Below are 58,291 nucleotides of genomic sequence, written 5' to 3'. Positions count from 1 at the left end.
TCCCGACTTATCTATCTCCACTTTAGGCCTTAGAAATACTAGCACTTTCAATCCCCCGTGCACATACCATGTCACAGAGACATGCATAGACCTTATATACAGGGATATGCAAAACTTTTTAAGTTTACAACAAAGAGGCTCCTTTCCAACAGCTAGTAACTTATCTCACCCTGATAAACTAGCCATTGATTCCCTCAAGAATAATGGGAACATTATTATCAAACAAGCGGACAAGGGTGGGGCTATTATGGTGTTAGATCGCACACAATATCTTACGGAGATTTCCCATTTACTTAGCGATACAGCTACCTATAAAAAAATCAATAGAGATCCCCTAAGGCCTCTTTCACACTTCAGTTGTTTGGCGTCAGTCTAAATCCGCCATTTTCCTCAAATAACGGATCCGTTTTTTTTGTGACGGATCCGTTATTTTCCCCATAGACTTGCATTAGCGACGGATTGTGACGGATGGTCGTCCGTTCCATCCGTCATGCGACGGATCCGTCAAAATTTGGCGGACGTCATCTAGACATTGACGGTCATTGCAACGTTTTTTGTCTGCGTTGAAATGACGGATCCGTCGCGTCCGTCATTCCATAGAATGGCCACCTATGGGCGACGGATCCGTCGCGACCGTTATTTCGACGGATCCGTCGCCCCAATCCGTTTTTTTAATTGCGCATGCTCCAAAAAGTACATACAACCCCCAGGTAACGGATCCGTCAAAAAAACGGATCTGTTACATCCGTTTTCTCAACAATTGTGACGGATCCGTCGATCCGTCATTATGGCAGAGCAGACTGACGCCAAACAACTGAAGTGTGAAAGAAGCCTTACGGGTATTAAACTTAAGATTGAACAGACTCTTAAAAAATACCTAGCACTTAAGATGATTGATCAGAAAACAGTCACCTTTCTAGCCAACTTGCATCTGATTACACCGGTTTTCTACATCTTACCAAAACTTCACAAGTCACTTTTCAGTCCCCCTGTTCGCCCAATCGTGGCTTCCACAGATTCTGTCTTATTACCCCTATCTATCTCTTTAGAGAAAATTCTGACACCCATGATTAAGAAAACCCGCTCATTCGTCCTTGACACTGGACATTTTCTCCAGATAATTCGTCAAATCTCAGGCATCTCTAGGGACAGTTTACTTGTCACTTTTGACGTTAACAATCTTTACACGTCAATCCAACATGACTTAGACCTTTCTGCAGTGCATAGCCTTATCACTAAATCGGAACTCTCTCAGAATTCCACGGAACTCTGCATGGAACTATTAACTATAGTTCTCCATGACAATTACTTCCTTTTCGGGGACCAATTTTATTTACAAATACGGGGAAAAGTGATGAGCTCAAATGTAGCCCCCGCTTACGCAAATTACTATATGGATACTTTTGAGCATCAATTAATTTACAATAATGATTTATTTCTGCAGTATTCTAATTGTTGGTTCAATTATATCGACGAAGTGTTCTGCATTTGGGATGGCTCGGCCGAGACGTTGTTCCTCTTTCACCAGTATCTTAATTCTGTTCGCCCACAACTACAATTTACGCTAAATTATGACCCACATGCCATTCCTTTTCTAGATACATTGGTACAAAAGGATGACCTTGGTAAATTAGGTACAGATTTGTACACTAAACCGACTGATTGTAATATCCTTCTACACTACTCGAGCTGTCACCCGACTTCTACCAAAAACAGACTATTTCGTTCGCAATTTGAGCGCATCTCGTGTATTGTCTCTAATAAAGAGGTTCTTCCAACCCGTTTGGATGAAATGACAGAGAAATTTCTTAATAGAAACTACCCCCTGCCTTTTTATCACAAGAAAGAGAAAGGTCACTCAATAGAACCCATTCCACACAGCCATCTTCTACTGTTAAATGAATCCCATTCACATACCATCCTGTAATGCCTAAAATATACAGCATAATAAAAGGACATTGGCCGCTCCTTAACAAGGCCTATCCACAAATTGAAGCCTTTAAGAATCCAACCATAATCTGTACCCATAGACCCCGCAGCCTGAAAGATCACTTAGTGAGAGCCAACATTGGGGGTTCTCAACAAGCAAAGCAGACCTTCATTGGTTCCAATCGGAATGCCACTTTCCCTTGTTTGTCATGTGCTGCCTGCTCCAATATAATTAAATCGAGTGACATTACTCATCCGCACACAGGAAAACGCTATCCCATCAAAGGTTTTTTCACATGTGACAGCAATTTTGTCGTCTATGCAATCAAATGCCCCTGTAGCCTGCTATACATTGGTGAAACAACCCAACATATAAAAGACAGAACAGCAAGTCACAAATCAACTATAAGGTGCAAAAAAACGTGGCTTCCACTGCCACAACATTTTGTAGCGATGGGCAATACAGTATCACAACTCAGGTTTCAGGTCATTGAGCAGGTGGCCTGACTTAGAAGGGGCGGTAATCACATAAGATTGCTGAAAGAAAGGGAATCGTACTGGATCTACACTATGCAAACTTTAGCTCCGAGGGGCCTCAATAGGGAATTAGAATTCATGATGCATTCACCTCTTATAATTCTGGGATACCTGGCAATGTTGATTAACTTGTGTTGTATGATCATGGACTTTAAAGTGTGCATTTAATGTGCTTCTTTCCCCAGTTCCTTACCTTATACCCTGAAGGGAGCTTGCTCTTTTCATACTTGCTCTTTTTCCAACTCTTCTAATGTTTTCTTTATTTCCACAGACTCATTAAAATATTGTTTCTATAGAGGGTAAGTACGCTTGTCCGCATTTTCACATCCCATTGTCCTTTTTTTTTTTTTTTTTTTATGTTTATCTTTATTTTTATGTTTATTTATATTTATTTTTCATTCTTTATTTTTATTTTTTATATTTTATTTTTTTTTCTTATTTTTTTATCTTTATTTGCTTATTTAATTTTTCCTTTCTTCATCATTCAATATTCATTTTCTCTTTTTATTATACCTTATTTTTACCTTTTATCTCTATTCTCAATTTCCATTTTTTCTTGAGTTAGATTCTTATTTCCTTTTTACGTTATTCATAATTTTCAATTTATTCATTGATTTTTGATTATATATTTTTTTTCTTTATGTTCATTTCTTCTTATTATTTTTTCTTTATTTCTATTTTTATTTTTCATATTTTTTTCTTTTCCATATTTTCCTAATTTTTTTTTTTAAATTCACCAAACTTCAAACCATTCTCCCCCACCCACCTCTTTTTCTTTTTTCTTGTCTTTTTTTCTTTTTCTCTCTTTCTCCTTCTTTCTTCTCTCCTCCCCAAGTAAACCCCCTTCCCCCCTCCCCCTAAAAAAACCTCACCACTTATCTTTCCCTGTTATGCCCATTGTGGACATTCTTCACTACTTTAGAATCCAGGTACTGCACTCTGCTATGCATTCCACACTATACAAGCGCTCTATTCCAAGCCTCTCTCTCATACTTCATCCCATTACGCATGCGCTGGTATTCCAAGCCTCCTTTTCACACTGCAGCGCAAGCGCTCTGTTTTACCCGCTCCAAGCCTCTTTTTCACAAGCACTTGGTCCCACTGCGCATGCGCCGCCACCCCTAGCCTCCTTCTCATACCACAGTGGCCACTTCCGGGTCTCATACACCGAAACTGCACCACTATGTTCCTATTTATACACCCACCACCACCAATGTCTCCACACCACCACAATTGCACTGCAATACACGCTCTAGGACACCATGTCTTATTCCATAGTAAGTGTATAGATGTTTCTCTTCTTTTGTGAGGCTTTTTTCTTCTATAATTGAGTAACCTCATGCCCATATTAACCATTTACCAGCAAAGTGGGAGGCTTTACATTACTGATGTATGTTCACTTATTTTTCAGCGTTGTTTGAGACAAACCCTCCAAAGGGTCGAACAGTCACGTACGCTACTTGATTCTGTACCTTGTTCATCAAAAAAGAATGTTTTTTTTTGTTTTTTTTCTATTGAACCACAATTCAAAAGCAATGTCGGATTTTCCTTAGTTGATAGATATTCAACACATTCAAATTGAAAATTACTTTTGTTAGTTTCAAATTATTTCAGTGCATAGTGTAGGTTTTTCTTACTTTAACAGAAGGGTGACAGCAATTTTGACCATGTGTGTATGTTCAGTTACAAAGTGCTGCTGAGTGTATGAAATGAGTGGGAACACTTGATAGAGAGAAACAGATCCTGAAGGAAGTGTAGGAAGGAAGAACAGTGAGGGTATGTTTCCATGTGCCGGATTACATCAGGATTTGCTGCGGATTGGACGCTGCGTACAGCCACAGCGTCCAATCCGCAGCGTCCAGATGTTACGGCATAGTGGAGGGGATTTTATGAAATCCCGTCTCCACTATGTGCGCAGGGCCGCATCCGGCGGCCCTGCGTTCCCAGACATGCGGCGCGTCTTTATAGACCGCAGCATGTCAATTTATCTTGCACTGCTATGTTCCTATTTATACACCCAGCACCACCAATGTCTTCACACCACCACAATTGCGCTGCAATACACGCTCTAGGACACCATTTCTTATCCCATTGGTAAGTGTATAGATGTTTCTCTTCTTTTGTGAGGCTTTTTACTTCTATAATTGAGTAACCTCATGCCCATATTAACCATTTACCAGCAAATTGGGAGGCTTTACATTACTGATGTATGTTCACTTATTTTTCAGCGTTGTTTGAGACAAACTCTTCAAAGGGTCGAAAGGTCACGTACGCTACTTGATTCTGTACCTTGTTCATCAAAAATCATTTTATATGATGTAAATTTTCTACATATTAAATGATTCACTACCAACACAAATTGAGAGTGCTGCTGTTTGACTTTTCTGCTATTTATCTTGCGGAGGTGGTCCGTCTCCACAAGATAAATACCACAGTCAATGAATACGATGCGGTGATTCCGCATGTGCTCAATGAACACCATGCGAATAACTTTGCTTAGCGGGGTATCCGCTACGTCCAAAACTCTGGGTTTCCTGAATGTGGAAACATAGCCTTAGGCTATGTTCACACTTTGCATTTTTTGCTGCTTTTTTTAACCCCTTACTGACCTCGGACGGGATAGTACGTCCGATGTCAGCTCCCCTGCTTTGATGCAGAGCTCCGCGGTGAGCCCGCATCAAAGCCGGGACATGTCAGCTGTTTTGAACAGCTGACATGTGCCCGCAATAGGTGCGGGCAGAATCGCGATCTGCCCGCACCTATTAACTAGTTAAATGCTGCTGTCAAACGCAGACAGCGGCATTTAACTACCGCATCCGGCCGGGCGGCCGGATATGAGCGCATCGCCGACCCCCGTCACATAATCGGAGGTCAGCGATGCTTCAGAATAGTAACCATAGATGTCCTTGAGACCTCTATGGTTACTGATCGCCGGTAGCTGTGAGCGCTACCCTGTGGTCGGCGCTCACAGCACACCTGATTTTCTACTACATAGCAGCGAACAGCAGATCGCTGCTATGTAGCAGAGCCGATCGTGCTGTGCCTGCTTCTAGCCTCCCATGGAGGCTATTGAAGCATGGCACAAGTAAAAAAAAAAAAGTGAAAAAAAATAAAAAAAACATAAAAGTTTAAATCGCCCCCCTTTCGCCCCAATCAAAATAAATCAATTAAAAAAAAATCAAACCTACACATATTTGGTATCGCCGCGTTCAGAATCGCCCGATCTATCAATAAAAAAAAGCATTAACCTGATCGCTAAACGGCGTAACGACAAAAAGATTCAAAACGCCAGAATTACGTTTTTTTGGTCGCCGCGACATTGCATTAAAATGCAATAACGGGCGATCAAAAGAACGTATCTGCACTGAATTGGAATCATTAAAAACGCCAGCTCGGCACGCAAAAAATAAGCCCTCATCCGACCCCAGATCATGAAAAATGGAGACGCTACGAGTATCGGAAAATGGCGCAATGTTTTTTTTTTTTTTTTCAGCAAAGTTTGGAATTTTTTTTCACCACTTAGATAAAAAATAACCTAGTCATGTTAGGTGTCTATGAACTCGTACTGACCTGGAGAATCATAATGGCAGGTCAGTTTTAGCATTTAGTGAACCTAGCAAAAAAGCCAAACAAAAAACAAGTGTGGGACTGCACTTTTTTTGCAATTTCACTGCACTTGGAATTTTTTTCCCGTTTTCTAGAACACGACATGGTAAAACCAATGATGTCGTTCAAAAGTACAACTCGTTCCACAAAAAATAAGCCCTCACATGGCCAAATTGACAGAATAATAAAAAAGTTATGGCTCTGGGAAGGAGGGGAGCGAAAAACGAACACGGAAAAATGGAAAATCCCAAGGTCATGAAGGGGTTAAATGAAAATTAACCCCTTCATGACCCCAGCTTTTTTGGTTTTGCGTTTTCGTTTTCTGCTCCCCAAGAGTGCTGGCATTTTTGACTCCACAAATGGCACTTCAAACTCTGACTGGAGTATCATTTCTGGAAAGGCACACGCCACTGAGAAGGCGTGCGCCTCTTAACGAATTTGGTGCATTGTGCTCCAGTGGGCCTTTCATTAAAAGCTGCTTTTTTCAGTACCAGCAAAAGCTATGAGATTTCAGAAATCTGACGCAGAAGATTGGTTTTTTTCTGAGTGAATTGGAAAACGGCTGCTTTTTAAAAAATTGCTGTATGTCAATTTTTTGTGCATTTTTTTCACCCATAGAGAAAATAATAAGTGCAAAAAGCAGCAAAAAATGTTGCCATCAGTTGTTTCAGATCCTGGGGTCATCTGAAGGCAATTGTCTATGCTGCGAAGATATGAGATGTGCAGCATCTGAAACAACAGATACTGGAAGCCTGTGCTAGTATTTCTTCTGCAGTGTTGCTATCAGTGTGTCAAGAGTGGGACAAGTGGTCATAAACTTGTAAATAACTCATGAAAGAATAAATATACGTTAAAAACAAGCACACCATTGTTTTTCTTGTGACCCTCATCCCACATGACCCTCTTCCCATTGGAAAAAAATAAAGTTGGATCCAAAATGGCCGACTTCAAAATGGCCGCCACGGTGACCACACATCTTAAAGTTTTCCCCCTCCCATAAGCTAATGTGCCACAAACAGGAAGTTGATATCACCAACAATTCTCATTTTATTTAGGTGTATCCATATAAACAGTCCACCCTGTAGAATATAGAATAGACTTCAAACACAACATTGAAGCATGGAATCACAAAAAGTAGAAGTAAAAAATATATATTTTTATTATTAAGTAAAAAATACACAAGAACAGTGCCAGGTTAATTTTATGACAATCAATTATTATATTTAACACAACCAGAGCAAATTTGAATAAGGAGCAAAGGTGCACCCACTAAAATGTGCAGTACCACGGAAGCTGCATGGGTATTTAAATGGAGGGTACAGGATTAACAACAACCAATAAATAGATAGCTAAAGTGCTTAGTGCATAAAATACCATAATGGTTGTAAACAACTCACTTGTCCACTGCATTAAAGTATTGATAATCACAGTCCATCAGAATATAGAATAGAGTAGATCCACCAGACCTGTTTGTTGTAAAAAAAATAAATAAATAAAAAATTGTATAAGGGGTCATGCAGAAATTCATGCACATAGGTCTGAGCACAGACTGCTAATTCATGGACTGGCCACAGCTCTCCCGAGGAGAGTGTGAAAGCCTCATAGAAATATATGAATCTGTCATGCTCAGGTTGGAAGAGCCTCTGTTATGTTCTACATAGAATCTTATTAGCAATTGTCATCTTCTATAATATAGGAACTATATAGAAAGGAGGAGGAAGAAGAGGGATAGTCTCTGCCTCTAGCTCCTCTTTACTCTCTTCTCCCCGTTCCTTCTACAACCCCTGGCAAAAATTATGGAATCACCGGCCTTGGAGGATGTTCATTCAGTTGTTTAATTTTGAAGAAAAAATCAGATGACAGACATGGCACAAAACTAAAGTCATTTCAAATGGCAACTTTCTGGCTTTAAGAAACATTAAAAGAAATCAAAAACAAAAAATGTGGTAGTCAGTAATGGTTACTTTTTTTAACCAAGTATAGGGGAAAAATTATGGAATCACTCAATTCTGAGGAAAAAATTATGGAATCACCCTGTAAAGTTTCATACCCAAAAATAACACCTGCATCAAATTAGATCTGCTCGTTGGTCTGTATCTAAAAAGGACTGATCTGCAACACCTGTTGCACCAAGTGGACTGACATGAATCATGGCTCCAACACGAGAGATGTCAATTGAAACAAAGGAAAGGATTATCAAACTCTTAAAAGAGGGTAAACCATCACGCAATATTGCAAAAGATGTTGGTTGTTCACAGTCAGCTGTGTCTAAAATCTGGACCAAATACAACATGGGAAGGTTGTTAAAGGCAAACATACTGGTAGACCAAGGAAGACATCAAAGCATCAAAACCGGAAACTTAAAGCAATATGTCTCCAAAACAGGAAATGCACAACAAAACAAATGAGGAACGAATGGGTGGAAACTGGAGTCTGTGACCGAACTGTAAAAAAACACCTAAAAGGAAATGGGATTTACATACAGAAAAGCTAAACGAAAGCCATCATTAACACCTAAACAGAAAAAAACAAGGTTACAATGGGCTAAGGGAAAGCAATGTGGACTGTGGATGACTGGCTGAAAGTCATATTCAGTGATGAATAACGAATCTGCATTGGGCAAGGTGAGGATGCTGGAACTTTGGTTTGGTGCCGTTCTAATGGCATTTATAAAGATGACTGCCTGAAGAGAACATGCAAATTTCCACAGTCATTGATGATATGCATGTCAGGTAAAGCATGGGGAGATGTGCATTACATCTTCAATAAATGCATAAGTTTATGTTGATATTTTGGACACTTTTCTTATCCCGTCAATTGAAAGGATGTTTGGGGATGATGAAATCATTTTTCAAGATGTTAATGCATCCTGCCATAGAGCAAAAACTGTGAAAACATTCCTTGAAAAAAGACACACAGGCTATGTGCACACGATGCAGATTTAGTGTGGATCCGCAGCGGATTTTTCCGCGCAGAAACGCTGCAGATCCGCACTGTGATTTACAGTACAATGTAAATCAATGGGAAAAAAAAAGCTGTGCAGATGGTGCGTTAAAATCTGTGCAGAAACGCTGCGGATTTAAAAGAAGTGCATGTCACTTTTGTGCGTATCTGCAGCGTTTCTGCACCCTTCCTTTATAGAAATCCGCAGTGGTAAAAACCGCAGAAAATCAGCACAAAATCCGCATCAATTCCGCATAAAAACCGCACAAAATCCGCATAAAATCCACGGCCAATCTGCACCTGCGGATTCTGCCAGGAGATGCGGCTTTTGTGCAGAAAACTCTGCACCCCATTCCGCAATGTGTGCACATAACCTTAAGGTCAGTGTCATGGCCTGCAAATAGTCTGGATCTCAATCCAATTGAAAATCTTTGGTGGAAGTTGAAGAAAATGGTCCATGACAAGGCTCCAACCTGCAAAGCTGATCTGGCAACAGCAATCAGAGAAAGTCGGAGCCAGATTGATGAAGAGTACTGTTTGACAATCATTAAGTCCATGCCTCAGAGACTGCAAGCTGTTATAAAAGACAGAGGTGGTGCAACAAAAGTACTAGTGATGTTTGGAGTGTTTGTTTGTCATGATTCCATAATTTTTTCCTCAGAATTGAGTGATTCCATAATTTTTCCTGGTGATGCCATAATTTTTGCCAGGGGTTATACATAAAATCCTATCAGTAGCAGCTGCCACCTCAGTATTCAAACGATCTGTCTTCACTGAATACAGAGTTTACCAGTGAATTGAGAATTTTCAGACAGAAAAATCAGTCCCGTAGCAGAAAGAAGCCGATCTCTGTTAAGATATATTACAAAGTTGCTTATTTTCATGTGAATTATTAATTTATGGTAGAGGTGGGGAACCTCAGACTTCCGGGCAGAGGCGTAGTTAGGGTTTTGGCTCAGGGGGGCGAAGCTTCTGAGTGGGTCCCTAACCAGGTGAAACACCATAGTAGTGGATGTAGGAGAACCTCAGCAGATAACTGCGCTGTTACTGAAAAAAAGCTCCATACAAAGACAAACATCGATATTACCGCCATATGGTGACAGTGGTAGATACCAGCCATGCAGAACATATAACACTACAGCACAGTTATAGATGGTTACTTACAGCTGACAATTTTTCTGTTGGAGTCATTCACTTTTTTCATCTTTCCATCTGGCCCAGACCAACATGACGAATTCTCCAGCCAGGACTCGTCTGCAGAGATGACAAAAAACATCTGACTTCTCACATGTCCTGCACCATCTCCATTTATCCACAACCTTCTCATCCTGCTGGTACCCCAATGCTGAGCTGCTGCAGCCATATGTGTCCCTATTACTGCACCTACTGTGTGGTACTGTGTGCCCTCTAATTTTCCTCCTACTGAAGCCCTAGATTTCCCTTTCATTGAACTTGTATGTCAACAAAAGTGCAAACAAACACTAGGATACCCCCATAGTGAATTCCTCCACAGTACCCTCCACACACACAGTATGATGACTCTACTGTGCCCCACACCGCAACTGTCCCAGAAAAGTAGTATGGTGACCCCAACATAATATAATCCCCCAACTGTGACCCCCACACATCCCTCCATCTATTACACAGGTCAACAAAAAAAAAATTTTTTTCTGGTGTCCAAAATATTTTAATGAATTTGGGGTATTTTTGGGGTGCTGATTCTGAATATGCTATCAGTTTTGCCAGATTGGCTCAAGTTTTTGAGATTTTTGGTATCTTATTTATAGCACTTGTTGGTAAATGCGACGCATCATCTCATTAATTTCTTTGGATTAGTACTTGAACTGAGCAGTTCTCAATATAGTTTTGTGTTAATTAGTGTTCTAAAAGTTTGTTCATAGCTTGATTTTTGCACTAACTTTATGTTGTTGTCTGTTTTCCAGTGAAAAGCATGAACTCATCAAGAAGAAGTTGTCTTAACGATCCAGACTCATTCTGTTACATTTGTGGTGAATACACACTGCCAAAACATAGAAGAAACATAACAGACTTCGTAAAAAAAGTGTATTTTGCCTATTCTGGGGTTATGCTTGGGGACCAAGACAAGTTTTGGGCACCACACATAGTGTGCAAAGCATGTATCGAATTATTACGAAAATGGAGCAAAGGACAAAGAAAAAGCTTCAAATTTGGTGTTCCAATGGTGTGGAGAGAGCCAAAAAATCATCATGATGACTGTTATTTCTGTGCAGTGCAAGTGCAAGGATTCAATAAGCATAAGAAACGAAAATGGGAGTAACATGGAATCTGCAAGAAGGCCTGTCCCTCATTGTGAAGATGTGCCTGTACCTGTGTTTACCATAAATAACAGTCATCATGATGATTTTTTGGCTCTCTCCACACCATTGGAACACCAAATTTGAAGCTTTTTCTTTGTCCTTTGCTCCATTTTCGTAATAATTCGATACATGCTTTGCACACTATGTGTGGTGCCCAAAACTTGTCTTGGTCCCCAAGCATAACCCCAAAATAGGCAAAATACACTTTTTTTACGAAGTCTGTTATGTTTCTTCTATGTTTTGGCAGTGTGTATTCACCACAAATGTAACAGAATGAGTCTGGATCGTTAAGACAACTTCTTCTTGATGAGTTCATGCTTTTCACTGGAAAACAGACAACAACATAAAGTTAGTGCAAAAATCAAGCTATGAACAAACTTTTAGAACACTAATTAACACAAAACTATATTGAGAACTGCTCAGTTCAAGTACTAATCCAAAGAAATTAATGAGATGATGCGTCGCATTTACCAACAAGTGCTATAAATAAGATACCAAAAATCTCAAAAACTTGAGCCAATCTGGCAAAACTGATGACATATTCAGAATCCACACCCCAAAAATACCCTAAATTCGATGAAATATCTTTGGCACCAAAAATGCTGTTGACCAGTGTTATAATGGCCCCACACCTCTCCACACTGCGTATTGCCCCCACTCAATATGATGGACCCTGCACAAACTTTCACACTGTATAATAGTTTGCATACAGTTTAAAGACTCCCACATAAGCCTTCAAATATTTTAATAGCCCCACATAGTCCTCCATACAGCATAATGCTGTACAAGGCATCCTCCCATGGTCCATACAGAATAATGAGTCCCCCCGGTCCTCACAGCATAATGCATCCCCACATGTTCCATACAGCATAATCAGGGCCGGACTGGGACTAAAATTCAGCCCTGGCATTTGAAGTTACACAGGCCCACTTGTCACATGGTGACTGTATAATATCTTTGTACACTTGTAGGCAGGGCCGGTTTTAGGCAAAGTGGGGCCCTAGGCAAAGTTTAAAATGGGTCCCCAAATGCTAACATATTGCACATCACACAGAAGCCTTTCTGTTGTATTTACGTGCGCTGAGTTCAGGCCGCTAAACGAGTTTGATCGACAATACTGAAGTTGTTCAACGCTTGTTTCCCGGCCTCTTTCCACCAGCTGAGGAATAATGATGAGACAGAACGATCACTAATAGATCACCATACAGTATCATGTTTTCAGCAGCACATCTACAGTTTACACTGGCAATGTGCTGCTGACAACAAGGCTTTTTGTTCCAGCAAAAACAATCCGAATATGCAGCATTTTACTTGTTTAGTAAAATACACCCCATAGTCCTCCATATATTATAATGTGCTCCATAGTCCTCCATATAGTATAATACACTCCCTATAGTCCTCCATATATTAAAATACACTGCTCAGTCCTCCACATAGTATAATACACTCCTCATAGTCCTCCATATAGCATAATACAATCCTCATAGTCCTCCATATAGCATAATACAATCCTCATAGTGCTCCATATAGTATAATGCACCGCCACAGTCATCCATGTAGTACAATTCACTTCCCATAGTATAATGCACCCCATAGTTCTTCATATAGTATAACGTATTCCCCATAGTCCTCGATACAGTATAATGCAGCCCACATATAGTATAATGCAGCCACCCCAGAGTATAATGCAGCCACCCCAGAGTATAATGCAGCCACCCCACAGAGTATAATGCAGCCACCCCAGAGTATGTAACCCCCATAGAATATAATACAGCCCACCTCCCCATAATATATAATGTAGCCCCCCATAGAATATAATGCAGCCCCCCATAGTATATAACGCAGCCTCCCCCATAGAATATAATATACCCCCACAATAGTATATAACACAGCCACATAGTACATAACATGGCCTCCCCCATAGAATATAATATACTCCCCATAGTATATAGCAAAGCCCGCATATTATATAGCACAAACCGCATAGTATACAGCACAGCCTGCATACTATAGCACAGCTCGCGTAGTAGATAACACAGCCCACACAGCAGTATTCAGCACAGACCACACAGTAGTATACAGCACAGACCACACAGTAGTATACAGCACAGCCCATGTAGAAGTATACAGCACAGTCCACACAGTAGTATACAGCACAGCCCACAGAGTAATATATACAGCACAGCCCACAAAGTAATATATACAGCACAGCCCACAAAGTAATATATACAGCACAGCCCACAGAGAACTATATACAGCACAGCCCACAGAGAACTATATACAGCACAGCTCACAGAGAACTATATAAAGCACAGCCCAGAGTACTATATACAGCACAGCCCAGAGTACTATATAAAGCACAGCCCAGAGAGTACTATATACAGCACAGCCCAGAGAGTACTATATACAGCACAGCCCAGAGAGTACTATATACAGCACAGCCCACAGAGTACTATATACAGCACAGCCCACAGAGTACTATATACAGCACAGCCCACAGAGTACTATACACAGCACAGCCCACAGAGTACTATATACAGCACAGCCCACAGAGTACTATATACAGCACAGCCCACAGAGTACTATATACAGCACAGCCCACAGAGTACTATATACAGCACAGCCCACAGAGAACTATATACAGCCCACAGCAGTATACAGCACAGAGCACAGCCCACAGAGAACTATATACAGCCCACAGCAGTATACAGCACAGAGCACAGCCCAGAGAGAACTATATACAGCCCACAGTAGTATACAGCACAGAGCACAGCCCACAGAGAACTATATACAGCCCACAGTAGTATACAGCACAGAGCACAGCCCACAGAGAACTATATACAGCCCACAGTAGTATACAGCACAGAGCACAGCCCACAGAGAACTATATACAGCCCACAGCAGTATACAGCACAGAGCACAGCCCACAGAGAACTATATACAGCCCACAGTAGTATACAGCACAGAGCACAGCCCACAGAGAACTATATACAGCCCACAGTAGTATACAGCACAGAGCACAGCCCACAGAGAACTATATACAGCCCACAGTAGTATACAGCACAGAGCACAGCCCACAGAGAACTATATACAGCCCACAGCAGTATACAGCACAGAGCACAGCCCACAGAGAACTATATACAGCCCACAGTAGTATACAGCACAGAGCACAGCCCACAGAGAACTATATACAGCCCACAGCAGTATACAGCACAGAGCACAGCCCACAGAGAACTATATACAGCCCACAGTAGTATACAGCACAGAGCACAGCCCACAGAGAACTATATACAGCCCACAGTAGTATACAGCACAGAGCACAGCCCACAGAGAACTATATACAGCCCACAGTAGTATACAGCACAGAGCACAGCCCACAGAGAACTATATACAGCCCACAGCAGTATACAGCACAGAGCACAGCCCACAGAGAACTATATACAGCCCACAGCAGTATACAGCACAGAGCACAGCCCACAGAGAACTATATACAGCCCACAGCAGTATACAGCACAGAGCACAGCCCACAGAGAACTATATACAGCCCACAGCAGTATACAGCACAGAGCACAGCCCACAGAGAACTATATACAGCCCACAGCAGTATACAGCACAGAGCACAGCCCACAGAGAACTATATATAGCACAGAGCACACAGTAGTATACAGCACAGCCCACAGAGAGCTATATAGAGCACAGCCCACAGAGAACTATATACAGCCCACAGTAGTATACAGCACAGAGCACAGCCCACAGAGAACTATATACAGCCCACAGTAGTATACAGCACAGAGCACAGCCCACAGAGTACTATATATAGCACACAGCCCACGGTAGTATACAGCACAGAGTACATCCCACAGCAGTATACAGCACAGAGCACAGCCCACAGAGAACTATATACAGCCCACAGCAGTATACAGCACAGAGCACAGCCCACAGAGAACTATATACAGCCCACAGCAGTATACAGCACAGAGCACAGCCCACAGAGAACTATATACAGCCCACAGCAGTATACAGCACAGAGCACAGCCCACAGAGAACTATATACAGCCCACAGCAGTATACAGCACAGAGCACAGCCCACAGAGAACTATATACAGCACAGAGCAGTATACAGCACAGAGCACAGCCCACAGAGAGCTATATACAGCCCACAGCAGTATACAGCACAGAGCACAGCCCACAGAGAGCTATATACAGCCCACAGCAGTATACAGCACAGAGCACAGCCCACAGAGAACTATATACAGCACAGAGCAGTATACAGCACAGAGCACAGCCCACAGAGAGCTATATACAGCCCACAGCAGTATACAGCACAGAGCACAGCCCACAGAGAACTATATACAGCCCACATCTCTTCTGTTCCTCCCCTCACCTCCTCCGAGAATGGCCCCACAGTCCAGAAAAAAAAAAAACTCTCCTCACCTCTCCTCGTGCCCCGCGTTGCTTCCTGGTTCCTGCTCCTGTCTCAGCAGCTGCAGTCTGCCCGGGACACAGCAGGTGCGCGATGATATGACATCATCGCGCACCCGCAGTGTCAGAGGCAGAGCGGGGAATGATGGGAGAGGAGCGTCTGTAGACGCTCTCTCCTCCATCATTGCATTCAACTGTACCGGCGTCTATACGCCGGTATAGTTGAATGCGACGGCGGGGGCGGCGGATTGAGCGGCCCACCACTGGCACCGGCCCTTCTGGCATTTGCCAGAAGTGCCCTATGGCCAGTCCGGCCCTGAGCATAATGCATCCCCCCCTGATCCTCACAGCATAATGCATCTCCCTATGGTCCATACAGTACAATGCATCCCACTCGTGCTCACAGCATAATGCTTTCCCACATGGTCTATACCAGGGGTGTCAAACTGCATTCCTCAAGGGCTGCAAACAGGTCATGTTTTCAGGATTTCCTTGTATTGCACAGGTGATCATTTAATCACCTGCACAGACTGATTCCAGCACCTTGTGCAATGAGAAGGAAATCTTGAAAACACGCATGGTTTGAGGCCCTCGAGGAATGCAGTTTGACACCCCTGGTCTATACAGCATAATGCATCCCCTCATGGTACATACAGTATAAAACATCCCACCCTTGGTCCATACAGTATAATACATCCCCCTCCATGGTACATACAGTATAAAGCTTCCCCCGTCATGTATATGTATAAAGCAGCCCCACATTGTCTATCTACTATATAATTGTCTAAGGGTCACTTCCGTCTGTCTGTCACGGATACTTATTGGTCGCGGCCTCTGTCATGGAATCCAAGTCGCTGATTGGTCTCGCCAGCTGCCTGTCATGGCTGCTGCAACCAATCAGCGATGGCCACAGTCTGATTAGTCCCTCCCTACTCCCCGGCAGTCAGTGCCCGGCGCCCGCTCCATACTCCCCTCCAGTCACAGCTCATAAAGGGTTAATGCCAGCGGTAACGGACCGCGTTATGCCGCAGGTAAGTCACTCCGTTACCGCCGCTATTAACCCTGTGTGACCAAGTTTTTACGTTTCATGCTGCCTATGCAGCATCAATAGTAAAAAGATCTAATGTTAAAAATAATAAAAAATCATTATATACTCACCTTCCGCCACCTTTCCCGCTCCTCGCGACGCTCCGGTGACCGCTCCATGCAAGCGGCAGGTTCCGGTGCCAAGGATGGTATGCGAGAAGGACCTTCCATGACGTCACGGTCATGTGACCGCGACGTCATCACAGGCCCTGCGAGAAGGACATTCCATGACGTCACGGTCATGTGACCGCGATGTCATCACAGGTCTTGCGCTCATACCAACCCTGGGACCGGAAGCTGCCACGTGCACCGCACACAGGGCCAGGACTTAAACGGGCCTTCGGAGGGTGAGTATATGTTTATTTTTTATTTTAAGTCTGTATACTACGTGGCTCTGTGCTGTATACTCCGTCGCTGTGCAATATACTACGTGCTTGGCAATATACTACGTGACTGGGCAATATACTACGTGGCTGGGCAGTATACTACGTGGCTGGGCAGTATACTACGTGGCTGGGCAATATACTACGTACGTGGCTGGGCAATATACTACACAGCTGGGCAATATACTACGCGGCTGGGCAATATACTACGTGGCTGGGCAATATACTACATCGCTGGCCAATATACTACGTGACTGGGCAATATACTACGTGGCTGGGCAATATACTACGTACGTGGCTGGGCAATATACTACGTGGACATGCATATTCTAGAATACCCAATGCGTTACAATCGGGCCACCATCTAGTATAGTATAATACATCCCCCCATGGCCCTCAATGCAGTTTTATCTGCACACAGTATTCTAAAAAACAATAAAATACAATACTCATCTCTCCTTCCCGTTCCTCCGCTACTCTGGTCGCCGCAGCGCCAGCTTGTCTTCAGAAGCATGGCATATCTCAGCGTACAGGATGCCACTTAGTGACATAATCGCGCTGATACATCAGACACTGAGGAAGAATGATGGGGGAGGAAGCGTCAGCTGACTATACCTCCTCCAACTTGCTTTCATCTGTATTGGCTCTCAGCAAATACCGATACAGTTGAACTTGCTTGAGGGGCCCTGTGTCAGCGCTGGAACCGCCCTCCCCCTGGCTCACGGACCCCATAGCGGCAGCTGTTATGATCTGGTGACCTTGGAGCCGCATGAAACTTTCCCTGGAGTCGGTGGAACCTGTGCTGACCGCAATCCTGAACTAACACCGCAACTAGAAGTAGCCGTGGGGTGTGCCTAACACTCCCTAGACACCTCGACACAGCCGGAGGATTAAATACCCCTATAGATGGAAATGGGAATGCTATCTTGCCTCAGAGCAGACCCCCAAAGGATAGGCAGCCCCCCACGAATAATGACTGTGAGTAGGAGAAGAATAGACACACGCAGGTAGAAAACAGGATTTAGCAAAAGAGGCCACTCTAGCTAAATAGGAAAGGATAGGACAGATAACTAGGCGGTCAGTATTAAAACCCTTCCAAAAATATCCACAGCAGATAATACAAAAAGTTCCACAATCTAACTAAAGACATGGAATGTATATCTGCCACTCCAGAGAATCCAGCAAGACTGAGAAAATACTGACACAATCTAAGCTGGACAAGAAAACACAAAGAATAGCAATGAATTGTGAAGCACACAACATGTGTGCCACAGGGAAAAAGAACCAGACACTTATCTTTGCTGATTTGGCAGAAAGGCAGGAGGAACCAGGCAGAGGTCCTACACCTCCCAACAACAATTGACAACTGGCAAGGACTAATGAATCCTGCAAGCCTAAATACCCCAGTCAGATCTGCAATCAGCAGATACACCTGACCAAGACTGCAACTCAGGGGCAACTGCATTACCACCTACAACCACCGGAGGGAGCCCAAAAGCAGAATTCACAACAGGCAGAGCAGGGAGATCGTGTCTCCCTGCTCTGCCGCATAGTTCAACTTAGTATAAAAGTACAGTTAAAGTAGCACAGCTCGGAGCGGGGAGCCCGGGGCAAACGCACCTTCTGCCCCCGGTAGCTACGCTATTGCTTCCGGGTCATTTATAGTCACTATGACCCTTTCTCCGGACCTTGGGGCAGATTCTTAGTGGCTGTAGTGCTCAAGACGGCAGATAAATTTTGCAGGCCATCGGCCCTTTTAATTTCTTCTTACTCTAAGAGCATGTGTATGCAAAGTTCACTACTGATTGCTGTGACGTGTGCAATGAAAGACTGTCTTCATGCTGGCCAGTGTCAGGATGTACTTTGTGGGCGGAGGTAATGCGTGATGTGCTCAAATCCCACAGTAGAAGACAGTAGTAATAGCTCCTCCTGTAATATCTATGCTGCAGCCCCAAAGTGTCTCCTCTGATGTCCATACCGCAGTCCTATGTCTATTGTGATGTCTATACTGCAGCCCCATGTCTCTCTAGTGATGTATATGCCACAGCCTCATGTCTACTATGATGTCAATACTGTTGTCCAAAAGTATCTCCTGTGATGTCTATACCGCAGCCTCAGGTCTCCTGTGATATACTGCCGCTCCAAAGTGACTCCTGCGATATATGTGCTGCAGCCCCAAAGTTTCTCCTGTGATGTCTGTGCCCCAGCATCTTCTTTGATGTCTATACTGCTCTGCCCCAGCATCTCCTGTGATGTCTATGCCCCGGGCCCATGCCTACTGTATTTTCTATGCCCCAGCATCTCCTGTGGTGTTTATACAGCAGCCACAGCATCTCCTAAGAAGGCTATGTCTCAGCATCATTTCTACTGTGATGTCTATGCCACAGCCCCATGTCTCCTGTGATGTCTATGCCCCAGCCCCATGTCTCTTATGTTATCTATGCCCCAGATCCATGTCTCCTGTGATGTATATACGACAGCCGCAATTCTAATGTTATGTATATACAGCAGTCTTGGTGTCTACTATATGATGTATACAGCAGTCTCGGTGTCTCCTAGGTAATGTATATGAAGCAGTCCCGATGTTTCCTATGTGATGTATATACAGTAGTCTCTTATGTGTTGTATACAACAGTCTTGGTGGCTTCTATGTGATCTATATGACAGTCTCTGTCTCCTATGTGATGTATATACAGCTGTCTTGGTGTCTCCTATGGTGTCTCTTATGTTATGAATACTGCAGATCTCCCACTGTTTGAGTTCTATAAATGTTACGTCAGCATTGATGGATTTCTTACTGTTAGTAGATCTTCAATGTAATGTACATCTGTGTTCAGTACTTCTTACTGTTGTGAGTTCTTTACAAACCTTTTTGCAACGAGTCACTAGCGCTTCTGACGGACGCAAATCTGGAAAAGCAGTTACGAGAAGAAAAAAAACATCAATACAAATTAAATGAGTAGGGTGCACCTCCAATAATTCAAGAAATGGGAAAACATGAACACCAGGGCGCTACACCTTGTATTGCAATGAACTAAGGAGAAAAAAGACCAAGACAAAAAATGGTGCGCACACCTGACACAATACAAACTTTATTGAGTTCCAAGGACATACAAAAGCGAAACATTAAAACCATCTAAAAACATGTACGTAACATGCAAATACAATAATTCTTGGCACTCAGGAGAAATTTGTTGAAAGATTCAAAAAGTAGATTTTTATTTTAGTGCATCCAGATCAACATATAAACGTTTTCGGTCTCGACAACTGAGACCTTCATCAGATACGGTTGTCAATGCTGCAGTGTATATACAAAAGAGACAAGAGAAATGCTTTTGAATAAAGATAATACTGTTGCACAATAATACATGCGAAACAAATAACAAAGTATGTAATCAATACTATACTAATGAAAAAGACAGTCTGCATACAAACATAAATAGTGGCATGCAGCGCAGGTAGCAGAGATGGATGGATCCGGCCTGAACCTGCGTGAGTCGTGAGTCCTGTTCAAAAAAAGTGCTGGAAAGTGTACACGTGTTAAGGTTATACTAAATGGGAGAGAGAATATAAACAGGTAACATAGAACGGGTAACATGAGAAAACATCGGGATGTGGCCTTGTGGTGGGTCCGCTTATAACATTAAACGCACTGTCCTAGATAAAGGATACGGGAAGTGGACTACCCTCCACTAGTGGGTGTGGGGATATGCACAGTGAGCTACCTGTAAAAAGGAGAGAGAATACGCGTCAGAGTGTTGAAGACGAAAAAGAGCTGCACAGTGAAGGAGCACAAGATGTCCTGTGGGATGCATGCCAAAAGAGACTAGAGGGGTGACCATCTATGAACCCAGACTGCTGCTATATGGTATAGGGCCAAACATGGTCCAGGGAGGTTTACCTGGAGAACACAGGTAGTGTGTGCAGGTCACACACTGCGTGTATAGCCAAGGAGCGGGAACGCAAGGCGCCTGTAAAATGATACATAGGACCTCATGAGACAGCTGTGGGGGTACCAAGGACGGCTGTCCTAGGCCTGGAAGCCATACCTGGGATAATGGACGGCAGTATACGGCGCTTGTGATGAAGCGAGGTGCTCGCAGGGTGAGGAGCGCTGTAGACAAAAGGTATGGGCAAAGGAATTAGTGGGACCAGAGCCAAGGTCAAAATGGAATGGAGGCAGAGCCCGCGGAGGGCTGGGACCGGTTGTGGTATTACCTGGATGGTACCGCTGCCAGGGGTGGAGAAGACGCTGCGCTGCTGTGCAAGGAGGCGCTCCCGGGGCTGCTAGGAGAAGTGCAGCACTTCCGGGTATAAAAGCGCGCAGAGGAGAGTCACCTGACGCCCGACGTCATCGGATCATGTGACCGGAGGAACCGGCGCATGCGCAGAAGAGCCGATGGGGCTGACAGTGGGGATGAGCACAGGGAGCAGCCGGCGCTAGCGTGGAGAGCTCCAGGGGACAGAATGAATAAATGTGCGGCTGCATCGCAGCATGTGGGAATGAACAGGCAGGATGAGGAGGACAAGGGATAACTACTTGGTGAGGGATAGAATATCCTAAGGGCATCTGGCATGGGTCACCCTGATTGTATAGAGAACTAGTTAACCCTATATATAAAGGCATACAGTGCATACTATACCGTGTGCAGTGTTTCGTGCGAGAGGTGCATTTAACGGTTCTGTTGAAAGAGACAGATAAGAACACAGGTTAGGGACACCTACAATAAATACAATGTTACATTTTACAAACAAGTGCTGTAAATCTATATTAAAAACAAACAACATACATGTACAATGTTACAAATATGCCGAGACGTCGTAGTCTCTATTGAGTCCCTTTGGTTCTAAGGTCTGCAGAGAATAAATCCAGTAAGCCTCCCTTTTGAGGAGTAAACTGACACGGCTTTGGCCCCTTCTTGGAGTATCTACCTGTTCAAGGACCTGGAAGCGGAGCTGAGAGATATTGTGGTTCTGTTTGGAAAAATGGTATGGGAGGGGCAGGTGTGTTTTGTTGCAGCGGATTGTAGATTTGTGTTGGGCCACCCTATCTCTAATTGGCTGTGTGGTTTCACCCACATATGCCAGCCCACAGGGGCATTTGATGACGTAAATAACATGTGTGGATTCGCAGGTGAAGAAACCTTTTATGGGAATGGCCTTGCCCGTCTGAGGGTGAGAAACTGAGGGCCCCCTCTGGACATTGCTGCACTGTAGGCAATTCAGGCACGGGAATGTGCCTTGTCTCTGGGTTTGTAAGAACGATTGTTTGGGGACCCTATTGCTAGAGCCAATGTCCGCTTTGACCAGTTTATCCCTAAGATTTCTAGCTCGTTTGTAGCAGGGCATAAAAGGTGCTCTGAATTCTGGAATACCCGGGTAGCTTTTTGTAAGGATACCCCAGTGTCTCCTGATGGTAGACTGTACCATATTGGAGAAGGGATGAAATGTAGAGACAAAAGGAATTCTCTTACGGTCATCTTTAGGTCTAACCACTGAGGTATTGCGTTTGGCCTCTGTGAGGATATGCTGCGGATACCCCCGGTTGGAGAATTTTTGTTCCATCTCACCCAGTCTCGTTTTTTTGATCTTGTCATCCGAGACGATCCTTTCAACCCTGTGGAATTGGGACTTGGGGATGGAATTTTTTATGGAAGGTGGATGGCAACTGGTGAAGTACAGGAGGCCGTTACGGTCCGTTGGCTTGGTGTATAAATCAATGGATAGGCGACCGTCCCTCTCCTTGTAAATGAGAGTATCTAGAAAGCTGATTTTGGATTTGTCATGTTGTAACGTGAAACCGAGTTCGGGCCAGATGCTGTTGATGTGTTGGTCAAAGGCTATTAATGACTCAAGGGGGCCGTCCCACACGCAGAAAATGTCATCAATATACCTGCGCCATACCCTACAGTGGGCGATGAACAGAGGGTGTTCATACACAAAGTCGTTTTCGAAAGCCGCCATGTACGCATTGGCGTACGGGGGCGCTACGTTCGCGCCCATTGCAGTACCCTGTAGCTGGGCATAAAAGGAATCTTGGAACAAGAAGTAATTATCCTTCAGGACTAAGTTTAACAGGTCCGCACAGAAGTGACGAATTTTGATATCAACTTTATTGTCTAGCAGGAGCCTATCAGTAGCGGCTAGGCCCTTATCATGGACGATGGATGTATAGAGACTATTTACATCCCATGTGATTAGGAGAGAAGAGGGAGATATAGGGCCCAAAGTTTTTATGACCTGGATGAATTCACCAGTGTCCAAAAGAAAAGACCGGGTGGTTTTAACGAGTGGAGTGAGAATTTTCTCTAATACTATGGACAGTGGTGAGAGCACTGAGTCAGTCAGGGAGACAATGGGCCGACCCGGAGGTTTAACTAGTCTTTTATGTATTTTGGGTAGGATGTACAGGATGGGAGTTATAGGGTCCTTTTTGATGAGAAAATCCCTCATCTTACTGTCTATGGTGCCAGTTTGCATGTGATAGTCAATGATTGTTGCGATTTTTTTTGCCAGTTCATTGAGGGGGTTACGTGGTATAAGTTTATATACCGCGGTATCCCCCAGCTGTCTGTACACCTCCTCCAGGTAATCAGTTCTGTCCATTATTACCGTTGCTCCCCCCTTATCCGCCGGTTTGATGATGAGAGATTTGTCAGACGCCAATTGCTCCAACGACAGTCTTTCCGAAGATGAAAGGTTGGGCTGAAAATGGAACTTACCCTGTTCCAATTTTCGAGTTAGTAAGTGGATGTCCCTTTCAACAAGGGATACAAAAGTCTCCACTGGGGGATCCGACCGGGGTGGCATGTAAGAGCTATGGTTCCGAAGACCCAGGCTCTGAAGTTCCAGGAGAGTTTTTTCACCCCTAGCAGGGTTTAACACCGGAGGTTGCGCTGCAAAATGGACCCGAAGTCTGAGGTTCCGGTAGAACCTTTGAAGGTCCATACTAAGTTCAAATGAGTTGAACTTGTATACCGGGCAGAAGGACAACCCCTTCTGAAGTACAGCCAATTGGTGTGAGTCCAGGTTTTTTGATGAGATATTTACTACTAGGGGGAGGTCCATACCTGTGAGCGTGTTGTTATCTGGTCTCTGGATTCCCCGGCGGCACTGGCCGCCCCGCCTCGTCTTCCTCTTCTGCGGCCTCGGTTGTTCCCTAAAAAAGAAGCAGAACTTGAGGTACCGGGTCTGCTGTTGGTGGATCCAGAAGAGCTTATCGAGCTGTGCCGCCTGATGGAAGGCCGAGTATCTCGCCACTGGTAGACCCGGTTCTGTAGGTAGTCTTCGGTATCCCGTAGGAACTTTGACCTCTTCCTCTTTTCGACCTCCAATCTGTGTTGCCGTAGTTGTTCCTGATTCTTTGTCTTTAGTTCCTGGAATTCTTCCTGGGGCATCGTGCTGGTCAGTTGAGACTCGATGGCATGTATCTGGGTGTTGACTGAGTCCAAATTCTTTTGGAGATAGGAGAGAGTGAGAGTCATCAGATCTGCTGAGCATTTGTTTAGAATATGTTCAAATTTTTCACAATACTCTTTGTCTTCCCTGAAGAAGGTTGGTTGTAGAGGGACCCGCAAGCCACGTGGGATCCTCTGGACTCGAAGGTACTCGGCAATGGTAACAATATGTAATTCAAGATTAACCGCTCTTCTGGATTCACGCTCCAGGTCACGGTTCTTTAGTTCCTTGGTTGGAATTTGGAGGAAATCGCTAGGTGCGGTTACTTTTGAGAGAATTTCTGCCGCCTCTGATGCGTTGAAGGAGAAGGTTTCAGACATCGTCCAAGGTGCTCGTGTACGGAAACAGCATATGGGAAGTAGTGACCACGGCACTCAGGGATTCTTGGGAGGTGCTCAAGTAGGGGATCCAACCCGTAGGTAGCAAATACAATAATTCTTGGCACTCAGGAGAAATTTGTTGAAAGATTCAAAAAGTAGATTTTTATTTTAGTGCATCCAGATCAACATATAAACGTTTTCGGTCTCGACAACTGAGACCTTCATCAGATACGGTTGTCAATGCTGCAGTGTATATACAAAAGAGACAAGAGAAATGCTTTTGAATAAAGATAATACTGTTGCACAATAATACATGCGAAACAAATAACAAAGTATGTAATCAATACTATACTAATGAAAAAGACAGTCTGCATACAAACATAAATAGTGGCATGCAGCGCAGGTAGCAGAGATGGATGGATCCGGCCTGAACCTGCGTGAGTCGTGAGTCCTGTTCAAAAAAAGTGCTGGAAAGTGTACACGTGTTAAGGTTATACTAAATGGGAGAGAGAATATAAACAGGTAACATAGAACGGGTAACATGAGAAAACATCGGGATGTGGCCTTGTGGTGGGTCCGCTTATAACATTAAACGCACTGTCCTAGATAAAGGATACGGGAAGTGGACTACCCTCCACTAGTGGGTGTGGGGATATGCACAGTGAGCTACCTGTAAAAAGGAGAGAGAATACGCGTCAGAGTGTTGAAGACGAAAAAGAGCTGCACAGTGAAGGAGCACAAGATGTCCTGTGGGATGCATGCCAAAAGAGACTAGAGGGGTGACCATCTATGAACCCAGACTGCTGCTATATGGTATAGGGCCAAACATGGTCCAGGGAGGTTTACCTGGAGAACACAGGTAGTGTGTGCAGGTCACACACTGCGTGTATACCATTTTTCCAAACAGAACCACAATATCTCTCAGCTCCGCTTCCAGGTCCTTGAACAGGTAGATACTCCAAGAAGGGGCCAAAGCCGTGTCAGTTTACTCCTCAAAAGGGAGGCTTACTGGATTTATTCTCTGCAGACCTTAGAACCAAAGGGACTCAATAGAGACTACGACGTCTCGGCATATTTGTAACATTGTACATGTATGTTGTTTGTTTTTAATATAGATTTACAGCACTTGTTTGTAAAATGTAACATTGTATTTATTGTAGGTGTCCCTAACCTGTGTTCTTATCTGTCTCTTTCAACAGAACCGTTAAATGCACCTCTCGCACGAAACACTGCACACGGTATAGTATGCACTGTATGCCTTTATATATAGGGTTAACTAGTTCTCTATACAATCAGGGTGACCCATGCCAGATGCCCTTAGGATATTCTATCCCTCACCAAGTAGTTATCCCTTGTCCTCCTCATCCTGCCTGTTCATTCCCACATGCTGCGATGCAGCCGCACATTTATTCATTCTGTCCCCTGGAGCTCTCCACGCTAGCGCCGGCTGCTCCCTGTGCTCATCCCCACTGTCAGCCCCATCGGCTCTTCTGCGCATGCGCCGGTTCCTCCGGTCACATGATCCGATGACGTCGGGCGTCAGGTGACTCTCCTCTGCGCGCTTTTATACCCGGAAGTGCTGCACTTCTCCTAGCAGCCCCGGGAGCGCCTCCTTGCACAGCAGCGCAGCGTCTTCTCCACCCCTGGCAGCGGTACCATCCAGGTAATACCACAACCGGTCCCAGCCCTCCGCGGGCTCTGCCTCCATTCCATTTTGACCTTGGCTCTGGTCCCACTAATTCCTTTGCCCATACCTTTTGTCTACAGCGCTCCTCACCCTGCGAGCACCTCGCTTCATCACAAGCGCCGTATACTGCCGTCCATTATCCCAGGTATGGCTTCCAGGCCTAGGACAGCCGTCCTTGGTACCCCCACAGCTGTCTCATGAGGTCCTATGTATCATTTTACAGGCGCCTTGCGTTCCCGCTCCTTGGCTATACACGCAGTGTGTGACCTGCACACACTACCTGTGTTCTCCAGGTAAACCTCCCTGGACCATGTTTGGCCCTATACCATATAGCAGCAGTCTGGGTTCATAGATGGTCACCCCTCTAGTCTCTTTTGGCATGCATCCCACAGGACATCTTGTGCTCCTTCACTGTGCAGCTCTTTTTCGTCTTCAACACTCTGACGCGTATTCTCTCTCCTTTTTACAGGTAGCTCACTGTGCATATCCCCACACCCACTAGTGGAGGGTAGTCCACTTCCCGTATCCTTTATCTAGGACAGTGCGTTTAATGTTATAAGCGGACCCACCACAAGGCCACATCCCGATGTTTTCTCATGTTACCCGTTCTATGTTACCTGTTTATATTCTCTCTCCCATTTAGTATAACCTTAACACGTGTACACTTTCCAGCACTTTTTTTGAACAGGACTCACGACTCACGCAGGTTCAGGCCGGATCCATCCATCTCTGCTACCTGCGCTGCATGCCACTATTTATGTTTGTATGCAGACTGTCTTTTTCATTAGTATAGTATTGATTACATACTTTGTTATTTGTTTCGCATGTATTATTGTGCAACAGTATTATCTTTATTCAAAAGCATTTCTCTTGTCTCTTTTGTATATACACTGCAGCATTGACAACCGTATCTGATGAAGGTCTCAGTTGTCGAGACCGAAAACGTTTATATGTTGATCTGGATGCACTAAAATAAAAATCTACTTTTTGAATCTTTCAACAAATTTCTCCTGAGTGCCAAGAATTATTGTATTTGCTACCTACGGGTTGGATCCCCTACTTGAGCACCTCCCAAGAATCCCTGAGTGCCGTGGTCACTACTTCCCATATGCTGTTTCCGTACACGAGCACCTTGGACGATGTCTGAAACCTTCTCCTTCAACGCAGCAGAGGCGGCAGAAATTCTCTCAAAAGTAACCGCACCTAGCGATTTCCTCCAAATTCCAACCAAGGAACTAAAGAACCGTGACCTGGAGCGTGAATCCAGAAGAGCGGTTAATCTTGAATTACATATTGTTACCATTGCCGAGTACCTTCGAGTCCAGAGGATCCCACGTGGCTTGCGGGTCCCTCTACAACCAACCTTCTTCAGGGAAGACAAAGAGTATTGTGAAAAATTTGAACATATTCTAAACAAATGCTCAGCAGATCTGATGACTCTCACTCTCTCCTATCTCCAAAAGAATTTGGACTCAGTCAACACCCAGATACATGCCATCGAGTCTCAACTGACCAGCACGATGCCCCAGGAAGAATTCCAGGAACTAAAGACAAAGAATCAGGAACAACTACGGCAACACAGATTGGAGGTCGAAAAGAGGAAGAGGTCAAAGTTCCTACGGGATACCGAAGACTACCTACAGAACCGGGTCTACCAGTGGCGAGATACTCGGCCTTCCATCAGGCGGCACAGCTCGATAAGCTCTTCTGGATCCACCGACAGCAGACCCGGTACCTCAAGTTCTGCTTCTTTTTTAGGGAACAACCGAGGCCGCAGAAGAGGAAGACGAGGCGGGGCGGCCAGTGCCGCCGGGGAATCCAGAGACCAGATAACAACACGCTCACAGGTATGGACCTCCCCCTAGTAGTAAATATCTCATCAAAAAACCTGGACTCACACCAATTGGCTGTACTTCAGAAGGGGTTGTCCTTCTGCCCGGTATACAAGTTCAACTCATTTGAACTTAGTATGGACCTTCAAAGGTTCTACCGGAACCTCAGACTTCGGGTCCATTTTGCAGCGCAACCTCCGGTGTTAAACCCTGCTAGGGGTGAAAAAACTCTCCTGGAACTTCAGAGCCTGGGTCTTCGGAACCATAGCTCTTACATGCCACCCCGGTCGGATCCCCCAGTGGAGATTTTTGTATCCCTTGTTGAAAGGGACATCCACTTACTAACTCGAAAATTGGAACAGGGTAAGTTCCATTTTCAGCCCAACCTTTCATCTTCGGAAAGACTGTCGTTGGAGCAATTGGCGTCTGACAAATCTCTCATCATCAAACCGGCGGATAAGGGGGGAGCAACGGTAATAATGGACAGAACTGATTACCTGGAGGAGGTGTACAGACAGCTGGGGGATACCGCGGTATATAAACTTATACCACGTAACCCCCTCAATGAACTGGCAAAAAAATCGCACCAATCATTGACTATCACATGCAAACTGGCACCATAGACAGTAAGATGAGGGATTTTCTCATCAAAAAGGACCCTATAACTCCCATCCTGTACATCCTACCCAAAATACATAAAAGACTAGTTAAACCTCCGGGTCGGCCCATTGTCTCCCTGACTGACTCAGTGCTCTCACCACTGTCCATAGTATTAGAGAAAATTCTCACTCCACTCGTTAAAACCACCCGGTCTTTTCTTTTGGACACTGGTGAATTCATCCAGGTCATAAAAACTTTGGGCCCTATATCTCCCTCTTCTCTCCTAATCACATGGGATGTAAATAGTCTCTATACATCCATCGTCCATGATAAGGGCCTAGCCGCTACTGATAGGCTCCTGCTAGACAATAAAGTTGATATCAAAATTCGTCACTTCTGTGCGGACCTGTTAAACTTAGTCCTGAAGGATAATTACTTCTTGTTCCAAGATTCCTTTTATGCCCAGCTACAGGGTACTGCAATGGGCGCGAACGTAGCGCCCCCGTACGCCAATGCGTACATGGCGGCTTTCGAAAACGACTTTGTGTATGAACACCCTCTGTTCATCGCCCACTGTAGGGTATGGCGCAGGTATATTGATGACATTTTCTGCGTGTGGGACGGCCCCCTTGAGTCATTAATAGCCTTTGACCAACACATCAACAGCATCTGGCCCGAACTCGGTTTCACGTTACAACATGACAAATCCAAAATCAGCTTTCTAGATACTCTCATTTACAAGGAGAGGGACGGTCGCCTATCCATTGATTTATACACCAAGCCAACGGACCGTAACAGCCTCCTGTACTTCACCAGTTGCCATCCACCTTCCATAAAAAATTCCATCCCCAAGTCCCAATTCCACAGGGTTGAAAGGATCGTCTCGGATGACAAGATCAAAAAAACGAGACTGGGTGAGATGGAACAAAAATTCTCCAACCGGGGGTATCCGCAGCATATCCTCACAGAGGCCAAACGCAATACCTCAGTGGTTAGACCTAAAGATGACCGTAAGAGAATTCCTTTTGTCTCTACATTTCATCCCTTCTCCAATATGGTACAGTCTACCATCAGGAGACACTGGGGTATCCTTACAAAAAGCTACCCGGGTATTCCAGAATTCAGAGCACCTTTTATGCCCTGCTACAAACGAGCTAGAAATCTTAGGGATAAACTGGTCAAAGCGGACATTGGCTCTAGCAATAGGGTCCCCAAACAATCGTTCTTACAAACCCAGAGACAAGGCACATTCCCGTGCCTGAATTGCCTACAGTGCAGCAATGTCCAGAGGGGGCCCTCAGTTTCTCACCCTCAGACGGGCAAGGCCATTCCCATAAAAGGTTTCTTCACCTGCGAATCCACACATGTTATTTACGTCATCAAATGCCCCTGTGGGCTGGCATATGTGGGTGAAACCACACAGCCAATTAGAGATAGGGTGGCCCAACACAAATCTACAATCCGCTGCAACAAAACACACCTGCCCCTCCCATACCATTTTTCCAAACAGAACCACAATATCTCTCAGCTCCGCTTCCAGGTCCTTGAACAGGTAGATACTCCAAGAAGGGGCCAAAGCCATGTCAGTTTACTCCTCAAAAGGGAGGCTTACTGGATTTATTCTCTGCAGACCTTAGAACCAAAGGGACTCAATAGAGACTACGACGTCTCGGCATATTTGTAACATTGTACATGTATGTTGTTTGTTTTTAATATAGATTTACAGCACTTGTTTGTAAAATGTAACATTGTATTTATTGTAGGTGTCCCTAACCTGTGTTCTTATCTGTCTCTTTCAACAGAACCGTTAAATGCACCTCTCGCACGAAACACTGCACACGGTATAGTATGCACTGTATGCCTTTATATATAGGGTTAACTAGTTCTCTATACAATCAGGGTGACCCATGCCAGATGCCCTTAGGATATTCTATCCCTCACCAAGTAGTTATCCCTTGTCCTCCTCATCCTGCCTGTTCATTCCCACATGCTGCGATGCAGCCGCACATTTATTCATTCTGTCCCCTGGAGCTCTCCACGCTAGCGCCGGCTGCTCCCTGTGCTCATCCCCACTGTCAGCCCCATCGGCTCTTCTGCGCATGCGCCGGTTCCTCCGGTCACGTGATCCGATGACGTCGGGCGTCAGGTGACTCTCCTCTGCGCGCTTTTATACCCGGAAGTGCTGCACTTCTCCTAGCAGCCCCGGGAGCGCCTCCTTGCACAGCAGCGCAGCGTCTTCTCCACCCCTGGCAGCGGTACCATCCAGGTAATACCACAACCGGTCCCAGCCCTCCGCGGGCTCTGCCTCCATTCCATTTTGACCTTGGCTCTGGTCCCACTAATTCCTTTGCCCATACCTTTTGTCTACAGCGCTCCTCACCCTGCGAGCACCTCGCTTCATCACAAGCGCCGTATACTGCCGTCCATTATCCCAGGTATGGCTTCCAGGCCTAGGACAGCCGTCCTTGGTACCCCCACAGCTGTCTCATGAGGTCCTATGTATCATTTTACAGGCGCCTTGCGTTCCCGCTCCTTGGCTATACACGCAGTGTGTGACCTGCACACACTACCTGTGTTCTCCAGGTAAACCTCCCTGGACCATGTTTGGCCCTATACCATATAGCAGCAGTCTGGGTTCATAGATGGTCACCCCTCTAGTCTCTTTTGGCATGCATCCCACAGGACATCTTGTGCTCCTTCACTGTGCAGCTCTTTTTCGTCTTCAACACTCTGACGCGTATTCTCTCTCCTTTTTACAGGTAGCTCACTGTGCATATCCCCACACCCACTAGTGGAGGGTAGTCCACTTCCCGTATCCTTTATCTAGGACAGTGCGTTTAATGTTATAAGCGGACCCACCACAAGGCCACATCCCGATGTTTTCTCATGTTACCCGTTCTATGTTACCTGTTTATATTCTCTCTCCCATTTAGTATAACCTTAACACGTGTACACTTTCCAGCACTTTTTTTGAACAGGACTCTGTTATGACCCCAATGGCGAGGGTCTCAGAGGAACGTGGAAGTCTGCAGAATACAAAAATCCAGCTCATAGGGCAGTGGTAACTGGGTTGACCATATATCTACTCCTAACGCCAACACTAGAAGTAGCCGGGGATCATTCCTACGTTGATTCTAGATGACACGCGCCAGCCGGAGAATCTAGCTACCCCTAGTAGAGGAAAACAAAGACCTTTCTTGCCTCCAGAGAAGGGGACCCCAAAGCTGGATAGAAGCCCCCCACAAATAATGACGGTGAGGTAAGAGGAAATGACAAACACAGAAATGAACCAGGTTTAGCACAGAGAGGCCCGCTTACTGATAGCAGAATAAAGAAAGGTAACTTATATGGTCAACAAAAACCCTATCAAAATCCACACTGGAAATTCAAGAACCCCCGAACCGTCTAACGGTCCGGGGGGAGAACACCAGCCCCCCTAGAGCTTCCAGCAAAGGTCAGGATATAGTTTTGGAACAAGCTGGACAAAAATACAAAACCAAAACAAATAGCAAAAAGCAAAAGGCAGACTTAGCTGATATAACTGGAACCAGGATCAGTAGACAAGAGCACAGCAGACTAGCTCTGATAACTACGTTGCCAGGCATTGAACTGAAGGTCCAGGGAGCTTAAATAGCAACACCCCTAACTAACGACCCAGGTGCGGATAAAAGGAATGACAGAAAAACCAGAGTCAAAAAACTAGTAACCACTAGAGGGAGCAAAAAGCAAATTCAAAACAGTACCCCCCCCTTAGTGAGGGGTCACCGAACCCTCACCACGACCACCAGGGCGATCAGGATGAGCGGCATGAAAGGCACGAACTAAATCGGCCGCATGAACATCAGAGGCGACCACCCAGGAATTATCCTCCTGACCATAGCCCTTCCACTTGACCAGGTACTGAAGCCTCCGCCTGGAGAGGCGAGAATCCAAGATCTTCTCCACCACGTACTCCAACTCGCCCTCAACCAACACCGGAGCAGGAGGCTCAGCAGAAGGAACTACAGGCACAATGTACCGCCGCAACAAGGACCTATGAAATACATTGTGAATAGCAAACGACACAGGAAGATCCAGACGAAAAGATACAGGATTAAGGATTTCCAATATCTTGTAAGGCCCAATAAAACGAGGTTTAAATTTGGGAGAGGAGACCTTCATAGGAACAAAGCGGGAAGAAAGCCATACCAAATCCCCAACGCGTAGTCGGGGACCCACACCGCGGCGGCGGTTGGCAAAGCGCTGAGCCTTCTCCTGTGACAACTTCAAGTTGTCCACCACATGATTCCAGATCTGCTGCAACCTATCCACCACAGAATCCACCCCAGGACAGTCAGAAGGCTCCACATGACCCGAAGAAAAGCGAGGATGGAAACCAGAGTTGCAGAAAAAAGGTGAAACCAAGGTGGCGGAACTAGCCCGATTATTAAGGGCAAACTCAGCCAACGGCAAGAATGTCACCCAATCGTCCTGATCAGCAGAGACAAAACACCTCAAATAAGCCTCCAAAGTCTGATTGGTTCGCTCCGTCTGTCCATTAGTCTGAGGATGGAAAGCAGACGAAAACGACAAATCAATGCCCATCCTACTACAAAAGGATCGCCAGAACCTTGAAACGAACTGGGATCCTCTGTCAGACACAATATTCTCAGGGATGCCGTGCAAACGAACCACGTTCTGGAAAAACACAGGAACCAGATCGGAAGAGGAAGGCAGCTTAGGCAAAGGAACCAAATGGACCATCTTGGAGAAGCGATCACATATCACCCAGATAACGGACATGCCCTGAGATAGCGGAAGATCAGAAATGAAATCCATGGAGATATGTGTCCAAGGTCTCTTCGGGACAGGCAAGGGCAAGAGCAAACCGCTGGCACGAGAACAGCAAGGCTTAGCTCGAGCACAAGTCCCACAGGACTGCACAAATGACCGCACATCCCTTGACAAGGAAGGCCACCAAAAGGACCTGGCCACCAGATCTCTGGTGCCAAAAATTCCCGGGTGACCTGCCAACACCGAGGAATGAACCTCGGAAATGACTCTGCTGGTCCACTTATCCGGGACAAACAGTCTGTCAGGTGGACAAGACTCAGGCCTATCAGCCTGAAATCTCTGCAACACACGTCGCAGATCCGGAGAAATAGCTGACAAGATAACTCCATCTTTAAGAATACCAACAGGATCAGCGACTCCAGGAGCATCAGGCACAAAGCTCCTAGAAAGAGCATCGGCCTTCACATTCTTTGAACCAGGTAAATACGAGACAACAAAATCAAAGCGGGAGAAAAACAATGACCAGCGGGCCTGTCTCGGATTAAGGCGTTTAGCAGACTCGAGATACATCAGATTTTTGTGATCGGTCAAGACCACCACACGATGCTTAGCACCCTCGAGCCAATGACGCCACTCCTCAAATGCCCATTTCATGGCCAACAACTCCCGATTGCCCACATCATAATTTCGCTCGGCAGGCGAAAACTTCCTAGAGAAAAAGGCACAAGGTTTCATAACAGAGCAACCAGGGCCTCTCTGCGACAAAACGGCCCCGGCCCCAATCTCCGAAGCATCCACCTCAACCTGAAAGGGAAGTGAGACGTCAGGCTGGCACAAAACAGGCGCCGAAGTAAACCGGCGTTTCAACTCCTGGAAAGCCTCCACGGCAGCAGGAGCCCAGTTAGCTACATCGGAGCCCTTCTTGGTCATATCCGTCAAAGGTTTCACAATGCTAGAAAAATTAGCGATAAAACGACGGTAGAAGTTAGCGAAGCCCAAGAACTTCTGAAGACTCTTAACTGACGAGGGCTGAGTCCAATCAAGAATAGCTCGGACCTTGACTGGGTCCATCTCCACAGCAGAAGGGGAAAAAATGAACCCCAAAAAGGGAACCTTCTGTACACCAAAGAGACACTTTGAGCCCTTGACAAACAAAGAATTTTCACGCAAAATTTTAAAGACCAACCTGACCTGCTCCACATGCGAATCCCAATTATCAGAAAAAACCAAAATATCATCCAGATAAACAATCAAAAATTTATCCAGATACTTCCGGAAAATGTCATGCATAAAGGACTGAAAAACTGAAGGCGCATTGGAGAGACCAAAAGGCATCACCAAGTACTCAAAATGACCTTCGGGCGTATTGAATGCGGTTTTCCATTCATCACCTTGCTTAATGCGCACAAGGTTGTACGCACCACGAAGGTCTATCTTGGTGAACCACTTGGCACCCTTAATCCGGGCAAACAAGTCAGACAACAGCGGTAAAGGATACTGAAATTTGACAGTGATCTTATTTAAAAGCCGATAATCAATACAAGGTCTCAAAGATCCGTCCTTTTTTGCCACAAAAAAGAATCCCGCACCAAGAGGGGAAGAAGACGGACGAATATGTCCTTTCTCCAGAGACTCCTTGATATATGAACGCATAGCGGTATGTTCAGGTACCGACAGATTAAACAGTCTTCCCTTAGGAAATTTACTGCCTGGGATCAAATCTATAGCACAGTCACAGTCCCTATGAGGAGGCAGTGCACTGGACTCAGACTCACTGAAGACGTCCTGATAATCAGACAAATACTCCGGAACTTCCGAAGGCGTAGAAGAAGCAATAGACACAGGCAGGGAATCCCCATGAATACCACGACAGCCCCAACTTGAGACTGACATAGCCTTCCAGTCCAGGACTGGATTATGGGTCTGTAACCATGGCAGCCCTAAAACAACCAAATCATGCATTTTATGTAAAACCAGGAAACGTATCACCTCGCGGTGTTCAGGAGTCATGCACATGGTAACCTGTGTCCAATACTGCGGTTTATTTGCTGCCAATGGTGTAGCATCAATACCCCTAAGAGGAATAGGATTTTCTAATGGTTCAAGAGTAAAACCACAGCGCTTAGCAAATGAGAGATCCATGAGACTCAGGGCAGCACCTGAATCTACAAACGCCATGACAGGATAAGATGACAGTGAGCAAATCAAAGTTACAGACAGAATAAATTTAGGTTGCAAATTACCAACGGTGACAGGACTAACAACCTTAGCTATACGTTTAGAGCATGCTGAGATAACATGTGTAGAATCACCACAGTAGTAGCACAAGCCATTCCGGCGTCTATGAATTTTCCGCTCATTTCTAGTCAGGATTCTATCACATTGCATTAAATCAGGTGTCTGTTCAGACAACACCATGAGGGAATTTGCGGTTTTTCTATCACATTGCACCGAATTAGGTGTCTGTTCAGACAACACCATGAGGGAATTTGCGGTTTTGCGCTCCCGCAACCGCCGGTCAATTTGAATAGCCAGTGCCATAGTATCATTCAGACCTGTGGGAATGGGAAAACCCACCATAACATTCTTAATGGCTTCAGAAAGGCCATTTCTAAAATTAGCGGCCAGTGCACACTCGTTCCAATGTGTCAGCACGGACCATTTCCGAAATTTTTGGCAATACACTTCAGCCTCGTCCTGCCCCTGAGACATAGCCAGCAAGGCCTTTTCTGCCTGAATCTCAAGATTGGGTTCCTCATAAAGTAAACCGAGCGCCAGAAAAAACGCATCAAGATCAGCCAATGCCGGATCTCCTGGCGCCAGCGAAAAAGCCCAATCCTGAGGGTCGCCCCGTAAGAACGAAATCACAATTTTTACTTGCTGAGCAGAATCTCCAGATGAACAGGGTCTCAGGGACAAAAACAATTTACAATTATTCACGAAATTCCTAAACTTAAACCTGTCTCCGGAAAACAGTTCAGGAATTGGTATTTTAGGTTCTGACCTAGGATTTCTGATAACATAGTCTTGTATGCCCTGCACACGAGTAGCCAGCTGGTCCACACTTGTAATCAAGGTCTGGACATTCATGTCTGCAGCAAGCATAGCCACTCTGAGGTAAAGGGGAAGAAGAAAAAAAAAAAAACTCAGAATCTTCTTTCTTATAATCCCTCTTCTGCAATGCATTAAACATTTAATACGGGCCTGGCAAACTGTTATGACCCCAATGGCGAGGGTCTCAGAGGAACGTGGAAGTCTGCAGAATACAAAAATCCAGCTCATAGGGCAGTGGTAACTGGGTTGACCATATATCTACTCCTAACGCCAACACTAGAAGTAGCCGGGGATCATTCCTACGTTGATTCTAGATGACACGCGCCAGCCGGAGAATCTAGCTACCCCTAGTAGAGGAAAACAAAGACCTTTCTTGCCTCCAGAGAAGGGGACCCCAAAGCTGGATAGAAGCCCCCCACAAATAATGACGGTGAGGTAAGAGGAAATGACAAACACAGAAATGAACCAGGTTTAGCACAGAGAGGCCCGCTTACTGATAGCAGAATAAAGAAAGGTAACTTATATGGTCAACAAAAACCCTATCAAAATCCACACTGGAAATTCAAGAACCCCCGAACCGTCTAACGGTCCGGGGGGAGAACACCAGCCCCCCTAGAGCTTCCAGCAAAGGTCAGGATATAGTTTTGGAACAAGCTGGACAAAAATACAAAACCAAAACAAATAGCAAAAAGCAAAAGGCAGACTTAGCTGATATAACTGGAACCAGGATCAGTAGACAAGAGCACAGCAGACTAGCTCTGATAACTACGTTGCCAGGCATTGAACTGAAGGTCCAGGGAGCTTAAATAGCAACACCCCTAACTAACGACCCAGGTGCGGATAAAAGGAATGACAGAAAAACCAGAGTCAAAAAACTAGTAACCACTAGAGGGAGCAAAAAGCAAATTCACAACAGGACTCACGACTCACGCAGGTTCAGGCCGGATCCATCCATCTCTGCTACCTGCGCTGCATGCCACTATTTATGTTTGTATGCAGACTGTCTTTTTCATTAGTATAGTATTGATTACATACTTTGTTATTTGTTTCGCATGTATTATTGTGCAACAGTATTATCTTTATTCAAAAGCATTTCTCTTGTCTCTTTTGTATATACACTGCAGCATTGACAACCGTATCTGATGAAGGTCTCAGTTGTCGAGACCGAAAACGTTTATATGTTGATCTGGATGCACTAAAATAAAAATCTACTTTTTGAATCTTTCAACAAATTTCTCCTGAGTGCCAAGAATTATTGTATTTGCTACCTACGGGTTGGATCCCCTACTTGAGCACCTCCCAAGAATCCCTGAGTGCCGTGGTCACTACTTCCCATGTACGTAACATGGTAATCATCCAACACCCCTGAATGATGTGTATACAGTATGGATAAAAATGCAGCATGTGGGGGATACAGTAATACCAGGATGGAATAAGAGTGTCACCTGTGAGAAATCAACGTCACATGGCCGTAGACCTATACGAGGATAGCCAAAACACCAGTGACAAATTATTCCCCTTTGGCCAACAATAAGCCCATGAATTTAACCCCACTTGGGAGGTAATATGGGAAAATATGATGATGAAAAACAGCTTTTTGTTGGTCAAAGAGGAATCATTTGCCACTAGTGTTTTGGCTATCCTCGTATAGGTCTTCCGCCATGTGACCTTGATTTTTCACAGATGATACTCTTACTCCATCCTGGTTTTACTGTATCCCCACATGTTGCATTTTATCCCATATATACTGTACATCATTCAGAGGTGTTGGATGATTACCTTGATATGTGCATGTTTTTAGATAGTTTTAATGTTACGCTTTTGTATGTCCTTGGTACTCAATAAAGTTGTATTTTTGTATTGTATCAGGTGTGCGCACCATTTTTTGTCTTGGTCTTCTTTCTTCTTAGTTCAAGAAGCAAAACATCATCCATACCACCTAACATCACAGCCGCACCAAAGAGAAGCAGTTTCAGCCATCACATTAGAGTGAGTTAGTTAAATGTTTGACTAAATGTAGCAGGGCAATTTTCAAGTTGATAATTTTGTGCAGCTCTTATATGATGGTGTAAATATCCAAAAGGCCCTTGGCAGAAAAAAGGTTCCCCACCCCTGATTTTTGGAATAATAATTAAAATTATACTCTTTAATTGATTTTTACTAGTTCCAAACTCCTTGCTTTACATTTACCACAGTTATAAAAGCCAGTTATATAATCAATGATTTTTGGGGGGTAATAGAGAACCAGAATATCACCTGCATTCATTTGCTGATCAGAAATGGACTTAAAACTGGACGGTTTTAATTAAAGTATATTCTACAATTTAAGAGCCTCATTGAACAAGCCTTCACCTAAGGTTATACATTCATGTTTTAAATATATCCCTTGCACTATTCTTATAGTATTATTAATTTTTAACCTTAGGTTTAGATGTTTGCATTCACCTTCCAGCTATTGTCTTCCATACTTGATAAAGCATGCATTGTATGCCAAGCATAATTTTTTCATCAAGATCTGTATAACCTAGAATTCCCAGAAGATATTGTTTCGGCCCTGCAGCTACTTATACTAAGTATACTATATCAATAATGTTAAGTACCTCTTTGCAGAAAGTACCTAGTTCTCTGCATTCCCATAGCATATGCATTAAATGAGCCTCTGGAAGTTCACATTTTGGGAATTTAGAATCAGATCTAACCCCAATCCTGTTCAGAAATTAAGGCATTTTATATACTCTAAGTAACATACAGTTATGGCCAAAAGCATTGACAACCTTGAAATTGTTCCAGAAAATGAATTATTTTTCCCAGAAAATTTTTTAAATTACATGTTTTGTTATACACGTGTTTATTTCCTTTGTGCCTAATGGAACAACACAAAAAATGAGAAAAAAAATCAAATTGGACAAAATCTCACACAGTTGTCACATCAATTATCACATATTTGCTGGTTTTATGCAATCATTAAGTTGTTTCAAATAATCATGCGTTATACTTTGAATCATGTATCACAGTATATGAATATTTCCTTTCATATGATCATGTATTGCCCCTAAATCATGTGTTTCTTCTGTGTGCACTTTATTTTATGTTCATATTTTTTTTTCTCTGTATCATGATGTGAGTGATTTGTTTTTGATATATATATATATATATATATATACACATATATATATATATGTATATATATATGTGTGTGTATGTATATATATATATATATATATATATATATATATATATATATATAATTTATAAAGTATATTTTATAGGCCGTGAACAAGATCTCAGACCAAAACACCGGCCCACTGCACACAGACGTTTGCTGATGTTAATAAACGCATAATTGTTTTATCTTGAATAGGAGTGCCTGGCTTTACCTTTCTTGCGTATAAAATGACTGTCACGATTTCTTCACATACAATTTTCTAGTTGCATCTACATCTGCACAGGTAGAGGGTGAGTTCAGTTACTGCTTAGCACTACAGCAGCTGATTTACATACTCCATATCACATAAATAAGGCAGCACTCTGTAGCGCCACAGCTTGCAAACATGAAATATGAAAATTTAATTGCATTACTGCACTAGAAATATGAAAAATTTAGAAAGCTTAGCGCATAAATTGGCCAATTCATGTGTACCTGGTAGCCACGGTAAGGCGTTTCTCGTTACCAGGACCTAACAATGCCAATCCTCTCTTAGAATAAAGTCTTCATCTGTATGGGAACCTGTGAGTCCTCTCTTAGATTGAAATCTATATCTCTGTGGAGGGGTAGGTGTTATGATCTAGTGGCCTAAGAGCTGCATGAGACGTACTCTGGAGAAGGTAGGAACCTGTACTGACCGCAGACCCTGAACTTAACACCGCAACTAGAAGTAGCTGTGGAATGTACCTAGCGCTCCCTAGACATCTCGACACAGCCGGAGGACTAATTACCCCTAGAGATAGAAAAGGGAAAACTATCTTGCCTCAGAGAAAATTCCCAAAGGATAGACAGCCCCCCACAAATATTGACTGTGAGAGGAGAGGGAAAAAACATACACAGACTGAAATGAGAATTTAGCAAAGGAGGCCACTTCTAGCTAAATAGAAAGGATAGGACAGAGTACTATGCGGTCAGTATTAAAACACTAGAAAATATCCACCACAGAAAATACAAAATCTCCACAGCTAACTAAAGATATGGAGGGTATATCTGCATCTCCAGAGATACCAGCTTGGCTAAACAAATCCTTATACAGACCAAGCTGGACAAGACAAAAACATGGAAAAGAACTAAACAATAAGGCCACAGCATGTGGACAGCAAAAATCAAGGCCAGAACTTATCTTTGTTGAAATAAACTGCAAAGCAAAAGAGACCAGGCAGGGATGTGAATCCTCCAGGAACAATGGACAACTGGCACTGACTAAAGGGTGAAGCGAGACTAAATAGCCCAGTCAAAATTGCAAAAAGTGAACACACCTGATAAATGCTGCGATTCAGAGACAGCAGCGCTACCACTTACAACCACCGGAGGGAGCCCAAGAGCAGAATTCACAACAGTACCCCCCCCTTGAGGAGGGGTCACCGAACCCTCACCAGAGCCCCCAGGCCGATCCAGACGAGCCAAATGAAAGGCACGAACCAAATCAAAAGCATGAACAATCGGAGGCAACAACCCAAGAATTATCCTCCTGGCCATAACCCTTCCATTTGACAAGATACTGAAGCTTCCGCCTCGAAAAACGAGAATCCAAAATCTTCTCAACCACATACTCCAACTCCCCATCAATCAACACCGGGGCAGGAGGATCAACAGAGGGAACAACGGGCACCACATATTTCCGCAATAAAGATCTATGGAAAACATTATGGATGGCAAAAGACGCCGGAAGGGCCAAACGAAAAGACACCGGATTGATAATCTCAGAAATCCTATAAGGACCAATAACCGAGGCTTAAACTTAGGGGAAGAAACCTTCATAGGAACATGACGGGAAGACAACCAGACCAAATCCCCAACCCGAAGCCGGGAACCAACACACCGACGACGGTTAGCAAAACGCTGAGCCTCCTCCTGAGACAACACCAAATTGTCCACCACATGAGCCCAAATCTGCTGCAACCTATCAACCACAGAATCCACACCAGGACAATCAGAAGGTTCAACTTGCCCCGAAGAAAAACGAGGATGAAAACCAAAATTACAAAAGAAGGGCGAAACCAAGGTAGCCGAACTAGCCCGATTATTAAGGGCAACATCCAATATAGGAAAATAGAAGCATTTAGCCATAGAATATATAAAAAGGATTTCTTTTATTTAAATATATCCATCAAATAACATATACATTTTTTATTATCAATAAACAAGTTAAAATCGGGGGTAAAGCTGCACAAAGAAACCACCGCCAAATACCACACAGGCAATAAGTGAATAACATGAAAATCAAGAAATTATTTTCCTTACGGGTAAGTATGATTGCTATTCACCGAGTGTTACACCTATTCCATGGTGTGTCCTATAAATTGCACTAGTGTGCTAAAAGTCTGAACCTTTTTATATTGTCTACTTGACCGCAAAGGTACCAAAATAGTAGATATTACGTTAGGAGTTCCAATGCCCTGAGGAGGTCTAACCTATGGAGACATGGAGGCTCAAATATAAGAAATCAATTACCTGTGAGTGGTGGTGGTGACCCAACCCGGACGCGCGTTTCGCCTGTGGCTTCGTCTGCGGGAAACACACTTTCCCCGCAGACGAAGCCACAGGCGAAACGCGCGTCCGGGTTGGGTCACCAACACCACTCACAGGTAATTGATTTCTTATATTTGAGCCTCCATGTCTCCATAAGTTAGACCTCCTCAGGGCATTGGAACTCCTAACGTAATATCTACTATTTTGGTACCTTTGCGGTCAAGTAGACAATATAAAAAGGTTCAGACTTTTAGCACACTAGTGCAATTTATAGGACACACCATGGAATAGGTGTAACACTCGGTGAATAGCAATCATACTTACCCGTAAGGAAAATAATTTCTTGATTTTCATGTTATTCACTTATTGCCTGTGTGGTATTTGGCGGTGGTTTCTTTGTGCAGCTTTACCCCCGATTTTAACTTGTTTATTGATAATAAAAAATGTATATGTTATTTGATGGATATATTTAAATAAAAGAAATCCTTTTTATATATTCTATGGCTAAATGCTTCTATTTTCCTATATTGGATGTGTGCTGTTTTTGAAGCATGCCATATTACTAGGCGATATTCCTTGCTTTCTTTGAAGTATTTTATTAAGGGCAAACTCGGCCAATGGCAAGAAAGCCACCCAATCATCCTGATCAGCAGACACAAAGCATCTCAAATAAGTTTCCAAAGTCTGATTAGTTCGCTCGGTCTGGCCATTTGTTTGAGGATGAAATGCGGAAGAAAAAGACAAATCAATGCCCAGCCTGGCACAAAAGGCCCGCCAAAACCTAGAAACAAACTGGGAACCTCTGTCGGACACAATATTCTCCGGAATACTGTGCAAACGAACCACATGCTGAAAAAACAACGGATCCAAATCAGAAGAGGAAGGCAATTTAGGCAAAGGCACCAAATGAACCATCTTAGAAAACCGGTCACAAACAACCAAGATAACCGACATCCTCTGGGAAACCGGAAGATCTGAAATAAAATCCATAGAAATATGCATCCAGGGCCTCTCAGGGACAGGCAAAGGCAAAAGCAACCCACTAGCACGGGAACAAGGCTTGGCCCGCGCACAAGTCCCACAGGACTGCACAAAAGAACGCACATCACGCGACAAAGAAGGCCACCAAAAGGACCTACCAACCAAATCTCTGGTACCAAAAATACCAGGATGGCCAGCCAACACAGAACAATGAACCTCAGAAATCACTCTACTAGTCCATCTCTTAGGAACAAACAGTTTCCCCACTGGACAGCGGTCAGGTTTGTCAGCCTGAAATTCCTGCAGAACCCGTCGCAAATCAGGGAAAATGGCAGAAAGGACCACCCCTTCCTTCAGAATGCCGACCGGCTCAAATACCTCAGGAGAATCAGGCAAAAAACTCCTAGAGAGGGCATCAGCCTTAACATTCTTAGAACCCGGAAGATACGAGACCACGAAATCAAAACGGGAGAAATACAGGGACCATCGAGCCTGTCTAGGATTCAGCCGTTTGGCAGATTCGAGGTAAATCGGATTTTTATGATCGGTCAAGACCACAATACGGTGCTTGGCTCCCTCAAGCCAATGTCGCCATTCCTCAAACGCCCACTTCATAGCCAACAACTCCCGATTGCCGACCTCATAATTGCGTTCAGCAGGCGAAAACTTACGGGAAAAGAAGGCACACGGTTTCATCAAGGAACCGTCAGAATTCCTCTGACACAAAACGGCCCCTGCCCCAATCTCAGAAGCGTCAACCTCAACCTGAAACGGAAGAGAAACATCTGGCTGACGCAACACCGGGGCAGAAGTAAATCGGCGTTTAAGCTCCTGAAAGGCAGAGACAGCCACAGGGGACCAATTCATTACATCAGCGCCTTTCTTCGTCAAATCGGTCAGGGGTTTAACCACACTGGAGAAGTTAGCAATGAAACGGCGATAAAAATTAGCAAAGCCCAAAAATTTCTGAAAGCTCTTCACAGATGTGGGCTGAATCCAATCATGAATGGCCTGAACCTTAACCGGATCCATCTCTATAGATGAGGGAGAAAAAATGAAGCCCAAAAAAGAAACCTTCTGCACTCCAAAGAGACACTTAGACCCCTTCACAAACAAAGCATTATCACGAAGGATCTGAAATACCATCCTGACCTGTTTCACATGAGACTCCCAATCATCGGAAAAAATTAAGATGTCATCCAAATATACAATCATGAATTTATCAAGATAATTCCGGAAGATATCATGCATGAAGGACTGAAAAACAGATGGAGCATTAGAGAGCCCGAATGGCATCACAAGGTATTCAAAATGGCCTTCGGGCGTATTAAACGCAGTTTTCCATTCGTCACCCTGCTTAATACGAACAAGATTATATGCCCCCCGAAGGTCAATTTTAGTAAACCAACTAGCCCCCTTAATCCTGGCAAACAAATCGGAAAGCAAAGGTAAAGGGTATTGAAACTTGACCATGATCTTATTCAAGAGGCGATAATCAATACAGGGTCTCAAGGAGCCATCCTTCTTAGCAACAAAAAAAAAATCCCGCTCCCAACGGTGAAGAAGATGGCCGAATATGCCCTTTCTCCAAAGACTCCTTAACATAACTCCGCATGGCGGTATGTTCCGGCACAGACAGGTTGAAAAGTCGGCCCTTAGGAAACTTACAGCCTGGAATCAAGTCAATAGCACAATCACAGTCCCTATGCGGTGGAAGGGAATTGGACTTGGGCTCATCGAATACATCCTGAAAATCAGACAAAAACTCTGGAACTTCAGAAGAGGAGGAAGAGGAGATTGACATCACAGGAACCTCATTATGAACCCCCTGACAACCCCAACTAGTCACAGACATAGACTTCCAATCCAACACAGGATTATGTATCTGCAACCTTGGAAAACCAAGCACAATAGCATCATCCAAATTATGCAACACCAGAAAACGACAATCTTCCTGATGGGCTGGCGCCATGCACATGGTCACCTGTGTCCAAAACTGGGGTTTATTTTTAGCCAAAGGTGTAGCATCAATGCCCCTTAAAGGAATAGGGTTCTGCAAAGACTGCAAGGGGAAACCACAATGCCTGGCAAATTCAAAGTCCAAAGTTCAAAGCGGCGCCTGAATCCACAAACGCCATGACAGAAAATGACGACAATGAGCAGACCAAGGTCACAGATAACAGAAATTTAGGTTGTACAGTTCCAATGGTAACTGAACTAGCGATTCTCTTTGTACGCTTTGGGTAGACTGAAATGACATGAGAAGCATCGCCACAATAAAAACACAACCTATTCTGACGTCTGAATCCTTGTTGTTCCGTTCTGCTCTGAGGACAACGCCACAGCACGCACAGTTCTGCGCTCCCGCAAGCGCCGATCAATCTGAATGGCCAGAGACATAGAATCACTCAGACCAACAGGCGTGGGAAACCCCACCATAACATCTTTAACAGATTCAGAAAGACCCTTTCTGAAAATTGCCGCCAAAGCATCCTCATTCCATTTAGTCAGCACAGACCATTTTCTAAATTTCTGACAATACAATTCTGCCGCTTCTTGACCCTGAGACAGGGCCAACAAGGTCTTCTCCGCTTGATCCACAGAATTTGGTTCATCATATAATAATCCTAGAGCCTGAAAAAAGGCATCTACATTAAGCAAGGCCGGATTCCCAGATTCCAGGGAAAATGCCCAATCCTGAGGGTCGCCACGCAGCAGGGAGATGGCAATTTTAACCTGCTGAATGGGATCACCAGAGGAACGAGGCTTCAGAGCAAAAAACAGTTTACAGTTATTTTTAAAGCTCAAAAATTTGGACCTGTCCCCAAAAAACAAATCAGGAGTAGGAATCCTAGGCTCTAAAAGCGGAGTCTGAACAATATAATCAGAAATACCCTGTACCCTAGCAGCAAGCTGGTCTATACGAGAAACTAATCCCTGAACATCCATGCTAGCACAAGACTCCTCAGTCACCCAGAGGAAAAGAGGGAAGAAAAGACAAAGCAGGCTACAGAAAAAAAATGGCTCTTTCTTCCCTTCTTCTGAGATGCATTTAACTCATTGTTGGCCAGTTGTACTGTTATGATCCGGTGACCATGGAGCCGCATGAGAGACTTTCTCAGGAGTAGGTGGTACCTGTACTGACCGAATCAGCAGAAACACCTGCCCTGGATTACAACCCCAAGACAACTGCACTACCACCAACAACCACCGGAGGGAGCCCAAGAGCAGAATTCACAACACTTCGGCTATGGAGAGCATCGAAGATCCCTGACCCTCGCCGTGGCCTTCTTGCTCTGAGGGATGTGGAATGTTAATTGGGGACCCTCTCTTATGGGAAGGGTCCACATGAATCCTTGCCTTGTGCACTGTTTTGGTGTGACTTCGATCCTAATTTTCAGAGCCTTGGATGTTGATTCAATCAAAAAATCCGTTCTTATCAGTTTAATATCTGATACGTCCCCTATCTGAGGACCATATATTAAATTTGATTTTTAGAACAAAGAGATGGAAAAAGAGCTTGCTCTGTCCACTCCACACATTGACCTGATATTGCAGTACCTCCAGGATAGGTGCACCCCTTCCCTAATCCAGTTTCCAAAAACAGATTGAATTGAAATCAATGCAAGTTGTGTTTTTGGATTGATATTTGAATTCTTTCTTTGCTCTTTTTGTCCCTTCATTTGTTTTTTTTCAGGTTCAAAATTGTACATTTCAGATGCCAAACGCAATTTGGTTGAAGTTGACCAATTTTGCTATATCTTATGTGTTCATTGTTTTCACCGATGTAAAGCATTGTATTGTATTGTTTTCAATTTGTAATGTCATTACACCATGTTCCAAATTATTATGCAAATTACATTTTTCTCGGATTTTCCTAAACGGTCGGTGCAAATGACAGTCAGTCTAATAAAAGTCATCACCCGTTACAGTATACATCAAATTTTATTGAAGAAACCTCCCAATGATAAAAGCATAATCTCCAAAATAAATAAAAACTCAAAATGCACTGTTCCAAATTATTAGGCACAGTAGAATTTCTAACCATTTGATATGTTTTAAAGAACTGAAAATGCTCATTTGTGGAATTTGCAGCATTAGGAGGTCACATTCACTGAACAAAAAAGTTATTTAACTCCAAAACATCCTAACAGGCCAAGTTACATGTTAACATAGGAACCCTTCTTTGATATCACCTTCACAATTCTTGCATCCATTGAAATTGTGAGTTTTTGGAGAGTTTCTGCTTTATTTCTTTGCATGAAGACAGAAGAGCCTCCCAGAGCTGCTGTTTTGATGTGAACTGCCTTTACCCTCATAGATCTTTTGCTTGATGATACTCCAAAGGTTCTCTATAGGGTTGAGGTCAGGGGAAGATGGTGGTCACACCATGAGTTTATCTCCTTTTATGCCCATAGCAGCCAATGACTCAGAGGCATTCTTTGCAGCATGAGATGGTGCATTGTCATGCATGAAGATGATTTTGCTCCTGAAGGCACGTTTCTGCTTTTTATACCATGGAAGAAAGTTGTCAGTCAGAAACTCTATATACTTTGCGGAGGTCATTTTCACACCTTTAGGAACCTTAAAGGGCCCTACCAGCTGTTTCCCCATGATTCCGGCCCAAAACATTACTCCTCCACCTCCTTGCTGACGTCGCAGCCTTGTTGGGACATGGTGGCCATCCACCAACCATCCACTACTGCATCCATCTGGACCATCCAGGGTTGCTTGACACTCATCAGTAAACAAGACTGTTTGAAAATTAGTCTTCATGCATGTCTTGGCCCACTGCAACCGTTTCTGCTTGTGAACACTGTTTATGGGTGGCCAATAGTAGGTTCATGCACCACAGCAAGCCTTTGAAAGATCCTACACCTTGAGGTTCGAGGGACTCCAGAGGCACCAGCAGCTTCAAATAACTGTTTGCTGCTTTGTAATGGTATTTTGGCAGCTGGTCTCTTAATCCAATGAATTTGGCAGAAACCTTCCTCATTATGCCTTATCTGCATAAACTCTGTCTGTGCTCTGTTTCAGTCACAAATCTCTTCACAGTATGATGATCACTCTTAAGTTTTCGTGAAATATCTAATGTTTTCATACCTTGTCCAAGGCATTGCACTATTTAACGCTTTTCAGCAGCAGAGAGATCCTTTTTACTTCCCATATTGCTAGAAACCTGTGGCCTGCTTAATAATGTGGGACATCATTTTTAAGTAGTTTTTCTTTCATTAGAATCACCTGGAAAACTATTTACCACATGTGTTTAAGATTGATTTCAGTGATCCATTGAGCCCTGAGACAAAATACCATCCATGAGTGTATTTGAAAAACAAAACAATTACATTTTTATGACACTTAAATCCAATTTGCATAATAATTTGGAACATGGTGTATTGTACTCTATCTATCTAAGTATCTATCTATTAACAAGTGTTTTGCCGCTTGCTATAGTTGTGATAAACTGCAATAATGTATTTGGCCTTTGGTACATTGTTGCACGCCCACCACCTACCTAGCCAGTTCCCTTGCATTAGTACCTTCTGTTTTAATTCAAGATTCCCATGTGTAGGTATTGCTGGGTTCCATGCATTTCTTTTTTTTTTTTTTTTTTTTTTTTTTTTTGGCGCTATGGTTTCTTTTGTGAAACATTGTCTCCCTCTTGTGGAGAACCGACTTCTTAATTTTGTGTATGTGGATTAAATTAAAAAAAATAAAAATGTTTTGTGTGTGGTGTTTGAATGTGCTGCCTATCTTTGTCCATCTGAGTGTCCTAATGGTTTGTAGCCAGCCAGGTGCACTGCCTGCAGTAGATGGAATGTGTGAATGGAACACTGCACATGTCACAATTGGCCCTTGGTCATTATCTGGCTGTGCAGCAGCCATCTTGAGTCTGCTGAAGAAGCTACAGCAGGTAAGTACTCAACAGAAGAAGTAAGGGAAAACAGCTGCTTATTTGTTTGTTGATTGTTCCTCCTCTCTCCTCCTGGTGTTGAGGCGCATGGGAACAAAAGGGGGAGGGAGGGTGTGTTAAAATAGGTAGCCTTAGGCAGAGTAAAAATGTATGAAATGCATCTAGAACAAGCAGCAGAACTGTTGTTTTTAAGGTGTCCAGTGTTCTTCAAGATGTCTTCCTGATGGCAATCTTTGGCTCTGTCTTCACAACAGGTGTCTTTCGTAGTCCATGGCACACTACATGTGCGAAACCAAGTTGGGTCACTGCATCTAAGCCTTTTGGCTAAGATCAAGTGGAGTATTTTTCGAAAAAGGTATCCTGCTCCTGCCATTTAGTACATTGATGCACTATACACACACTGGTTTGGTGCCCTTGCTAGTATGCCAGGTGGCTCATACAGTCATCTGGTGGAAACCATGGCCCCCCAGGATCAAGATCAATTGGCTGGGTGTGAGGGCTTGAGGTACAATGTGCCCCGGGAGTGGTCGCCCTAGTGGGACTCTGAGCTTACTTGGTTTGGGATCCCAGGTAATTCTTGGACTCCGTAGCACGCTGCACCTAAACTTTCATACTTTCTTAAGCACCCCCTTCTTTTCCTGGCCTTCGGGTCAGGAAGATGAATTTTTATAGATCGAAACTACGGTCAGCTTTGGGCTGAGAAATCAACACGAAACAGGGCTCCCTGCTCCGTGAAGGTGAGAGTCTGGTTGGATGCTGGGAGCACGAAAAAGGCACTTCCATGGCTTCGGATATGGAGAGCATCGAAGATCCCTGACCCTCGCCGTGGCCTCCTTGCTCGGAGGGACATGGAAGGTTAATTGAGGACCCCCTCTTATGGGAAGGGTCCACATGAATCCTTGCCTTGTGCACTGTTTTGGTGTGACTTCAGTCCTATTTTTCAGAGCTTTGGATGTTGCTTCAATCAAAAAATCTGTTCTTATCAGTTTAATATCTGATACGTCCCCTATCTGGGGCCATATATTAAATGAATTTTTAGAACAAAGAGACGGAAAAAGAGCTTGCTCTGTCCACTCCACGCATTGACCTGATATTGCAGTACCTCCAGGACAGGTGCACCCCTTCCCTAATCCGGTTTCCAAAAACAGATTGAATTGAAATCAATGCAAGTTGTGTTTTTGGATTGATATTTGAATTCTTTCTTTGCTCTTTTTGTCCCTTCATTTGTTTTTTTCAGGTTCAAAATTGTACATTTCAGTCGCGTTTCGTATGACGCTGTTACCGCCGTTTTTCATCCAATGAAGGAAGACGCAGAGTGTGGGCAGCGTGATGACATAGGTCTCTGTCCCCACCATCTTAGACAAGGGCATGGCAGTGATTGGCTTGCTGTCTGCAGCGTCACAGGGGCTATAAAGGGGCGTGCACGCCGACCGCCATCTTACTTCTGCCGATCTGAGCATAGGGAGAGTTTGCTGCAGTTAGTCAGAAGCAGGGACAGAGTTAGGGAGGAAATATAAACCCCCAAACCGCTTGTGCTGGAGCGATTTTCACTGTCCCACACCACCTTTTTGTGCAGGGACAGTGGAGGTTGTATTTTAGTGCAGCAGCTGCATAGCTGTGTGCACGGTGCTGTGCAAACCAACTGCTTTTTTCAAAGCAAAAATCCTGTTGCTCCTTTCTGCACAGTTACCTGTCTTGTTTATTTGTCCACACTTTTTTGTTCTGAAGTCCTTTTTATTGCTGCCATACTTGTCCTGAGATCATTGTAGGGACTAGGGAGCGTGTTATTGTAGTAATTTTTTTTTTTTGTAATAATAATTACAGCCACTTTCTGCCAGGTTCATAGTGTTGTGTTATACCACTGTGCCAGAGTTGTGGTTCAGTGTCTCCCCCCAAAAGTGAGATAGTAATTCTCACACAGTTTATATTCTGCTGTACTGCTAGTGTGTCGTATATCAGGCAGCCACTTTCTGCCACGTTCATAGTGTTGTGTTATACCACTGGGCCAGAGTTGTGGTTCAGTGTCTCCCCCCAAAAGTGAAATAGTAATTCTCACACAGTTTATATTCTGCTGTACTGCTAGTGTGCCGTATATCAGGCAGCCACTTTCTGCCACGTTCATAGTGTTGTGTTATACCACTGGGCCAGAGTTGTGGTTAAGTGTCTCCCCCCAAAAGTGAGATAGTAATTCTCATACAGTTTATATTCTGCTGTACTGCTAGTGTGTCGTATATCAGGCAGCCACTTTCTGCCATGTTCATAGTGTTGTGTTATACCACTGGGACAGAGTTGTGGTTCAGTGTCTCCCCCCAAAAAATGAGGAAGTCTGGTGGAAGAGGCCGTGGGCGGGGGTTGCCAGCTAGTACTGATGTTGGTGGTGGTGCTGCATCTGGTGGTAGTGGCAAAAGCACAGTAGCACCTAAGGCTGGAGGTGTTGCGCCTGCATCATCATCTGGCTACACAAGGCCTCGAAGGCTCCCTTACCTGGGAGTAGGAAAACAGCTTTTAAAGCCGGAGCAGCAGGAAAAAGTTTTGTCTTTCCTTGCTGACTCAGCCTCTAGCTCTTTCGCCTCCTCTTCCCAAAGTTCAAAATCTAAGAGCAGCCAGTCGTCAGTGGATGCTTCTGGTCTGGAAAAAGAAGTTTCCTTGTGTCCTTCTCCCAAACCAAAAGTGAAGGATGCGTCAGGCGACACTACAGGTTACTCCATGGAGCTCTTTACCCATACCGTGCCAGGGTTAGAAAGGGAAATTGTACACTGCCCATTACAAGAAGAATCGGACATGGAGTGCACTGATGCATAGCCACAGCTAGATTATGATGCTGTTCCATTGACTCAGATCACTACATTGACCTCGCAGTTTCCTGAGCCAGAATCTGACCCTGATGAGACTATGGTGCCCTGTCCCGAACGCTATAGCACCTTACACGGTGACACTGAGGAAGGTGCACATGACATTGTGGAGGAGGAGGTGATAGATGACCCAGTTCTTGACCCAGATTGGCAGCCATTGGGGGAAGAGGGTGCCGCTGGCACTAGCTCACAAGCGGAGGAGGGTTATCCGCAGCAACACCAATCTACATTGCAACAGCTGTCATCAGCCAGGCCCGTATCAGGCCCAAAACGTGTGACAAAAACAGTTTTAGGACAGCGTGGCCAACCGCTGAAAGTTGCACAGCGTGCAATGCCTGAAAAGGAATTCCATAGTAGGAAGAGTGCAGTGTGGCATTTTTTTGACCAAGATCCCAATGATCAGTCTAAAGTGATCTGTAAGAAATGCCTTTAGCATTTAGACCTTTAGCAGAGGGAAGATTCTTCAAAATTTAAATACAACGTGCATGCGTAGACATTTAACCAGCATGCACTTGCAAGCCTGGACTAATTACCAAACGTCCTGTACCGTTGGTGCACCTAGTCAGAATGAAGGTAGTCAGCAACACTACATTGCTTCCCTCACTGTAAGCCCACCGGTTCGGACACCACCAGCAGCAAATGTGGAGGGATCGTCGCAAGGCCAAAGCAGGCAGGGAATCAGAAGGTTATTGGTAGGAAGCACTGTATGTAGGCCAACATCACCAACTGTCTCTTAATCCGCCATGTCCACCACCACCACCACCGCTAGTTCCACCATCTGCAGGTCTCCTGTCCAGCTCACCCTAGAAGAGACTCTCGTGAGGAAAAGAAAGTACTCATCCTCTCATCCGCGTACACAGGGTTTGAACGCCCACATTGCCAGATTAATCTCGTTAGAGATGATGCCCTACCGGTTGGTCGAAAGCAAAGCTTTCAAAGACCTGATGGCCTACGCAGTACCACGCTATGACCTACCCAGTCGCCACTTCTTTGCGAGAAAAGCCATCCCAGCCCTCCACCAGCATGTCAAAGACCACATTGTCCATGCACTGAGGCAGTCTGTCAGTGGAAAGGTGCACCTCACCACAGATGCATGGACCAGTAGGCATGGCCAGGGACGTTACGTGTCCATCACGGCGCACTGGGTTAATGTGGTGGATGCAGGGTCCACAGGGGACAGCCATAGTGGGACAGTTCTGCCTAGCCCATGGTCTAGGAAACAGTTGGCAGTAGGCGTTCGACACCCCTCCTCTTCCAGAAGCGACAGCTCGTCCACAGAGCGCAGTCACCTGGCAACTCCATCCGCAGCTGCCAGTGTTGCACACGAGGTGTCTCATTATGGAACAGCTAGTGGTAAGCGTCAGCAGGCTGTGTTGGAAATGAAGTGTTTGGGTGACAACACACACCGCGGAAGTAGTGGCCGAGTTCTTGCAACAAGAAAGTAAGTCATGGCTGGGCAGTGTACATCTTGAGGCAGGCAAGGTAGTCAGTGATAACGGAAGGAATTTTATGGCTGCCATAGCCCTTTCACAACTTAAACACATACCTTGCTTGGCTCACACTTTGAACCTGGTGGTGCAGTGCTTCCTGAAAAATTATCCGGAGTTACCAGCCCTGCTTCTGAAGGTGCGAAAACTTTGTTCGCACATCCGCCGGTCGCCCGTACACTCCAGCCGTATGCTGAACCATCAGCGATCGCTAAATCTTCCACAGCAACGCCTAATTATAGATGTTGCAACAAGGTGGAACTCCACACTGCACATGGTTCAGAGGCTGTGTGAACAGAGGTGTGCTGTCATTTATTTGTGGGAGGATACGCATACACGGGCAGGCAGTTGGATGGCAGACATGGAGTTGTCTGGTGTACAGTGGTCGAAGCTACAAGACCTCTGTCAAGTCCTTCAGTGTTTTGAGGAATGCACACGGCTGGTAAGTGCAGATGACGCCTTCATAAGCATGAGCATCCCACTTATGCATCTGCTGATGCAAAGTTTGACGCACATTAAGGAGCAGGCGTCTGCAGCCGAGGGGGAGGGAAGCCTTGATGACAGTTAGCCATTGTCTGGTCAGGGAACTGTCCAGGACGAGGTGGCGGACGAAGAGGATGAGGGGGAGGATGATGGGGCTGAATATGTATGGGAGGAGGGAGCTTCTCAGGGGGCAATAGAAACTGGTGCCGTTGCAAGGTCTGGTACAGGTTTCTTGCGGGACACTTGTGATGTAGATTTGCAAGAAAGTGCTCCTCAACCCAGCAGAAGCAGTGAATTGACACCTGGAACATTGGCCCACATGGCTGAGTATGCCTTGCGTATCCTAAAAAGGGACCCCCGCATTGTCAAAATGATGACCGATGACGATTATGGCCTGCCTAATGGATCCACGCTACAAAGGGAAATTGCAAAATATCATGCCACATGAGAACCTAGAGCAAATATTGGCTACCAAACAAGCAACTCTTGTAGACCGTTTGGTTCTGGCATTCCCAGCACACAGCGGCGGTGATGGTTCTCACACGAGCCGTAGGGGGCAACATGGCAGAGGTGCTAGCGGTGCAGAAATCTGAAGTGGCGTTGGACAGAGGGGTTTTATGACAAGATTGTGGAGTGATTTTTCAATGACCGCTGACACGACAGGGACAGCTGCATCAATTCAAAGCGACAGGAGACAGCATTTGACCAGTATGGTTACAAACTACTTTTCCTCCCTTATCGATGTTCTCCCTCACAGGTCATTCCCCTTTGATTACTGGGCATCTAAACTAGACACCTGGCCTGAATTGGCAGAATATGCATTGCAGGAGCTCGCTTGTCCTGCTGCCAGTGTGCTATCAGAAAGAGTCTTCAGTGCTGCTGGTTCAATACTGACCGAAAAAAGGACACGTCTGGCTACCCAAAATGTTGATGATCTAACATTCATTAAAATGAACAAATCATGGATTTCACATTCTTTTGCCCCACCTTCCCCTGCTGACACGTAGTTTTCCTTTAAAAAGGTCTTGCTTTTGGACTCCTCTTACTGACTGCTCCAATTCCTCCATTTGCTGCTGCTGAATGTCCACCATAGGCCATTTTTAACACCTCCCTAAATGGGCTGACTCCCCCCACGGGCCCGTGGTCACCACTTGGCGCAAGCACCCGTGCGAGTGCTGTTTGCCTGGACAGGTGGGTGTGCCCACTTTTGGCCGACGGCACTGGCACAGGGTCCCTCATCGTACAATTAAGTGTCTCTGGCGGTGGGGGTGCACACCCAACGTCAGACACACCGTCGTAATATGAGGGGCCCTGGGCCAGTACCGCCGCCCACGAGAGAGTGTTCCCCCCCAGCTCAAACAGTGCTCCACCGCTGTTTAGTCGGTGCTGTTAAATCCTTCAATGGCACTGCCAATACAAATTGAGAGATGATAGTAAATATATACAGGGACCATGCCCTCTATTTTGACCTGTGAATACTGTGCGCGAACTACCACTATCTGGTACTCAGCAGAGGAACCCACCCCTGTACGTTGCTTTGCCACCTGTTTATTTACGAACATTTTTTTTGCAGACATTTAGCCCGCTTTACTATTTAGGCCAACGTACTGTGTCAGCCACTTATTCCAGTTGTCCTCCACCGAACAAAGCAGTGCCACCAGTTTACTCCTGTTACCAGTTTAGAACTGCATTGAGCCAACTTTTTCATTTTAGGCCTAGTAAGTCTGTCTGCGCCACTCCTAGCAATCGTCCTCCGCTGACCAAACCAGTGCTGCCTGTGTACCCCTGTAACCCATTTTAAACTGCATTGAGCCAACGTTTTTATTTTAGGCCTAGTAAGTTTGTCTGCGCCACTCCTACTAATCGTCCTCCGCTGACCAAAACAATGCTGCCTGTGTACCCGTTACCCATTTTGAACTGCATTGAGCCTACTTTTTTATTTTAGGCCTAGTAAGTCTGTCTGCGCCACTCCTAGCAATCGTCCTCCGCTGACCAAACCAGTGCTGCCTGTGTACCCCTGTTACCCATTTTAAACTGCATTGAGCCAACTTTTTTATTTTAGGCCTACTAAGTCTGTCTGGGCCACTCCAGTCCTGACAATCGTCCTCCGCTTAACAACACTCTGCCGCCTGTGTACCCCTGTAACCAATTTTAAACTGCATTGAGCCAACTTTTTTAATTTAGGCCTACTACCTGTGTCTGTCTGCACCACTCAATACAGCTGTCCTTCACTGCACAAAGCAGAGCCTCAATTGGCAGCCGATATCACATATTAAAGTGCATTTGCCCTACTAGTTTGGTTGGGCCTACTAACAGTGTCTGCCGCTCCTTGGTATTCTCCTGTGTTTTTATCCTGAGCTTCAATCTTCAGGCTTTCGGCCTATAGGAATTTTAAAACTGCATTTGGCCTACTGGTTTGGTTGGGCCTACTAACGGTGTCTGCCGCTCCTTGCTGTTCTCCTCCACTGAACAAAGCAGTGCTGCCTGTTTACTCCTGTTACCAATTTTGAACTGCATTTAGCCTACTTTATTCTTTGGGCCTATATCTGTGTTTCCTCCTCATCCTGCCCATTGCCCAGCCACTGCTAGATGAGTCTGCCGGTACATTGACCCAGACCACTACATTCCCCTTGCACTCTACATAGCCAGTATCTGACCCTGCAGAAAATCTGGTTCCCCTTCCCACATACTATACCACCTTACACGGGGACAAAGAGGAAGGTGCAGATGAAAGTGCAGGTTCCTTCAACAGGTGGGGGAGCATACTCGTTGGCGACGTCACTGGCACAGGGCCCCTCATAGTACGCAAAAGTGTCTCTGCCGGTGGGAGGCGCCCACGCCGTCAATCACAACGCCATACTTTGAGGGGCCCTGTGCCAGTGGCAATGCGAACGAGTGTGCCCCCCTGCTTGCTCAGGATCACAGCACTTGCAAAGTTGAAATACTTACCTCTCCCTGCTCCACCGCCGTGACGTAGTCCGCATTTCCTGGGCCCACGAAAAACTTGAGCCAGCCCTACTCCCCCCACAACTGTTGCCAAATGACCCCCAAATTTTCAATGGCTAACTATTATTATAAGGTAAATTAAGATTGACAAGCTTAAGTAACAAGAATTGATGTTTTTGGCATTAAAATGGGCTCTGTTGGTGTTTTCCTGTCCTCCACTCACTGCCGACTTTGATTCTCCATTGACTTGCATTGGGTTTCGTGTTTCGGTCGGATCCCCGACTTTTTGCCATAATTGGCCTATTTCACCCGACCCGACTTTTGACAAAGTCGGGTTTCGCGAAACCCGACTCGATCCTGAAAAAGTAAAAGTCGCTCAGCCCTACTTGTGTGTTCATTGTTTTCACCAATGTAAAGCATTGTATTGTATTGTTTTCAATTTGTAATGTCATTACACCATGTTCCAAATTATTATGCAAATTACATTTTTCTCGGATTTGCCTAAACGGTCGGTGCAAATGACAGCCAGTCTAATAAAAGTCATCACCCATTAGAGTATGCATCAAATTTTATTGAAGAAACCTCCCAATGATAAAAGCATAATCTCCAAAATGAATAAAAACTCAAAATGCACTGTTCCAAATTATTAGGCACAGTAGAATTTCTAAACATTTGATATGTTTTAAAGAACTGTAAATGTTCATTTGTGGAATTTGCAGCATTAGGAGGTCACATTCACTGAAAAAAAAAGTTATTTAACTCAAAAACATCCTAACAGGCCAAGTTACATGTTAACATAGGAACCCTTCTTTGATATCACCTTCACAATTCTTGCATCCATTGAACTTGTGAGTTTTTGGAGAGTTTCTGCTTGTATTTCTTTGCATGAAGACAGAATAGCCTCCCAGTGCTGCTGTTTTGATGTGAACTGCCTCCCACCCTCATAGATCTTTTGCTTGATGATACTCCATCTGGACCATCC

General features: G+C 44.6%; 2 long non-coding RNA genes and 2 other non-coding genes across 4 annotated transcripts; 3 read left to right on the top strand and 1 right to left on the bottom strand.

Moving 5' to 3' along the window:
• Nucleotides 1–20,748: 20,748 nt before the first annotated feature.
• On the bottom strand, nucleotides 20,749–24,340 carry LOC143818248 (uncharacterized). Its single transcript, XR_013224414.1, has 4 exons — nucleotides 24,316–24,340; nucleotides 21,889–21,927; nucleotides 20,918–20,970; nucleotides 20,749–20,767 (listed from the first exon to the last, which is right to left on the bottom strand). It is a non-coding gene; the product is annotated as an uncharacterized LOC143818248 (long non-coding RNA).
• A 4,192-nt stretch (nucleotides 24,341–28,532) lies between these two features.
• Nucleotides 28,533–32,123, top strand: LOC143818247 (uncharacterized). Its single transcript, XR_013224413.1, has 4 exons — nucleotides 28,533–28,557; nucleotides 30,945–30,983; nucleotides 31,902–31,954; nucleotides 32,105–32,123. It is a non-coding gene; the product is annotated as an uncharacterized LOC143818247 (long non-coding RNA).
• Nucleotides 32,124–47,026: 14,903 nt separating this feature from the next.
• Nucleotides 47,027–47,210, top strand: LOC143759636 (U2 spliceosomal RNA). The gene has a single exon (XR_013212241.1). It is a non-coding gene; the product is annotated as a U2 spliceosomal RNA (small nuclear RNA).
• A 3,273-nt stretch (nucleotides 47,211–50,483) lies between these two features.
• LOC143759440 (U2 spliceosomal RNA) lies at nucleotides 50,484–50,665 on the top strand. The gene has a single exon (XR_013212223.1). It is a non-coding gene; the product is annotated as a U2 spliceosomal RNA (small nuclear RNA).
• The last annotated feature ends 7,626 nt before the right edge of the window (nucleotides 50,666–58,291 follow it).

This window comes from Ranitomeya variabilis, chromosome 3 (genome assembly GCF_051348905.1).
Source record: "Ranitomeya variabilis isolate aRanVar5 chromosome 3, aRanVar5.hap1, whole genome shotgun sequence".
NCBI classification, from domain to species: Eukaryota; Metazoa; Chordata; class Amphibia; order Anura; family Dendrobatidae; genus Ranitomeya; species Ranitomeya variabilis.
This window is presented reverse-complemented; position numbering and strand designations above follow the sequence as displayed.